Source organism: Miscanthus floridulus, chromosome 8, assembly GCF_019320115.1.
Source record: "Miscanthus floridulus cultivar M001 chromosome 8, ASM1932011v1, whole genome shotgun sequence".
In the NCBI taxonomy this organism is placed as follows: domain Eukaryota; kingdom Viridiplantae; phylum Streptophyta; class Magnoliopsida; order Poales; family Poaceae; genus Miscanthus; species Miscanthus floridulus.
The window spans coordinates 27,831,556-27,903,644 of NC_089587.1; the positions used below are offsets into that span (position 1 = coordinate 27,831,556).

General features: G+C 45.1%; 3 protein-coding genes and 1 long non-coding RNA gene across 4 annotated transcripts; 3 read left to right on the forward strand and 1 right to left on the reverse strand.

Moving 5' to 3' along the window:
* The first annotated feature begins 1,318 nt into the window (after positions 1-1,318).
* LOC136468760 (uncharacterized) lies at positions 1,319-1,831 on the forward strand. Its single transcript, XM_066467212.1, has one exon. It carries the CDS (start codon positions 1,319-1,321, stop codon positions 1,829-1,831), a length of 513 nt encoding a protein of 170 aa, XP_066323309.1.
* A 17,489-nt stretch (positions 1,832-19,320) lies between these two features.
* Positions 19,321-19,773, forward strand: LOC136468761 (uncharacterized mitochondrial protein AtMg00810-like). The gene has a single exon (XM_066467213.1). The coding sequence runs from the start codon at positions 19,321-19,323 to the stop codon at positions 19,771-19,773; it is 453 nt and encodes a 150-aa protein (XP_066323310.1).
* Positions 19,774-30,325: 10,552 nt separating this feature from the next.
* LOC136471410 (uncharacterized) lies at positions 30,326-33,455 on the forward strand. The gene is made up of 2 exons (XR_010762025.1): positions 30,326-32,806; positions 33,041-33,455. It is a non-coding gene; the product is annotated as an uncharacterized lncRNA (long non-coding RNA).
* Positions 33,456-53,814: 20,359 nt separating this feature from the next.
* Positions 53,815-57,190, reverse strand: LOC136476053 (receptor-like protein kinase HSL1). Its single transcript, XM_066473732.1, has 2 exons — positions 54,531-57,190; positions 53,815-54,421 (listed from the first exon to the last, which is right to left on the reverse strand). The coding sequence occupies exons 1-2, from the start codon at positions 57,157-57,159 to the stop codon at positions 53,946-53,948; spliced, it is 3,105 nt and encodes a 1,034-aa protein (XP_066329829.1). The 5' UTR covers positions 57,160-57,190; the 3' UTR covers positions 53,815-53,945.
* Between the last annotated feature and the right edge of the window lie 14,899 nt (positions 57,191-72,089).

The window sequence follows — 72,089 nt, forward strand, 5'->3', positions numbered from 1 at the left end:
GTAGGGACAGGCGGCGCCGAAAGGGCTCCCTACTGTTGCACTATAGCCGCTGTAGGGGCAGGCGCCGCAAGGCTCCCCTGCCGCACTGTAGCCACAGCAGGGGCAGGCGTCAAAGTCAGCCCTGCTGTCACATCTAGTCACTGCAGCAGCATGGCTGTCTGACATGTCTGTGTACTAGGATTAGATGGGTAGAGTTGTATATATAGTTCGCCACTGCAACTCAGTAAAAAGAGCAACGCTGGTGCTTGTGTTATGTGTGTGCTCTGTTCTCCCTCCCTTCTTCTACCTCTAGCTATAGTGCGTGGTCGACAACGCTGGTGAGTGGTCGGCTCACCCATGCCAGAGATCCAAGGGGCTAACAAGTGGTATCAGAGCCGTACAAACGCCGTCGCCGGACTAACCGCTGGTGATGACGGACGGTTTGAAGATGGGCGACAGCAGCAGCGCTGCTGTGGCTGCCCAGCCACGACAGGAGGCCGTTGTGCGCACGGTGCGGGAGGTCAGCGGCACCAGTTGGCCAACGCTGACTCGCACCAACTATGGCATGTGGTCGGTGACTATGAAGGTCAAGCTCAGAGCCCGATGGCTCTAGAATGCTGTTGACAAGGGCACCGACAACGAAGAAGATGACATGTCAGCGTTGGAGGCTATCCTTGCTGCTATGCCAGCAGAGTACAGGGAGCCATTGGGGGCAAAGAGCTCTGCTAAGGAGGTGTGGGAGGCCATTGCGGTGATGCGTGTTGGTTCCGACCACGCAAAGAAGGCGACTGCCCAGCTGCTGAAGCAGGAGTATGCCAACCTCAAGTTCAAGGATGGTGAATCGGTGGAGGACTTCTCTCTCCTCCAGTAGATGCTCATCAGCAAGCAGAGGAGCCATGGCATAACCATCGACGAAGAGGAGGTGGTCTCCAAGTACCTCCACTCCATGCCAGTGAAGTACATCCAGATCGCTCTCTCCATATAGATGATGCTGGACTTGTCCACCCTCACCATTGAGGATGTGACAGGTCGTCTGTGGGCGGTGGACGAGCGCATGGAGCAGGCCACAGCAACGAAGGACAGTGGCAAGCTGCTGCTGACAGAGGAGGATTGGGCTGCCCGGAGGAACTCCGGGGAAGCCTCCTCTAGCCACGGTGGCAATGGCAAGTGCCGCGGCAAGGCTTCTTCGGAGAAGAAGAAGAGAAAGGTCGATCCCAACGCCTGCCGGTGCTGCGGGAAGACGGGCCATTGGGCAAAGGAGTACCCAAATCGCAAGCAGGAGAAGAAGGCTGAGGCTCTTCTGGCATAGGCTGATGATGATGATGAGGCCACTCTCTTGATGGCGACATTCTGTGCACTGCACGACATTGAGGCCAAGGAGAAGGGAGAGGTGATGGCGGTGGAAGGGCCTGGGAAGGCTCTGAAAGTTGTCAACCTCGACAAACCGTGCACCCAAGTCCATCTTGGACGTATGGGCGGTGATCAGGAGCAGTGGTGGTACCTAGACTCTGGCGCCAGCAACCACATGATGGGTTCCAAGGTAGCCTTCTCCGAGCTCAATGACGATGTGACTGGCATGGTGAAGTTTGGTGATGGCTCAAGGGTGGCGATTCGAGGGTGTGGCACCATCATCTTCAAGTGCCAGAATGGTGAGCACCATGCGCTAATGGATGTATATTACATCCCACAGCTGTGTTTAAGCATCATCAGCATTGGCCAGCTAGAGGAGCATGACAGCGAGGTACTGATCAAGGATGGCGTCTTCAGGATCAGGGACTGGGAGCAGCACCTTCTTGCTAAGGTGAAGAGGTCCTGGAACCGGTTGTACCTGCTTGACTTGAAGGTGGAGTAGCCGGTGTGCCTAGCAACATGGCACATCGAGGAGCCGTGGCTGTGGCATGTCCGGTTCGGCCATCTCAGCTTCGACACGCTCGATCGGCTGGAGAAGATGGTTTGAGGGCTGCCCCACATCAAGCATGGAGGTGAGCTGTGTGATAGCTGCTTGGACGGGAAGTAGAGGAGGCTACCATTCCCAAAGGCGGCCAAGTATCGTGCGTTGGATGCTCTCGAGCTCATCCACGGTGATCTCTATGGGCCAATCACGCCAGCCACAAACGGTGGTCGGTGATACTTTCTCCTGCTCATGGATGATTGCAGTCGCTATATGTGACTACAACTCCTAACGAGTAAGGACGAGGTGGTGGAGGCGATCAAGAAGTTCAAGGCGCGCGCGAAGGCAGAGAGTGGCAAGAAGCTGTGCATGCTACATGTAACAGAACCGACCAAATCATAAGAACGTAAGTACAAAAACAATCACCGAAGCGATCAAATTCCTGTACTTAAGCTCCCATAATCCCGGTAGTCCGGAAATCATGAAGGATTTCAACCAACTCTCGACATACAAACCAAGATCGTAGTGATTCGACATAACACATCATCTGTTACAACATTTCACAAGTAGCATTCGGATTACATCCATCAGAGTTCAAATAAATCTTACAAACCAAGTTTGAATTTGCGGAAGCAACATAGTTTAGTACAAAACATCATAGTTTTCAATTACATTGCCAAGTCTGAGTCATGTCCCACAAAAGCATTATCAGGTACGAGAACTAGTAGAGACCGCGCCCAACGGTCTAGTCTTCATCCCCAGCTGGGAGAAGGCAGTACTTGCAGCAACCAAAGTAGAACTGGTCATCTGCAGTAGGTGGAAGATAAACCCTGAGTATGAGAAGGTACTCAGCTAGACTTACCCATCAAAATCAGAAATAAAAGACACCAAGGATCATGCAAGGCTTTTCTAGGTGGGCTAGCTTGACACAGTTGCATAAAAGAGCTTATGATTATAGTAACCAATTTAAACTTAGCATCAAGCTTATCATTATTTACCTGTCCACTAGATTAGCACCTATACTAGAGCACTCACTTATTAGGAGCAAACAATATTAACCATAGCAGGTATAATAAGGCTGTCATCATCATATCATCATTTTCGAACCATTATGTTATTTAGTGTATCTACATTAGAGATAAGCCCGTCAAGTTCTCACTAACCGGGAGAGACGGCGACTCGAATCGAATTACAACTCAGCTGAGGGGGTATTCCTAACTCTCACCCTAGCATACTTAGCAAGGGTAGCCGTGGGTTACCTTTGGGACAACTCAGGAACCAACTTCGTGGGTTCGATCAGCGCCAGCACTCTCAGGGATTACCCTTCTGCCAGGACGATCAGGACTTTTAAATCACCTGCCCTTGGACTCACGCCTACGGCTCCCTTCCGAGGCGCACTTTATACTTATCGACTCCCGGCCTGAGGTGAGCTACTCGGCTTCGCGGTCGGTCTTCAGGCCAGCCAACTAAGAGAGAGGCATGCGTTCAACATGAACAGGAAAGGCTCCAAGAATCAGTCCTTAAGCGACGCAGACAGAGTCACTGCAAACCGGCAAGCCTCCGCCCGATCTTCATTTCAAATTAAGACTGGTTCTTTTCCACGATAGCAAATATAGCCAACCGTGCCACATGTATCTTCCTATATCTCGTAGGTGACAGGCAATCACCTGACTTCTACCGGGTTTAAGCAGGGCTAAGCACTACACGAGCCTGAGCTACATAGGCTTCATGGTAACAATATCTGGATAAGGAATTGGGTAACCAATGCAGCAAGTGTTTGCATCCAACCCCTAAACTTAATGCAACAATATATGTAATAATAATACTATAACTGCAGTTCGGAAATTAGGAGGCTTAATATGCTCCGGGGCTTGCCTTTCACAAAGTTGCAAGGACAGTGGTCCAGGCACTCAACGGCGACCTCGTCTGGCACTTCTCCTAAAGGCTGCTCCTCCTGAATCTCCGGCGTCGGCTGTTGTTGCTCGCTCGGTTCCTCGAATTCTAGCAGGGTCACTCCTTCCGGTACACCTATTGCATGCCGATGCAAAGGATAAATATCATGGATGCATAAGGAATGACATGATGCTCATGATGAATGAATCACAGTGAGTGTTTACGAAAGCATCACTGGACACTCGTTTACCGAGTAATTAGCTCTATTCAAATCACTTTAAGCATGTATCTACTTAACTTAAAGAACAAGACCAACTTACCTAACTTGCATAACCTAAGATAAATATGCTCATCTTCGGTTAAAGGCCTAACACCTAGGAACATTACCACAGCTTAGAAATAGTAAAGGTATACATAATTTAACATTTAAAGTTTCATATGCATACAAGTAGTCCCTTAATTCAATCACAACTAAAGTTCTACAATTCCAAATGACTTGCATGAGGACATTCTGGAAAGCTTATGAAATGTTCTACAAATCAATGGTAAACAGCAAAGCATGATTCTGATGTTAACCAAATCAATTTCCAGCAAACCGAGAATCTGTCCAGAATGACCGGGTTACTAACTTAATTATTTAATGATTGTGCAAAAGCATACTTTGATCAAACCAAGTTTACCAACTTGTTTTTCATACCTAAGAAACATCAAAAACTATAGTGCCAACTTCTAAATAAATTATTTAATATCTTTTTTCAATTTATTTAGTTAATTAGGTGATTTAAGCAATATATAGTAAAACTATTCATAAAAATCTACAAAAATTACAGTAGCTATCTCATGCTGCACATAGACCATCATAAAAATTTCAAAGCCATAGGACAAACATAACTTGCTGTATCCAAAATAACAGATGACATGTCTAATTTGAGCATAATTAGGAAACCCTAATGAAAAGTGTCAAGCAACAGATTTCACATTTTTCCTAACATCATTCTAGCATAAGAACCTTACTCACCAAATTTTACCCATACTGGATCTATAGAAAATTTATGAAAATTCACACAAGATCCATCCATTAATAAAAAGAAATTTTTATAACTCAAAAACCACACATGCACTAGCTCTGAAATTTTAACCATACCTTCTACTAAGCAAAAATAGATGACCCACAAAATTTCATAATTTTTGGACTACAGAAACTCAAGTTAAAATTCAAACAAGTTTGCAGGCATCTAAAAACACATTTCAAAGTCCTATTTAATTCATCCAAATTTTCTAAAACATATGCTCATATAATATTTTTATTAAATACTAGACATTACTAGGAACTCAACAAAATTAGAACCACATCATTTGGATCCACCATATAAGAGCTACACATTTTTGAATATGCACATAAATCTGTGAATAATCAAACAAAACAAAATAGAAACCCTAACAGCTACTGGGCCAGCCCAAGAAACGGCGGCCCGCGAGCGCACAGGCGTGGCCCAAGATGCGGCCCACGCTGGGCTCCCACCTCAGCCATGACGCTGACAGGGAGGACTCGCGCGTCAGCGAAAGGAGCAGGGGAGGTGGCCTCGGCGACGGTGGAACTCGCCGACGGCGAACCCTCCGGTGAATTGAATAGCACCGGTGTGCTTCCCAAGTCCCCATGCTTCGATTTCCCTACCAAGCCAAAGCTCTAGTGGTCCCTAAGCGCTTCGGCCATGGCGCATGGCGAATCGGCCATGGCGCACGGCGGCGCTCGGCCGTGTCCCGGCGCGGCTGGATCGGCACTGGTGATGGCCGTTACACTCGAGCACCTACGCGTGATGGAGACGACTAAACACGAACTAAGAGAGGAGTAGGGGAACGGGGCCATGCTGGCCACGGTGAGGTCACCGGCGCGGCGATGACGGCCATGGCGCGGCGGTGCGTGGAGCCGGCAAGGCATGCTTACCTAGGGTTCGTATGACTCGGAGAAGGTGTAGACGAGATCCGTGGGAGGCTAGCGGAGCATAGAGCGCGAGGGTGCAGGGCGAGGCGCGACGGCGAGCAATGGTGGAGCAGTGGCTTCTCAGCGGCTCAGACGCGCGCGGGTTGAGCGAATGGAGCAGGGCCGAAGCCGGGGTGAGCGCGGTGCTGGCTTGAAGTGGAGGACAACGTGCAGCGGCTTCAGATCAGCCACGGCGCGTGGCAGCGCGATCAGCCGGCCGACGACGCATGGCGCACACGCGTCCAGCGTTTTCTGAAAACGGTCGGTCACTGTAGCGCGCATTCAGTCGACTTGGATCGCCTGACAGCGCGAATTCAACGCCTTACTACGGCTAATCCAATGATGCTTTGCAGAAACGGTGTACATGAAAAATGTAGAGGTACCATCCAGCTACATTTTCCTTTCAAGGACCATTCCCTAATTCGCCATGGATCAGCAGTTATATGAAGCCCAAGTTGGCCTGATCCAACTAAAAATGCAGTTTAAGACTTAAACAATTTTTTTCAGTGAAATCAGCATGTAATTCTGACTTGTGGGCCATGTTGGAGCATGTTCCACACATTTTCATGAGTTGGCCATAAAACAACTTTTGTTCCTTGATAAATTAGCTACAACTTTTGTAAAGAGTGCACAGCCATGCAAAGTCTCTAAGTTGGACTTTTGAATCAGTCAAACAGTGAGACTCCTAGGGTCAATTCTAGTCAAATCTTCACTTGAGGGCATTTTGGTCATTTTGATCTACATGAACAATGTCCCAACAAGTAACCTAAGTGTAGTTAAGGTGTAATAGACCATGATCAACCATTTTACAAAAATTGTTATACCACTTCTAATGATCACATGTGATAAAGAAAGTAAAACAAGCAATTCATTCATATGTTGCAATGCAATGTTTCCCATGTTTCAAGACCTTGTTGTCATTTTATAATTGCCACATTACTACCATATTGCCATGTTTCCAAGTATGAGAGTTTCATGTTACATTCACATGTTTCATTACTACCACTCTAAGCAATCCAGCATGAAACACATATAATTTAAAATGTTGCATATGTATGTTTCAATGATAATGGCATGATGACATGGATAATGCACATGTTTATGAAATGACATGCAATTTAGTGGAAGCCTAAACACCTAGGGTGTTATAGCCCTCCCCCCTTAGAAAAATCTCGTCCCAAGATTTGGAAAACGTACCATTTAATATAGAAAGCCGGATAATTTTCTTTTAGATAATCTTCCCGCTCCCACGTTGCATCCCGTTCACTATGATTACTCCCAACTACCTTGTATAATTTAACTACTCGTGTACGAGTCACTCTTTCTTGAGTATCCAGGACTTGCACGGGCTTTTCCTCATAAGAAAGATCAGATTTCAAGTTGACTTTTCTTGTTGCTATTCTTTCCTCAGGAATACGAAGACACTTCTTCAGCTAGGACACATGGAATACCGGAAATATAGCTCTCATCTCATGTGGTAGATCGAGCTTATATGCTACTCTTCCACTTTTCCCGATAATGCGGTAGGGTCCAACATATCGAGGCTCAAGCTTCCTTTTAATTCCAAAACGCTTGACTCCTTTCATAGGGGATACCTTCAAATAAACATGATCACCTACTTCAAACTCAATAGGTTTTCTTCTCTTATCAGTATAGCTCTTTTGTCTAGCCTGAGCGGCAGTCATATTCTTCTGTATAGTTTGGACTTGCTCTTTGGCTTCTTTTACAAAGTCAATACCATAGAATCTTCTTTCTCCGGGTTCCACCCAGTTCAAAGGAGTTCTACACTTGCGGCCATAAAGAGCTTTAAAAGGAGCCATTTTGATACTTTCTTGATAACTGTTGTTATAAGAGAATTCAGCGAGAGGTAACCAGTCTTCCCAAGAGCCTTTGCAAGAGATAAGACAAGCTCTAAGCATGTCTTCAAGAATTTGATTAACACGCTCAGTCTGTCCTGCTGTTTATGGATGATAGGCAAAACTACAGATTAGATGAGTGCCAAGATTCTGATGTAAGCACTCCCAAAAGCGAGCCATGAACTGAGGTCCTCTATCAGAAACAATGGATTTGGGTACACCATGGAGACGTACCACTTGTTGAAAATAAATCTCAGCATAATTGTGAGGATGATAGGTAGACTTGACCGGAATAAAGTGAGCAGATTTAGTTAGACGATCTATGATAACCCAGATGGAATCACAACCCTTTTTGGTAGTGGGTAGTCCAACAATAAAATCCATGCTAATTTCTTCCCACTTCCAGCCAGGAATAGAGAGTGGCTGCAATAGTCTGGGCCTTATGTGAATAGCCTTGACTCTGCAACAGTTATCACACCTTGCCACGTAAGCTGCGATTTCTTTCTTCATCTTGGTCCACCAATAATACAGCTTGAGATCTTGATACATTTTACTGCTACCAGGATGGATGGACAATTTAGAAGAATGGGCTTCATCTATAATTTGATTTCTAAGTTCTTTATCTTTGGGTACCACAAGTCTATCATTAAACCAGAGAATTCCCTTGTCATCGACCTTAAAGTGCTTGGTCTCCTGATCTTTCATTTTCCGCTTGATGTGAAACACACCCACATCAGTCTTCTGGAGCTCGATAATTCGACTTCTAAGAGAGCAATCCACAGTGATATTGTGGAGTACTACAGGATGAAGGAGGTGTGCCAGATGAAAGTCTTCACTAACCAAGGAATTGCAATGGGCCTTTCTGCTTAAGGCATCAGCAACAACATTTGCCTTACCAGGATGGTAGTGCACTTGAAGGTTGTAATCTTTGATTAATTCTAACCATCGTCGTTGACGCATGTTCAACTCAGGTTGAGTAAAGATGTACTTGAGGCTTTTATGGTCAGTATAGATGTTGCACACATTACCCAGCAAGTAATGTCTCCAAATCTTCAGGGCATGAACAACTATGGCTAGCTCTAAGTCATGGGTAGGATAGTTGACTTCATGCTTTTGGAGCTAGCACGAAGCATAAGCAATTACTCGGCCCTCCTACATAAGAACACACCCCAAACTGGTGCCACATGCGTCATAGTAGACATCAAAAGGCTTCTCGATGTCAGGTTGTGCCAATACAGGAGCAGAGGTTAGTAAAGTCCGCAAAGTGTGGAAAGCCTCTTCACACTTTGGAGTCCACGCAAACTTCTCATCTTTTTGAAGTAGTCAAGTCATGGGCTTGGCGATTTTTGAGAAATCCGGGATAAAGCGACGATAATAGCCAGCCAATCCCAGGAAACTTCGGACTTCTATGACCGTAGTAGGTGCCTTCCACTCAAGGACTTCTTGCACCTTAGTAGGGTCAACCAAAATTCCATCACCAGATAATACATGACCTAGAAAAGGTATCTTGTTCAACCAGAACTTGCACTTGCTGAACTTAGCATAAAGCTGGTTGTCACATAACTGAGTTAAAACAATTCTCAGATGTTCAGCATGCTCTTCTTCATTCTGAGAATATACAAGGATATCATCAATGAACATGACGACAAATTTATCCAATTCCGACATGAATATAGAATTCATCAGGTACATAAAGTGTGCCGGAGCATTGGTCAACCCAAATGACATGACGAGGTATTCGAATAAGCCATAACGAGTAGAGAAAGTTGTCTTTGGTATATCTTCAGGACAAATTTTGATCTGATGGTAGCCAGACCTCAAATCGATCTTGGAGAATACCTTAGCTTTGGAGAGCTAATCAAACAGAATATCGATGCGAGGAAGAGGGTATTTGTTCTTGATAGTAACAGCGTTGAGGGGGCGATAATCCACGCACATGCGTAGAGACTCATCCTTCTTCTTCACAAATATAGCCGAACAACCCCAAGGAGAAGAACTACGCCGAATCAACCCTTTCTTCAATAGCTCAGTCAACTGACTCTTCAGCTCAGCCAACTCATTGGGCGGCATTCTATAGGGCCTTCGAGAAATAGGAGCCGTACCCGGAATGAGTTCTATCTTGAATTCTACCTCACGGTCTAGAGGTAATCCAGGCAAGTCATCAGGAAAGACATCTAAAAACTCACAGACAACTGGTAGATCCTTAATGGCTTTGGCTAGGGTAACATTGGCTGTATTGTGGATAGAGATATCACGAGGTAACTGCACTAGAAAACCTTTCTTATCCACCGGATCCCTCAACATTACCACACGGGTTGAGGTATCGATTAACACTCCATTCCCGCTCATCCACTTCATTCCTAGGATTATATCAATTCCTACCCTCGGTAGAACTACAAGATCCGTAAGGAACTCTCGATCCCCAATCTCAATCTTTACATCTTTAACTACTTGGTTAGTCAGGATATTATTTCCAGCAGCACTAATACAATAACCACCCTTGGCAATTGTAATCACATTCATATTATGCTCAGATGCAAAAGTAGAACTCATAAAGGAGTGCGAAGCACCCGAATCAAAGAGCACAACTGCAGGGTGATCATTAACAAGGAACTTACCAGCGATGACCACTTCACCAGCAGGAATTTCCTCCACTGTAGTATAGTGAACACGCCCCTGACGGATGTTTCCTTGAGCATTCTTGGGAGGATGGGGACATCTATTTGCCCAATGACCAGGCTGGTTATAGTTCCAGCACGGCCTGTTTGCTAGTGGAACATTGGAGCCACCCTGCCTAGAGGCATTCTTCGGCAACGAAATGGTATACCCCTTGCGGAAACCGGTTTTAGCTTGGTTCTTCTTCTGAAGTGGGCGGTACCGAATATTAGCATTGGGTGGACGGTACGGGGTCTTAGATACCATTAGAGCCTTGGACTGAGAAGCACCAGCCTCAAAGTTTCTTTTACGGTTCTTGGAAGCAGCATAAATCTTGTCATTATTCTCTTGAGTCAGAGTGTCACTGATAAACTCATTGAAGGTGACACACTTGCAGTTGCCCATTGACTTCATCAGTTTTGGGGAAAGTCCCCTCTTGAAGCTAGCTATTCTCTTAGCGTCCGTATCGATGAACTCAGGAGCATACCTTGCCAGGTTGTTGAAGGCCTAGAGGTACTCATTGAGACTCTTGTTGCCTTGGGTGAGCTTCATAAACTCAGTATGCTTAATGGTCATGAGACCAGGAGGGATAAAGTGTCCCCTGAAAGCTGTCTGGAACTGGTCCCAAACTATCTCAATGTTAGCAGGGAAGGTGGTCCTATGATGGGTCCACCATATGCCTGCAGGGCCTTGGAGCTGGTGTCCTGCATACGAAGCCTTCATGCCTTCAGTTAAACGGAGCAATCCAAACCTTTGCTCTATCGTGCTCAACCATTCATCAGCTTGTAATGGTTCCTCTACCTCACGAAAGATAGGAGGCTTTATGTCCATGAAGTCCTTAAAGCTGCTGTACTGGTTTGGCTCGGGTCCCTGGCGGACATGCCGATCCTCACGGTTAGCCATCTGGCGCATAGCCTCAGCTAGCATGCGCTGACTTTCCACAACTGTCTGCATTAGCTCAGCTGGTGTGGGCGGTGGAGGAGGTGGTTGTTCCTCATCTCCCATGCTATGACCGCGACGAAGGTTATAAGCCATCTGCAAAAGGTATAGCCAATGAGCACTGACGATGTGGAAATTTTTGTAGATGAATTATATAATTATGCCAAACTGATTCCATTGGAGAGAATGCATTTCTATAATCAACCAAGGCACAATCATTCATCACCATCACACAACTCATCAAGCGCATCAATTGACACATAAATGCGATGAACTTAACCAACAACGAGATCCATAGACCGCAAAGACAAAATCCAGCAAAGGCTCACATACGTGGAGCATAATACGTTCGATAGGTTACATCCAAGCCATAGTGGTTCCAAACTTACATCCAAAGATAACTTATGGTTCAATATTACATCCCAACTATTAACTTATTACAAAGCTATGCGTTCATGCATGAGGATCAACAAAAGACTAGATCTAGCGCATTAGCTAAGTAGTAAGCTAAACTACGCATCGTCCTCGGAGTCAGTGTCGAAGATCTCTCCACCATCTTCATCACTAGCAGGCTCTAACTCCTCATCTTCCTCCTCATCAGGTGGAACGTCCTCAGGTCCATTGACCTCCATGTCATCATCACCTTCAGCCATGATGACACCAGAACCCATCTCATCCTCATCATCAGGTGGCAGGAGAGGGTGAAGCTGATTGTGTAACAGGTGAACCTCCTCATGGAGATTGTCATTGTACTCTTCAGCAACTGCCACTTGCTGCTCTAGCTCCATCTGTCACGCTCTCAACACATTCTCTTCATGCCAGGCTTCATTCCATTGGTTCATCACGTGAATCAACATGCGTTCATAGTTGCGGTGAGCAACTGTCAACCTCTGAACCTCAAGGGTCTCTTGGTCCCTTTCCTGTGTTACTTGCTCCAAATGGTGCTGAGCCGCATTCCTCTTAGCAGTCACCCGGGCCAGCTCTGTCCTCAGCCTTTCCACCTCAGTAGGCTCAGGACGGGGCTCACGAGGAGCTAAACGGTGACAAGGCGCCCTGCCTCCAGCGGACTTGCGAGCAGTGAGTTTCATGCGCGCCATCTGTAGCAAAAAGTTGCAACATAAGGGGAGGATCATTTAAGGGATACGAAATTTAATTAGTCAGGACAATCAAATTTTTAAGGGAGGGGATAATGCTAGAAATGCCATGTATGCTTGAACATGATGCATGCACGATCCATACGTCCTCACGAACCTAGAAAATTTAAAGGCTAGCGAAATATACGATGGCATACATACGTTCTCTCATACATGGTAGCTAGTCGATCTATAACGATACATTGTTAGTGTACCTGCAGAAAAATTCATTTCAGCCCAATAATTTCCCAAAAAGCATAGAAAACAAGCAGTAAACTAAATACTTTCATACATACATCCCCTGATGCATATATTCTAGTATCACAGCTACCCGTCAGAGATACCCACAATTAAGTACTCTCACAGATACATGATCGAACATGTAAGTATGCGAGCAACCACAACTACTCTCCCCTAGACCGACGGTTGGACGGTCATGCTCTCACAACTCCCACTTACCAAAGTGTAGAGGTATTTTGATCCATACATTACCACCCAAGCGGATGGCATCCATACAATAGCATGCCGTATGGACGACGAAACAGAAACAAGCAGGAACCCCCAAGTTAGTACTTTAATAAGCCACCTAAGAGTCCTTATTTGGGCATAAGGGATATGACCACTGGCAATACTTAGTATTTAATTTAGGATTTTTACAATTACTTTTGTTTTAAATACACAAATGACGTGTTTAGTGTCAAATCTTGCTCTGATGCCAGCTGTAACAGAACCGACCAAATCATAAGAACATAAGTACAAAAACAATCACCGAAGCGATCAAATTCCTATACTTAAGCTCCCATAATCCCGGTAGTCCGGAAATCACGAAGGATTTCAACCAACTCTCGACATACAAACCAAGATCGTAGTGATTCGACATAACACATCATCCATTACAACATTTCACAAGTAGCATTCGGATTACATCCATCAGAGTTCAAATAAATCTTACAAACCAAGTTTGAATTTGCGGAAGCAACATAGTTTAGTACAAAACATCATAGTTTTCAATTACATTGCCAAGTCTGAGTCATGTCCCACAAAAGCATTATCAGGTACGAGAACTAGAAGAGACCGCGCCCAACGGTCTAGTCTTCATCCCCAGCTGGGAGAAGGCAGTACTTGCAGCAACCAAAGTAGAACTGATCATCTGCAGCAGGTGGGAGATAAACCCTGAGTACGAGAAGATACACAGCTAGACTTACCCATCAAAATCAGAAATAAAAGACACCAAGGATCATGCAAGGCTTTTCCAGGTGGGCTAGCTTGACACAGTTGCATAAAAGAGCTTATGATTATAATAACCAATTTAAACTTAGCATCAAGCTTATCGTTATTTACCTATCCACTAGATTAGCACCTGTACTAGAGCACTCACTTATTAGGAGCAAACAATATTAACCATAGCAGGTATAATAAGGCTGTCATCATCATATCATCATTTTCGAATCATTATGTTATTTAGTGTATCTACATTGGAGATAAGCCCGTCAAGTTCTCACTAACCAGGAGAGACGGCGACTCGAATCGAATTACAACTCAGCTGAGGGGGTATTCCTAACTCTCACCCTGGCATACTTAGCAAGGGTAGCCGTGGGTTACCTTTAGGATAACTCAGGAACCAACTTCGCGGGTTCGATCAGCGCCAGCACTCTCAGGGATTACCCTTCTGCCAGGACGATCAGGACTTTTAAATCACCTACCCTTAGACTCACGCCTATGGCTCCCTTCTGAGGCGCACTTTATACTTATCGACTCCCGGCCTGAAGTGAGCTACTCGGCTTCGCGGTCGGTCTTCAGGCCGGCCAACTAAGAGAGAGGCATGCGTTCAACATGAACAGGAAAGGCTCCAAGAATCAATCCTTAAGCGACGCAGACAGAGTCACTGCAAACCAGCAAGCCTCCGCCCGGTCTTCATTTCAAATTAAGACTAGTTTTTTTCCACGATAGCAAATATAGCCAACCGTGCCACATGTATCTTCCTATATCTCACAGGTGATAGGAAATCACCTGACTTCTACCGGGTTTAAGCAGGGCTAAGCACTACACGAACCTGAGCTACATAGGATTCAGGGTAACAATATCTGGACAAGGAATTGGGTAACCAATGCAGCAAGTGTTTGCATCCAACCCCTAAACTTAATGCAACAATATATGTAATAATAATACTGTAACTGCAGTTCGGAAATTAGGAGGCTTAATATGCTCCGGGGCTTGCCTTTCACAAAGTTGCAAGGACGGTGGTCCGGGCACTCAACGGCGACCTCGTCTGGCACTTCTCCTGAAGGCTGCTCCACCTGAATCTCCGGCGTCGGCTGCTGTTGCTCACTCGGTTCCTTGAATTCCAGCAGAGTCACTCCTTCCGGTACACCTATTACATGCCGATGCAAAGGATAAATATCATGGATGCATAAGGAATGATATGATGCTCATGATGAATGAATCACAGTGAGTGTTTACGAAAGCATCACTGGACACTCGTTTACCGAGTGATTAGCTCTATTCAAATCACTTTAAGCATGTATCTACTTAACTTAAAGAACAAGACCAACTTACCTAACTTGCATAACCTAAGATAAAGATGCTTATCTTCGGTTAAAGGCCTAACACCTAGGAACATTACCACAGCTTAGAAATAGTAAAGGTATACATAATTTAACATTTAAAGTTTCATATGCATACAAGTAGTCCCTTAATTCAATCACAACTAAAGTTCTACAATTCCAAATGACTTGCATGAGGACATTCTGGATAGCTTATGAAATGTTCTACAAATCAATGGTAAACAGCAAAGCGTGATTCTGATGTTAACCAAATCAATTTCCAGCAAACCGAGAATCTGTCCAGAATGACCGGGTTACTAACTTAATTATTTAATGATTGTGCAAAAGCATACTTTGATCAAACCAAGTTTACCAACTTGTTTTTCATACCTAATAAACATCAGAAAGTATAGTGCCAACTTCTAAATAAATTATTTAATATCTTTTTTCAATTTATTTAGTTAATTAGGTGATTTAAGCAATATATAGTAAAACTATTCATAAAAATCTACAAAAATTACAGTAGCTATCTTATGCTGCACATAGACCATCATAAAAATTTCAAAGCCATAGGACAAACATAACTTGCTGTATCCTAAATAACAGATGACATGTCTAATTTGAGCATAATTAGGAAACCCTAATGAAAAGTGTCAAGCAACAGATTTCACATTTTTCCTAACATCATTATAGCATAAGAACCTTACTCACCAAATTTTACCCATACTGGATCTATAGAAAATTTATGAAAATTCACACAAGATCCATCCATTAATAAAAAGAAATTCTATAACTAAAAAACCACACATGCACTAGATCTGAAATTTTAACCATACCTTCTACTAAGCAAAAATAGATGATCCACAAAATTTCATAATTTTTGGACCATAGAAACTCAAGTTAAAATTCAAACAAATTTGTAGGCATCTAAAAACACATTTCAAAGTCCTATTTAATTCATCCAAATTTTCTAAAACATATGCTCATATAATATTTTTATTAAATACTAGAGATTACTAGGAACTCAACAAAATTAGAACCACATCATTTGGATCCACCATCTAAGAGCTACACATTTTTGAATATGCACATAAATCTATGAATAATCAAACAAAACAAAATAGAAACCCTAACAGCTACGGGGCCAGCCCAAGAAACGGTGGCCCGTGAGCGCACAGGCGTGGCCCAAGACACGGCCCACACTGGGCTCCCACCTCAGCCACGACGCTGACAGGGAGGACCCACGCGTCAGCGAAAGGAGCAGGGGAGGCGGCCTCGGCGACGGTGGAACTCACCGACGGCGAACCCTCCAGTGAATTGAACAGCACCGGCGTGCTTCCTAAGTCCGCACGCTTCGATTTCCCTACCAAGCCGAAGCTCTAGTGGTCCCTAAGCGCTTCGGCCATGGCGCACGGTGAATCGGCCATGGCGCACGGTGGCGCTCGGCCGTGTCCCGGCGCGGCTGGACCGGCACTGGTGATGGCCGTTACACTCGAGCACCTACGCGTGATGGAGACGACTAAACACAAACTAAGAGAGGAGTAGGGGAACGGGGCCATGCTGGCCACGGTGAGGTCACCGATGCGGCGATGACGGCCATGGCGCGGCGGTGCGTGGAGCCGGCAAGGCATGCTTACCTAGGGTTCGTACGACTCGGAGAAGGTGTAGATGAGATCCATGGGAGGCTAGCGGAGCATAGTGCACGAGGGTGTAGGGCGAGGCGCGACGGCGAGCAATGGCGGAGCGGTGGCTTCTCAGTGGCTCAGACGCGTGCGGGTTGAGCGAATGGAGCAGGGCCGAAGCTGGGGTGAGCGCGGCGCTGGCTTGAAGTGGAGGACAACGTGCAGCGGCTTCAGATCAGCCACGGCGCGTGGCAGCGCGATCAGCCGGCCGACGATGCGCGGCGCACACGCGTCTGGCGTTTTCTGAAAACGGTCGGTCACTGTAGCGCGCATTCAGTCGACTTGGATCGCCTGACAGCGCGAATTCAACGCCTTACTACGGCTAATCCAATGATGCTTTACAGAAACGGTGTACATGAAAAATGTAGAGGTACCATCCAGCTACATTTTCCTTTCAAGGACCATTCCCTAATTCGCCACGGATCAGCAGTTATATGAAGCCCAAGTTGGCCTGATCCAACTGAAAATGCAGTTTAAGACTTAGATAATTTTTTTCAGTGAAATCAGCATGTAATTCTAACTTGTGGGCCATGTTGGAGCATGTTCCACACATTTTCATGAGTTGGCCATAAAACAACTTTTGTTCCTTGATAAATTAGCTACAACTTTTGTAAAGAGTGCACAGCCATGCAAAGTCTCTAAGTTGGACTTTTGAATCAGTGAAATAGTGAGACTCCTAGGGTCAATTCTAGTCAAATCTTCACTTGAGGGCATTTTGGTCATTTTGATCTACATGAACAATGTCCCAACAAGTAACCTACATGTAGTTAAGGTGTAATATACCATGATCAACCATTTTACAAAAATTGTTATACCACTTCTAATGATCACATGTGATAAAGAAAGTAAAACAAGCAATTCATTCATATGTTGCAATGCAATGTTTCCCATGTTTCAAGACCTTGTTGTCATTTTATAATTGCCACATTACTACCATATTGCCATGTTTCCAAGTATGAGAGTTTCATGTTACATTCACATGTTTCATTACTACCACTCTAAGCAATCCAGCATGAAACACATATAATTTAAAATGTTGCATATGTATGTTTCAATGATAATGGCATGATGACATGGATAATGCACATGTTTATGAAATGACATGCAATTTAGTGGAAGCCTAAACACCTAGGGTGTTACACTACGAACTGACCGGGGCGGCGAATTCACTTCGGTGGAGTTCGCTGCATACTGCGCGGATTAGGGTGTGGTGCGACACCACACTGCGTTGTACTCGCCACAATAGAATGGCGTGGTGGAGCGGTGGAACCAAATGGTTGTTGGCATGGCTCGATCCATGATGAAGGCCAAGGGCATGCCGGCAAGGTTCTGGGGTGAGGCGGTGACCATGGCAGTGTTCATCCTCAACCACGCGCCCACTAAGGCCCTAAAGGGCAAGACACCGTTCAAAGCTTGGTATGGGCGCAAGCCGAGCATGTCCTTCCTCTAGAAATTCAGCTGCATCGGCCACATCAGGAAGACGAAGTCGGTCCTCACCAAACTAGAGGACAGGAGCAAACCGATGGTGCTCCTAGGCTACGCAGAAGGTACCAAGGCGTACCGGCTCTATGACCCACATGGAGCAAGGTGGTTGTCTCGCGCGACGTCATGTTCGACAAAAAGGTGGCCTAGGACTGGGATAGTCTGGGCATGGGGGAAGCTAGTGGCTTCACTGGCACCTTCATCATTGAGCACTTGATCATCCATGGTGGTGGAGACGCTGGAGAGGAGGTGCATACCACTCTAGCAACAGAGCCGAGCACTCCTAGGGTGGTGCCAAGCACTCTAGGAGGGGTGCTGAGCACTCTAGGAGTGGAGCTGAGCGATCCTGTAGTGGTGCCGACCAATCTAGGATGGGTGCCAAACACTCCCATAGTAGAGCTGACAGGTCTTGCAGTGGTGCCAACCACTACAAGACTAGTGCTGAGCACTCCTGCAGTGGTGCCGACCACTCCAGGAGTGGTGACGAGCGGTCTAGGAGTAGTGCCGAGCACTGCAGCTAGAGTGCCGAGCACTGTAGCCGGAGTGCCAAGCACTCCAGGTATTGCGTTGACCACTTTGGCAGAACAGGGAACTCCATTGACGTCGATCGAGTTCGCCTCACCTCTAAGCGACATCACTGAGTTGTGGATGCCTTTCACGATGGTGAGGAGGTGCGGTTCCGTAGGCTAGACGACATCATCGGTGGCACAGGGCCCTCAGGCCTGGCGAGTTAGCTACTCAATGACCCCGAGCTGCTTCTCATCAGTGCAGAGGAACCACCCACGTTCGCACTGGCCAAGCACGATGCAAATTGGCGATGGGCGATGTTGGAGGAGATGAAGGCGATCGAGGAAAACGAGACTTGAGAGCTCATCGATCCACCTCCAGGATGTCGTTCGATCGGCCTAAAGTGGGTGTACAAGGTCAAGCGGGACGAGCACGACGCCATTGTCAAGCACAAGGCGCGCCTTGTCACCCGAGGCTTTGTCTAGCATGAGGGCATCGACTTCAAGGAAGTCTTTACGCTGGTAGAGCGCATGGAGTCTATTTGACTACTTCTAGCTTTGGCAGTAGCGAAGGACTGGCGTGTCCATCACCTGAACGTAAAATTGGCCTTCCTCAATGGTGATCTGGTAGAGACAGTCTTTGTCAGACAACCTCTAGGTTTTGCGGTCAATGGAGCAGAGCACAGGGTGCTCCGACTGTGCAAGGCACCCTACGGGCTACGGTAGGCCCCACGAGCGTGGAACACCAAGCTTGACGCCACGCAGGGTGAGCTTGTGTTCATGAGGTGTGCAACCAAGCACGTGCTCTACATGCGGCGATGGGGGAAGAAGGAGCTCATCGTCAGCGTGTATGTGGACGACTTGATCATCACTGGCACGCGTGCGGAAGACATCGACAGCTTCAAGCGTAAGATGGTGGCTCATTTTCGAATGAGCGATCTTGGTGCACTCTCCTACTACTACGGCATCGAGGTAAGACAGAGGAAGGAGGCGCTCATGCTCGGTCAGAGCGCGTATGCCTCGAAGCTGGTGGAGTGGAGCGGCATGGCTGAGTGCAAGCCATGCGTGACTCCAATGGAGGAGCAACTAGAGCTGATGAAGGCTAGTACCACGGTGAAGGTAGATGCAACACTCTACCAAAGCATCGTCGGTGTTCTACGCTATCTAGTTCACACGAGGCCGAACATTGCGTTCACCGTGGGCTACGTCAGCCGCTTCATGGAGGATCCCTGAGAGGATCATTGGGCTGTGGTGAAGTGGCTGTTGTGCTACGTTAAGGGAACGGTGGATCAGGGGATCGTCTTTCCCAAAACCGGTGGAAGTAGGCTATAGCTCACTGTGTTCCACGATGCAGACATGGCGGGGGACATTGATGGATGGCGGAGCACCTCTGGCATGCTCGTTTTCCTTGGGTTAGCTCCAATCTCATGGCTATCACTGAAATAGAAGGTGGTGGTGCTATCCACGTGTGAGGTAGAGTATGTGGTGGCGGCCACAGCGATGTGCCAAGCTATATGGCTGCACCGGCTGCTGGGCAAGCTGACTGGTGTGGAAGCTCACCCACCAGCACTGATGGTGGACAACCAGCCCACCATTGCCCTCGCAAAGAATCCAGTTCTCCATGACTAGAGCAAGCACATCGATGTCAAGTTCCACTTCCTCAGGGACTATATCGATAGAGGGCAGATCATCATCGAATTCATCAAAATTGGTCGGCAACTCGTGGATGTCCTCACCAAGCCGCTCGGCCGTCTTTGGCTCACGGAGCTAAAGAAGATGATCGGCATGGAGGGGGTTCTAGGGTTAGCAGTAGGATTAGGGAAAGAATTGTTAAGTAATCTGCTGCTCCCCTTGTGTGAACGCGCGGCAGGGACAGGTGGCGTTGAAAGGGCTCCCTGCTGTTGCACTGTAGCCACTATAGGGGCAGGTGCCGCAAGGCTCCCCTACCGCACTGTAGCCACAGCAGAGGCAGGAGCCAAAGTCAACCCTGCTGTCACATCTAGTCACTATAGCAGCATGGTGGCCTGACATGTCTGTGTACTAGGATTAGATGGGTAGAGTTGTATATATAGTTTGCCACTGCAACTCAGTAAAGAGAGCGAGTTTAGTATTGCCATCTCCTCTGTAGAGCTCCGGCCAACACTGGTGCTTGTGCTGTGTGTGTGCTCTGTTCTCCCTCCCTTCTTCTATCTGTAGCCATAGTGCATGGTCGACAACGCCTATAAGTGGTCAGTTCACCCGTGCCGAAGATCAAGGGGCTAGCACCCCCCGCTCCTACCTAGATGAAATGACACGATGTGGCATGGGAAACGGCAACAGCAACAGCAATGGCAACTAGACTACTGGATTGAGCGCGGTAGTCGTCACTTCCTCATCACACTCTGGCCACGCTAAGCATGCGCGCATGTCCCTCCTCGCAAGCATGGCCATCGTTGTCTTCCTTGCAGCACGGCCGTGTGGCCACGGGCATGGGCAACACGGTGGAAGCAGAGGCAACTGGTGTCTAGTGGTGCCCGCAAAAGCGTCTGGGTCCAGCACTCCCCATGCCATGGCCCCACCTCATGCTCTTGATGTCGGCGTGGCAGGTCAAGGTCGGGCCGCCGATAGCACGGCATGCGGGTGACTTCCAACCTACGGGTCACGCCATTGGCTACTTGATGTAATGCTGTGGCACGACGTCGCGCGGTATCATGACTTGATTGGCGAGATCAGGCGCATTGCTATAGCATCATGTTGCAGGAGTGCTCATGCCTGAGGTGCTCCACCTGATAGAAATGGACAGCAACAAGGACAAGGACAGCAGTGACGCCAACTTTGATTTGTTCGACCTTGAGAGCTTGGCCACTAGCAGAACTGCCACGCATAAGATGGAGTTAGCTACCGACAATCACTCTAAACAGCGTCTTTGGCCATGGAACACAGGTAGGCACATAGGTAAAGCAAAGAAATGCATCATAATTGTCTTTGGTGTAGAATGTAGATAGTACTTTTGGGAGGAGATTAAGCACAACTTCATTATCGTTTATTTTGTTTCCTTGCCAAACTGTGAGATTTAAACCATCACGCATGTGATGGCTCCATATGGTTTTATCTTCGCTTACACGATTATACTTCTATCTACACCTAAAAAATTACTATAGTCATCATCGTGCGCTAATTAATTGCTTCACTCCCGCTGATACGGACTGCTCGGTAATCCCATCCCAATCCTAGTTCCAGTTCTTTTTTGGTACAGACTTGTTCCATATGGAAACCATATCATAAATTCACAATCCTCAACTCATCGTCCCTCTCACTCTAGTAATCCATCTCTGGTCTCCCATGGGCCTCTCTCGCGTCTCTTTTTCCACACTTGTTGTCGTCGCCGCCAACCTTGCTCTCGATCGCGCCCCCACCCCCTCCTAGCACAAGATCACCTCACATGAATCTGGTCAGTAGCGGCTCCACCTCACACATAGCGTTGAAGGAACCACACCCTCACATTCACCATCATGCACAAAGATGGTGACCTAGGCACGGAGTGGTGGCAGCACACCGTGGCAAGTCTAGAGTCTGCACTCAGGAAACGGAAGGGTCATCTGATGGACATCACTGGCAACGTGCTCGACCTCTGCCTCACCCGCGCCTTGACCCAGAAGGCATTGACGGCCCAACGACTGCTTTGTCGGCCCATCCTAGATGATTTAGCTGCTAGGCAGTATATGTAGGAAGGGAAGAGAGAGTATGAGGACATGAACAAATTTGTATCGAATATTTCTATTAATCCAAGCACTCCTCTGAACTAAATTCCTTACTGTTCTTCCCTTGTTCTTCCTTTCCCCTTCCCCAAGCATTTGTGCTTCTCACAATTGGTATCAGCTTCTAGTTGGCCACCGATCCACCCCACCCCCACTTCACCCGCCTGCAACGAACCCTAGAAGTCATGGGTCCGAATTTCAAGATGAACATGCAGGAGATCTAGCGTTCCATGGAGGAGTTTGGCTGCTGATTCGACGACCACGAAGCCAAGTGGGCGCAACGCTTCTCCGAGCTCGACTACGACCGTGTCGCCCGCGACTCTGTTGTTGACGCCCGCTTCAAGTCCCTAGAGTCCACCTATGGCGAGATCCAAAACCTACGCCTTGAGCATGTCCACATCGAGCGCGATGGCCGCGTCATAGCCCTAGAAGCTGTCACCTCCAATATTGGCAACAGGCATCCGACGGTCGAGGTGCTCATCGACGACCTCAACCTAAAGGCCCAGAAGATGGCCAAGAACTATGACCATGTGGTGTTCAACACTCCAACTCACTAGCCCGGCGTCTCTCCTCACCAACCTCTGTGTCTGCGCACACCCCTATCGGATTCATCGCCGACCAGCCCAGCGGGCACTGCGTTCAACAGACTACACAGGATCCTGGGTCCGACGTCTTAACGACGTGGACCCATGTCCCGGCATTGGGTATGTCTCCGATGTCCCCTATTAGAATAACAGTGCCTCTAAACCATAGATTGGGGTAAGCATCTTACTTACGGTTCCTCTAGTTCGCCCTGGCACAGTTGCGCCACAGCCTCATGGATGCCGGTGTTGAGGGAGATCAGCACTATGGAGTCCAGCGTAGTGATGGCGAGGTCCAGTGGTGACGGTGATGCGAGTCTAGTGGTGACGGCGTAGTCAGTGGGGCTTCCCGTCGCTGGCAGCACTCTTCTTTTGATTGGATTAGTGTTTCTCTGTAGGTGGTTACGGCGTCTCTGGTCAACCTCGTGGTTAGAGCCGTGAACCCCACCTATCTTTATAGTGTTGTGCGATAGGGGTCCACCAACCATATTAGGGTTGGGCACCCCCGATCAGGGCGTAGATCCAAGGGCCCAATAGGCCATTGGGCCTATTGGTGGAGATCAACTAACATTCTTTCCCTTGATCTCACTACCATCTTTTAATTTCATATCATTTACTTTTGTTCATTCCATTACAGATTAGCGCATAGAGCATGTTTCATCGTCATGGTCAATTGCCGATAGATTTAACAGCTACATCACACCACTATGTTCTGAAATAGATACTTAACTTTGGGCATTCTTTTGTCTAGGAATTTTAGGCTTTTCCCTTAAACCCATGCTAGCTATATGTTCTCTGAATATGTTGGGTGGTAAGCCTTTTGTAAGCGGATCCGTAAGCATCTTTTCGGTACTTATATGCTCAAGACTTATGACATGATCCTAGACTTTATCTTTCACAACATAATACTTTATGTCAATGTGTTTGGCAGCACCACTTGACTTATTGTTGTGAGCATACTGTACTGCCGAATTATTATCGCAGTATAACTTAAGTGGTCTATAGATGTCATCAACCACCTTCAAACCGGGTATGAACTTCTTTAGCCAGTTCACCTGCCCCGTTGCCTCATAACACGCTACAAACTCGGCATACATTGTGGATGATGTAGTGACGGTTTGCTTTGAGCTTTTCCATGAAATAGCTCCCCTTCGAGAGTGAATACATATCTAGACGTAGATTTTCTATCATCTCCCGCATAATCAGAATCTGAATATCCCACTATATGGAGTGAATCAGATCTTCTATACGTCATCACGAGGCCTTTCATTCCTTGCAAATAACGTAAGACTTTCTTTACTAATTTTTAGTATTCTATTCTAGAATTGCTCTAGAATCTGCCAAGTAACCTAGTAACAAATGCCAAGTCATGGCGCGTACATACTTAAGCATATTGCAAGCTTCCGACAGCTAAAGCATATGGAACTATTTTTATTTGATCGATCTCATACTGGTTCCTAGGGCATTGAAAATCCCCATATCTGTCGCCCTTGACTATACGAGCAGGTGAGGGACTACATTTGTGCATACTGAATTTCTTTAAGATCCTTTCAATGTATGCCTTTTGTGACAGTCCCAATACCCCTTTACTTCTATCTCGGTGAATCTCGATCCCTATAACGAACGAGGCTTCACCAATATCTTTCATATCAAATTTTGAGGACAAAAACTTCTTTGTCTCCAGTAGTAGACTGACATCACTACTAGCAAGTAAGATATCATCCACATATAGGACAAGGAAGATAAACTTCTCATTCTTAAACTTTGCATAGACACAATTGTCCTCCATATTCTCTTTAAACCCAAAATTTCTTATTGTCTGATCAAACTTTAAGTACTACTGTCTTGAAGCTTGTTTTAATCCATAAATGGATTTCTTTAGGCGACATCCCATTCGTTCTTTTCCTTCCATGACAAAACCTTTTGGTTGTGCCATGTAAACATTTTCGTCCAAGTCCCCGTTGAGAAATGCCATCTTTAGATCCATCTGATGTAATTCTAAATCATAATGTGCCACTAATGTCATTATGATTCTGAAGGAATCCTTACATGAGACTGGAGAAAAGGTCTCATTGTAATCAATCTCTTCTCTTTGCGTAAAGCCTTTTGTCACAAGTCACATTTTATATCTCTCTATATTCTCTTGAGAGTCAAGTTTTGTTTTGTAGACCCATTTATAACCTACTATTTTGGCTCCTTTAGGAATTATTTCTAAGTCCCAAACTTTATTGGCATTCATGGATTTCATTTCATCTTCCATGGCCTCAAGCCACTTTGATGAATGATCACTTCTCATGGCTTCTTCAAATGAGGTGGGATCATCCTCTATTTGAAATTCCTTAGTGTTGTATACTTCATAGTCAGCAGGAATAGCTGATTTTCTAACTCTTTGAGACCTTCTAGGGGCCTCCACATTTGGCAATCTTCTGTTTGAGGCTGTTGTTGCTCCCCCTCATGTGTGGCAATAGGTTCTACAGGATACTGAAGAACAGGTTCTTCATCATCATTCATTATTGCCATAGGCGGAATAACAACAGGTGCTGGCACCACAGTATCTTGCACTGTCGGTGTAGCGACAGCAGGTAGTGAGAAAAATGGCTCATGAATCATCGGAGTGGGCGCATACACCCGCTTCTCTTCAAGGTCAATTTCTCGAGCTACCATGCTCTCCCTCATCATTTCATCCTCTAGGAAGACAGCGTGTCTCATTTCCACAAACTTTATATGTCCGTTTAGACAGTAGAAACGAAAACCTTTTGACTTTCTAGATAGCCAATGAAATGGCAACTTACTATTTTGGGATCTAGCTTCCTAATATTTGGGTTAAATACTTTAGCCTCAACAGGACTCCTCCACACACGTAAGTGGTTTAGTGAGGGTACTATTCCTGTCCACAACTTATACGGTGTTTTGGGTACCAACTTACTTGGTACTCTATTGAGAATATGAATGACGGTTTTTAACGCCTCCATCCACAGGCTCAACGGTAAGGTGGAGTAACTTATCATACTACGCACCATATCCATCAGGGTACGATTACGTTTTTCAGCTACTCCATTCCGCTGATGTTCGCCCGGTGTAGAATACTGGGCTACTATGCCATTCTCCTATAAGAACCTTCCAAAAAGTCTAGGAACTTAGCCATATCGGGTATGCCGACCGTAGTATTCCCCACATGGTCGGACCTGACTATCTTAATCTTTAAATTGTGTTGGTTTTCAACTTCTGCCTTAAATATCTTATAATTTATCTAATGCTTCTATTCTTTCTTTGATTGAATAAATGTAGCCATAATGGGAGTAATCATCTGTGAATGTTATGAACGAATCATAACCATCCACACTCTTTACAGGAAACTGACCACAGATGTCTGTGACACTTTTTACAAGAAACTGACCACAAATGTCTGTGTGAATAATCTGTAAAATTCCTGCGCTTCGTTTGGCATCTTTCTTAATTTTCTTTACATACTTTCCTTTTATGCATTCTCTGCATTGTTCTAAATCTGAGAGCTCTAATGGAGAAAGAATAGTATTCTTAACTAGTCTTTCTATTCTCCCCCTCAAAATATGGCCTAAACGACAGTGCCATAATTTCGATGACGCATCGTGAGCTCTCTTATTCTACCGTTTCCAGATTAACTCTCTGTCACCAGCTGCTTTATCAGCTGGGTAGCATATGTCTTTGAAGAGCCAATGAACTGACTCTTTATTCTATCGAGATACTCAGTGACCATGTCACACTCTGGAATTGAACCCACAATTGTAGGCTTAATCATGTTCTTTATCACAGCTAAACACTTCTTGTTGGCAGTGACCCACTTCCTATGCTCAAGGTCATATGACATCTTTTGGGATTCAAAATCCCTCTCTTTAGTTGCCCAAGCGACATCAGCCTCGTTTGTCAACCTCACCGGTGCCACAGGCTCAGTAGAACGCGGTGAGGTGACTACCCAGTCCACCTCAGCCAAGATAAAGGTCAGGTCAATCTTTTTCTTAACATAAAAAAAATAACAATTGTATGCCTTGATTCAAATATTGGTCAAAATTAAAACATACAACTGTTCTTATACACTAATTCTACATCATCGTTGGGCAGAAATAGAATTAATGTATAAAATCATTTAAATTTACAACTGTTCTTATACACTAATTCTACATTACTGTTGGGCAGAAATAGAATTAATGCATAAATCATTAAAATTTACAACTATTCTTATACACTAATTCTACATCACCGTTGGACAGTAATAGAATTAATGCATAAATCATTAAAATTTACAACTGTTCGTATACACGAATTCTACATCACCGTTGGGCAGAAATAGAATTAATGCATAAAATTATTAAAATTATGATATTGTTATTAACAACGTTGGTCAGAAAATAACAACATCATAATCATGTCAAAATCTTTTTTTCTCCAATTAAATGTCACGTTGGTTCAAAATAACTAGAGAATAAACAATTTCTTTAGCGGTGGAAAAACTAATTCAATATAATGAATTTTACCCATAGGAAAAATCTCTTTTCTATTTTCTTTAAGCCATTAATCAATTTCCAGGAAATAAACATTTACTTAAAAAAGAAAAAAGGAAAACTGATTCAATTCTTTTACTGTTTATTGAATCATCGCCCGTCCGTTCTGATCGGACGGTCGAGCGCGCCGATAGGGTGAACAAAACTCCACCCCCGCCCGGCCAGCCTCCCCAAAACCCTAGAGCCTCATTTTTCACTCCTCTGCCTTTCTCTCTCTCGTGCCGCGTCGGCGTCAGCAGCGGCGGACATGGTGGCCGCCGGCATCGTGAGGAAAGCAGCCACCGGAGCATGTCCAGCAGCTCCCCTTCCTCCTCTTCTTTTCTTTTTGCCGCGCTCCTTCTTCCTTCTTAGCGCAGCAAGCAACAACCGAGCGAGCGAAGCGGTGGAGCGGGTAGCCATGGCGCCGTCGCCGGCCCCCTCGCTGGCGTGCGCGCTCCCCCAGCTCGGCCTTCTTCTCCCGTGCCGATGAAGGGTCAGCCCAATGCACGGCGAGGTAGGTCCTTTCCTCTTCTTCCCCGTCCCCCTCTTCTTTTGGATTTGAATTCTACTTCTCTTATCCGAACCGGTGTTGGGGATTAGGGTTTAGTTCTAGGGTTAGGGTTCGGAATCCGACCCATGGTTCTTCTTCCCCAGAGGGTCTTCACGGGTTTAGGGTTCGGCTTTGATTCTCATCTAGGCCAAATCCCTCTCTTTTGTTCTTTCCTTCACCTAGTTAGGGTTAGGGTTAGGAATTACTGTTCTTCTGCTTCTTGCCGAATTGATTGCGGGTTTAGGGTTTGGTTTCGAGTAGACTTAAAGCCGAGCCCTCCTTCTCTTCTTTCTTTCACCCAGTTAGGGTTAGGGTTAGGAAAACCCTCTTTCTACTCAGATCCGAATGGGTCAGTTCTTTTCTTGCCGTGCGCCGGTAAAGACGGCGGTGCGGCACCTTTCCCCGCACGGTGGCGGTGGTGACCGAGAGTTCAGTGACATCCGCCACCCCCCGGTCTCTTTTCAATTTTCTTTTACTCGGTTAGGGTTAGGGTTTCAATCCGAAACGGATCGAACCCTTGTGCTTTCTTTGATTTATTTTCAATGATTTACCACATACTAGATCTACACACTGGCAACCTGGCTCTGATACCATTGTTAGAATAACAGTGCCTCTAAACCGTAGATCGGGGTAAGCATCTTACTTATGGTTCCTCGTGGACGCCGGTGTCGAGGGAGCTCGGCGCTGTGAAGTCCAGCGTAGTGATGGCGAGGTCCAGTGGCGACGGTGACGCAAGTCCGGTGGTGACGGCGAAGTCAGTGGGGCTTTTTCGTCGCTGGTAGCACTCTTCTTTTGATCGGATTAGTGTTTCTCTGTGGGTGGTTACGGCGGCTCCGGTCAACCTCGTGGTTAGAGCCGTGAACCCCACCTATCTTTATAGTGATGTGCGACAGGGGCCCGCCAACCATATTAGGGTTGGACGCCCCCGATCAGGGCGCAGATCCAAGGGCGTTGGGCCTATTGGTGTAGATCAACTAACATCCCCCTCTCATATTCCGCTTCTTGTTCTTCCTATTATTCGTCCGCCGCCAGTTCCTGATCCCAACCATCCACCAATTCCCCAACCCTCCCCAATCCATCTGACCCCACCAAATTCAAACCCCTCCCCCTTGCCTAGATGTTGCAATACACCTGATTCCACCCAAATCGCCACGAACCTTGGCCGCCTACCTAAGCTACCCTTCCCTAAGTTCAACGGTGAGAACCCTCGCCGTTGGCGTCACCGTTGTGAGAAATATTTTTCCATGTATCAGGTTGACGAACCCCTTTGGCTCAGTGTCGCCGAGATGTATCTTGAGGGACCCGCTGATCGCTGGTACCAGTCCATCACACCCCAGCTCCTAGATGCTTCATGGGATACCTTCTCTCATCTACTCCATGACCGTTTTGACCGCGGTCAGCATGAGCTTTTGCTTCGCCAACTCTTTAATATTCATCAGAAAACAATAGTCTCTGCCTATGTTACTAAGTTGTCGAAACTGGTGGATCAGCTTAACTCCTACTCTCAAACAAACGATCCCATGTATTTCACCATGCGATTCATTGACGACCTCAAACCTAAAATAAAAAACGTTGTGCTTGTTCAACGCCCAAAAACTTTCGATACTGCCTGCGCCTTGGCATTGTTGCAGGAACAGGTGGCCGGACCCAAAACGGTGCGAGCTGGTGATTGGTATTCTGCGTTCAAGCCTGCTCATCAAGCGCGTGTGCCGTTGCCTCTGCCACCGCCACCGCCACGCATCGAGAAGCCTGTTCCAGCCTTGCCGCAGCTACTGTGCCGGCACAGGCAAATGTCGAGATGTCAAGCTCCAGGCCCTCAAGACCTATCAACGTGCACTTTGCTACAAGTCTGGTGCCAAGTGGAGCAGGGACCATTGTTGTGCACCTGAAGTGCTGCAGGCAGTCGATGCTCTCTGGGATCCTTTTTCATCTAAGGATTCGCTGGCCGATTCATCTACTGAGGACAGTCCACCTGAGCAACTCATGTTGGCTCTGTCGAAGTCTGCAGTGTCTGTAATTCCTGCTGCTCGAACTATGCGACTGATTGGGCTTCTTCAGAACGTGCCAGTTCAAATTCTGATTGACTCCGGCAGCTCTTCGTCCTTCATTAACAGTCCTGATTGCCTCAGCTTGTTGATGTGCAAATGCTTGCTGTGCCCAGTTCAGTTCAGGTTGCTGGCGACGGTCGCTTGGTCAGTCAGTCAGTGTTATGCAGTGTGCCATGGACAGTGGATGATTGCACCTTCCGGACAGATTTCAGGACTTTACCTCTGGCCAGCTTTGATGTCATCATCAACATGGATTGGCTCAAAGCCCATAGCCTAATACAAGTGGATTGGCGCCAGAAATGGCTGGCCGTGCCTCATGAAGGAGAGATACGAATTCTTCAGGTCTGTCCCCAACTAGTCCTCCTTCAAGTTGACCTGTTGCCTGACAACCCATCAGAACCAGAACCTTCAGCAATGATTCATCTTGCAGTCCAACCGCTGTTGATAGAGTTTAGTGATCTCTTCCAAGAACCAACTGGGTTGCCTCCTTCGCGGGCTTGTGATCATGAGATTCCACTGGTGCTGGGTGCCCAGCCAGTGTTCATCCGACCCTACCGCTACCCTCCCAAATTGAAGGACGAATTTGAACGCCAAATCCAGGATATGTTGCAGCAGGGGCTAATTCGACCAAGCGTCAGTGCTTTCTCATCTCCTGTCCTGCTGGTCAAAAAGAAGGACGATTCATATCGTTTTTGTGTTGATTTCCGTCACCTGAATGCTCTCACACAGAAGTCTAAGTTTCTGGTGCCAGTTTTTGATTAACTCATGGATGAGCTTCACAATGCCCGATGGTGCTCGACCCTCGACCTTAGGGCAGGTTTTCACCAAATACTGCTCCGATCCGGGGAAGAATATAAAACGGCTTTCCAAACTCACTTCGGCCAGTATGAGTTCAACATCATGGCATTTGGTGTCACGGGCGCGTCGGGCGCGTTCCATGGAGCGATGAATTCTACTTTAGCTCCAAGCCTCCGCAAGTTCGTCTTAGTATTCTTTGACGATATCTTGATCTACAACCGCACTCTGGAGGAACATATACATCACATCCACCAAGTGTTTCAATGGCTGCATGCAGATCAAAGGAAACTGAAACTATCCAAGTGCAGTTTTGCTCGTGAGTCGATCTCCTACCTCGACCACGTGGCCAGCACTGCTGGTCTTTCCACTGATCCATCTAAGGTACAAGCAGTTCTTGACTGGCCTGTTCCTTCTACAGTAAAGGATCTTCAGGGATTCTTGGGTCTTGCGGGATATTACAGGAAATTCGTCCGCAATTTCAGTATATTGGCCAAGCCCCTCACAGAGTTACTGAAAAAGGATCAAATCTTTGCTTGGACTGACCGACATGCAGTGGCCTTGAAGCTGTTAAAGGGTGCGCTCAGTTCCGCGCCGGTGTTGGCTCTGCCTGACTTTTCATAGCCATTTCATATAGACACTGATGCATCCAGTTCATGCATGGGCATTGTCTTGCACCAGAACGGCCACCCATTGGCTTTCATCAGTAAGCCTCTTAGCCCACGGAATCAAGGCCTTACGGTGTATGAGGAGTATCTCGCCATTCTTATGGCCATGGATCAGTGGTGACATTACCTCTTACAAGCCGAATTTGTAATTCACACCGACCACCAGATCTTGACACACCTCAACGAGCAACGTCTCCATATAGCTTGGCAACAAAAGGTTTTTTCTCGCCTTCAGGAGTTGCAGTACTGCATTCAGTACTGCAAGGGTTGCGACAATGTCACAGCGGATGCTTTATCCCGCCGCGCTCACCCTAAGTACCTGCATGCCATTTCTTCGGTTCAACATCAGTGGTTGACAGATGTTCAAGCCTCTTATCAGTCTGATGCAGCGGCTTTGGAATTGATCACCAAGCTCTCAGTGGCTCCTGTGTCTGTTCCACCTTTCACTCTATCCCAAGGGATCCTGTGGCATAAGAAACCGTGTGTGGTTGGGCTCCAGCCACTCATTGCAGCAGTAGGTGCTCCAGGAGTTCCACTCCAGTCCAGTGGGCGGACACTCGGGTGCTCCAGTCACTTACAGCCGCATCAAGCGCTTATTCTATTGGCTTGGTCTTCAAGAAGCTGTGTGGTCATTTGCCCAGCCATGTTCAGTCTGTCTGCAAGCCAAGCCCGAACATGTCCGCTACCCTGGGCTTCTCCAACCGCTGCCAGTACCTCAAGCTTCTTGGGAGATCATCACAATGGACTTCATTGAGGGACTTCCTCCTTCGGGCAGTGCCGATGCGATACTTGTGGTTGTTGACAAGTTCTTGAAGTTCGCCCATTTCATACCCCTAAAGCACCCTTTCACGGCAGTAGTGGTGGCTAAGCTTTTTCTTGATACTGTCTTTGGTCTCCATGGTCTGCCCAAGTCTATCATCTCAGATCGCAACCGTGTCTTTACAAGAAAGTTTTGGCAACTGCTATTTCGGTCCGCTGCCACCAGTCTCCGCCTCAGTTCTTCCTACCACCCGCAGACTAACGTCCAGACAGAGTGAGTAAACCAGTGTCTGGAGACGTACTTACGCTGCTTCGTGCACGCGTGTCCATCTCAATGGAGCCGATGGTTGTCCTTGGCCGAATTTTGGTACAATTCATCTACACATTCTACATTGGGATGTTCCCCGTTTGAGGTCTTGTACGGCTTTCCGCCTTGGCACTTTGGACTGGACATCAATTCTTTGGATGTTGTTCCTGATTTGCAGACCTGGATGAAGAACAGAGAGCTTATGCAGGATTTAGTCAAGCAACATCTCTTGCGTGGTCAGGCACGCATGAAGAAGCAAGCTGACAAAGGCCGTTCAGAGCGCACTTTTGCCGTCAGTGACATGGTATTCCTCAAACTCCAACCCTACATGCAATCATCCGTCGCTCACAGATCCAACAACAAGCACTACTTCAAATTCTTTGGGCCGTTCAAGATCATCTAATGGATCGGCGCTGTTGCTTACAAGCTTAAGTTGCCTCCATCAGCAGCGGTCCATGACGTCTTTCACGTATCACAGCTGAAGCTCTTGCCAGGTGGGCAGCAGGTCTCACCATCGCTTCCATCTGATTTGCCTCAGTTTCAGGTGCCATATAGGGTGCTCCAACAGCGCTGGACTGCCGGCGACAGTACCGTGGAGCAAGGCCTCATCCACTGGACACATTCGCCGCAGGAGCTCACCACGTGGGAGGATCTTCTTCCGCTACGTCAGCGCTTTCCACGCGCACCGGCCTGGGGACATGCCAGCACTGAAGAGGAGGGGGATGTCAGCACCCAGTCCCTGCCTGCCACTGATCCTGACGCGGCGACGGGCTCGACCTCTGCCTCACCCGCGCCCCGGCCCAGAAGGCACCGACGGCCCAACGGCTGCTTCGTCGGCCCATCCTGGATGACTTAGCTGCTAGGCAGTATATGTAGGAAGGGAAGAGAGTATGAGGACATGAACAAATTTGTATCGAATATTTCTGTTAATCTAAGCACTCCTCCAAACTAAATTCCTTGCTGTTCTTCCCCTGTTATTCCTTTCCCCTTTACCAAGCTACTGTGCTTCTCACAACTAGTTATGCGTTGTTCATTATATTATTTACAAGTGGATGCTTCTTCCATTCCAATAGTCGCAAACAGGAACTCAATTAGAAGCTTAGCTTAAAACATGAGTACCGGAGAGGTATACACCCATATGAACCGGTTACATAAAATTGTCGATCCTTGTCCCACGTAACACGTAACGTGTTCCTCAGAACTGGCCTTCGTGCCAGGAAATTTGTGGCACTACGTACCGCCTTATATAGTTGGGGGTTGGGTTACAAAGACGGCGCCACTTAGGATCACATTTACAGATATGTTTTCTACTTTGTTATTACAACTAAATCCCATTTCTTGTGGGATAAAGTTTCCACCTAACTTTGTGTAGCAAGTTGATGATGAGCCCCTAGCTAGGTACTGGACCCGGAGTAGTCGACTGGTCCACCATATGCTTAGGGGGCAGGATATGTCCTTTGTGATGATAGTTGTGGGTCATGTCATCCACACATATCATAGCAAATTCCATGTGAGGATGCCAATAGTGAGAGTGATCAATTGACAATATCCCAACACTGTTTGCCCATCATACACCATCCTCTGTGATGATAGTTGTGGGTCCTATCATCCACACATATCATAGCAAATTCCATGTGAGGATGCCCATAGTGAGAGTGATTGTAGGGGATATACCCCCAGTACCACAAGATGGTACATGGGCCGCACCATCCGAGGTGGTCCGACCCGTAAGATCAAGGCGTGCACATCAAGATTATAAGTTGTACTAGATATTGTAATAGTATCAAATTGGATACTTTACTTGTAACATTGTCTCTTCGGAGTATATAAGGAGAGACAAGGGTCCTCTAGATGACAGGTTAATCTGTATACATCTCAATACAATACACCAAAGACATAGGACGTAGGGTATTACGTCGACCAGACGGCCCGAACCTGTCTAAATCGCTGTCTCTGCGCCTTGTGTCCCCATCTGGTTCCTGATTACACGCACCGTCTACCGACAATCTACTACCTTGGGCATACCCCTAGGTAGACTGCCGACCATATTTCGTCGACAGTGGCGCGCCAGGTAGGGGGTGTGTGTGCTGATCCATGGCGAACCAGGTGGCATATATACCTCAAGATCAACGACGTCGGCGGCGACCCGGCGTCCATCGACATTGTGCATCGCGGTCTGCTTCCGTCGCCGACGACCTCAGACTCAGCGTCACGAAGCGACTCGTGGCTACGCGCAACAGGACTCGGAGTCCTACGTCAACACGTCTCCGATAACAATTAGATGGATCAAACATGAAGATTGTTGGGGCTGGCCACGGATGTCTTCGTGCTCGGCATCCTTCATCGCCACGGCTCCACGTGGCAACGATGGCACCAAACGCTGCTGATTGCAAGCCAATAAGGAAAGAGCAAGATTGAAAAAGGCATGCAGGATAATCATGCATGTACATGTGCATGCTTCACGTACAGAACAATCCAGCTTGCTGTGCACGTGAGGTACTGCTACTGCGGGTTAGCCCAGTTTCCTGGACTCCACCAAGATCATCACCAGGATCAACAATTCATCTTCAGTACCACCCGGACATCACGCCGCGGCCGTCTAGAGGCATAAGGATGACATCACCTGGACTACTCGCTTCGACCACCTCGACCATCGAGCTCCGACCACCTCGACCACCAGACCACGTCCGGAGCAGCTCCGCCGAGCTCCGACCACGGACCATGTCGACCACGTCCCGAGCAGCTCCGCCGAGCTCCGACCACGGACCACGTCGACCACGTCCCGAGCGGCTCCGCCGAGCTCCAACCACCAGACCACGTCCCGAGCGGCTCCGTCGAGCTCCGACCACCAGACCATACCACGTCGCAATGATGATCACCATGAAGAACGGCGCTATGACAACCGCGACCACCGTCACAACAGGCCGAAAAGCTCGAGGACCGGACAACTTCATCGCCACCAACCAGATTTCTATCAAAGATAAGTACACTTCTAATATTTATATTTAACACAATTTTCATTACGATGTTTCTCCACAACGTCCTTGTCATGATTATTCTTCAAATAACGTTTGTCCATGTATACCATCTTAAATATAACATACAGCTATACTTAATGCAAATCCTCGACCAGTCATGTTGACGCTCGATGCCTCCAGAGACGGCCCTGTCTCTGGCTCCTCCCTACACGTGCACGAGCGTCTGCCCTCTGCGTTATGGGTGGTCGGTAGCGGCTCCTTAGCGACGCTTTGTACTTCCTACACGTGCACGGGCTCCGCGCCCCGCGTTATGGTTCACGGGCTAGCTAGGGCTGGAGACTCAGCTACATACTAACTGGTCGGGCGGTTTATATTAAGTATAAATACAAACTTCACATTAACACTGATGTTTACAAAGCACCAACTGCTTTATCACATCATGCTCATTTACAAGTGACTACTGAGTGTTATTTCTTCATCGCTGATTTTTTCTCCATAATTTATTATTTTGTACATCATATACTACCATTCTACATATTTATATTGCAGGAATTTCGAGCTATGCTCGGGGACTTCGTCGCTCGCTTCTCGACCTACGCTCGGGGACTGCCTCGATCACTCTCCGACCATAGCTCGGGGACTTCATCGCTCGCTCCTCGACCTATGCTCGGGGACTGCCTCGATCACTCTCCGACCACAGCTCGGGGACTTCGTCGCTCGCTCCTCGACCTATGCTCGGGGACTGTCTCGATCACTCTCCGACCACGGCTCGGGGACTTTGTCGCTCACTCCTCGACCTATGCTCGGAGACTGCCTCGGCCACTCTCCGACCACGGCTCGGGGACTTTGCGTCTCGACTACATGTGACTGGCAAGTCGCATACAGTTGGGATATTTTTTCTCACTTAGACCTTGCTACAAGGCGCATACCTCGCCTTCCAGCAAGCTCGGGGACTACATCGGTACGATGCACCTGCGGGTGCATCTCGTATCGCCTGTACGGCGATTGGATTCTCAACTTAATTGGGAATTCTTTTTAGACCCTGGCACCACGTGCCTACATCACCTACTACTAGGCTCGGGGACTAAGTGGGCACACTTCACCTTGCGGTGAATGTGTTTGTTTTTCGACCTCTACGCCTCTGATAATCAAGGACGCTACGCTTCAAGACGCACTTACATTTCTTTTCAGAAATACAAGTGGGCACACTTTCTAGGACAGAAATATTTTTCTTTCTTCTTAAGAGCACCATACATTCTTCGGACAACCTACTTCTCCGACGACAATGGTGGTCGGAGATGTCAAGAACTCAAGTCTCACTGTTTAGAGAAGGTTAAAATGGCGTGTCGCATCAGAATACATGGCGCTCGGGGACTAGCTGTGGGGGATATACCCCCGGGTACCACAAGATGGTACATGGGCCGCACCATCTGAGGTGGCCCGGCCCGTAAGATCAAGGCGTGCACATCAAGATTACAAGTTGTACTAGATATTGTAATAGTACCAAATTGGATACTTTACTTGTAACCTTGTCTCTTCAGAGTATATAAGGAGAGACAAGGGTCCCCTAGAGGATAGGTTAATCTGTATACATCTTAATACAATACACCAAAGACACAGGACGTAGGGTATTACGCCAACCAGACGGCTCAAACCTGTCTAAATCGCTGTCTTTGCGCCTTGTGTCACCATCTGGTTTCTGATTACACGCACCGTCTACCGACAATCTACTACCTTGGGCATACCCCTAGGTAGACTGCCAACCATATTTCGTCGACAGTGATCAATTGACAATATCCCAACACTGTTTGCCCATCATACACCGTTGATTAAGAAAATTTCTAAATTTACAAGATACCTAAGTTAGAACCAGCCAATTTGGCCGGCATTTATAAGGGCTAGGATAAGAGAAAAGGAAACAAGTTAAGCTAACAAAGAGTACCTCACATTGGTTCTAAATGTTATGGATTAATATATGTCGCACCTGCGGTAATGGACAAGACATCACTACCGAATCGAACGACGATCGGCTGTGCTGGTACCTACATCAACATCGGATTCATAAGCCAGACTGACATTGATGTCTTGTTCATCGCTGCCTGATGGTACGTCCAACTGACGTTGATGTCTCCATCATCACTGTTGGATCATTTGCCAAACCAACGGTGGAATTCAACCAATTGCCGCCAGATCGAACTAATTAATCTGATGTAGTGGTGATGGTAACGACAACACTACTGGATTGAAATGGAGGCTATCACGAACAACTTTCACCAATGACGGCCATAAGTGGCAGTGAAGGGGGGTTTAGAACTAGCGGTAATGAACTTTCTATAGTAGTGATACTTGTGGGTCATGTCATCCACATCATCCATCATAGCAAATTCCATGATCATATGCAAATAGTGAGAGTGGTCAATTGATAGTATCTCAACACTGTTTGGCCATCATATGTGATAAAACCGTCCAATTTATAAGAGCACGAGTACAATGGCAGCCTGTGAAGCGGTCGCACTTTCATACTTGAGCCCATATAAACCTGGTAGTCCGTCGAGTACCACGAAGGGTCTCGATTCATCGCCAACATACAACCAAGATTGTACATGATTCAACATACATGCCACACATTACATAAAGTTCACAAATACATTACCATCCATCAGAGTACAATTAAAAGTTATTACAACCCAAGTTCAAATAAAGTAGTAGTAGCGAAAGCAAAGGTAGTTTTGAAACTAACATCTCACACCATTGTTTAAATACTTGCCAATTTGTGATCACATCCCACAAAAGCATCATAGATTAGAAATATAGAAGCGCCTTGCCCATGGCCTACAACTCATCCATGGTGGGACAGAAGCAGTTCTTACAATATCCATGATATAATGTGTTATCTGCAACAAGTGGGAAATAAACCCTAAGTACGAGAAGGTACTCAGCTAGACTTACCCGTCATAAACCAAAAATAAAGTGACATCGAGGATCATGCAAGGCTTTACAGTGGAGCTAGCTTGACAATATTTTGCATAAAAAGCTACTTGTTCAACTATACATTTTATAATTCAGTTACCAAGTTAATTATAGCTATTCATCTCTAGATTAGCAACTAACATGTGCCAAACATGTGGTATATTATTTAGTAGCATAACAATAGTATCCATAGCCGGTGTAATAATTCCATGGTCATCATAACCATCATATTCCATAATCCAGTTACTACGATGTTGGAGCTAGTCAAGTTTCTCACTATTTGGAAGAGACAGCGATTCGAATCGGTTGCAACCAGTTGGGCAGTATTCCTAACACAAACTCAGGTCTACCAGCCATGGTAGCCTTAGGTTTGGTATAACTCAGGTCCACATTTTGTGGGCTTGATCTGCATCGCACAATCAGGGATAGCCAGTTGCTAGGACGTTCAGGCCTAGCCTGCTTTTCGGCTCACGTCTGGCTCCCCGCACATTCTTACTACCTCTAGTGTGGGCACTCTTACAGAATGAGGCCCAGCCTGAGTTGAGCTACTCGGCTTTACAGTCAGAACAAATTATCCGGCTAGCTAAGTGAGAGGCATGCGTTTAATCTCGACAGAAGTGCCAATAACGGTACGGTCCTTAATCGACACAGACGGGACCAACATAGCCAACCCAACACCATTGCATATAGGTTCCCGCCCGGTCTCCACTTAATAACACCCCATGGTTATTTTCCACGATAGCAAATATAGCCAACCGTACTTCGGTATCCACCTATATCTCGCAGGTGACAGGAAATCACCCGACTTCTACCAGTCTAAGCATGGCTAAGCATATGTTCAATCCTACACCTACATAGGGTTTAAGGTATATTTCTAGACAAGGTAGTTCTATGCATCAAGTGTTTCCAACCAACTCTTATAACCTAATACATCAAACATAAATGACTCAAGTGATATTTGTAAAAATATAGAAGGCTTAGAATGCTCTAGGGCTTGCCTTTTAGAAAGAAGGTAGGCCTGTGATCGGGCCACTCCGGTAATTCCTCAGGAGCCTACTCCTCGCTTTTGGGAGCTACCTGATGTGGTGCCACCTGATTCTCCTCCTCCTCTTCCTCGAACTCCAGGAGTGTGATTCCTTCTAGCGATCCTATATGCATGAGTGCAAAATAAGATACAAGAATGCATAGGTAATGATATGGATGATATGATATGATGCATAAACATAAATGTCCTTAACAACAAGGTATTAGGGTGATAACAAGATTAACTTTCTTTTATTGAGTAGGTTCATATCTTCTCTCTAGTAACTAAACAAACATCCATTTAAAGCATTGTCTTGAATACAAGATAGCAGCTACTTGTTTTGACCATAACTGGAGTTTTATACACTCCAATAACATGATCTTGGACTTTCTGGAAAGATTATAAAATTGCCTATAACTTTCTTGTAATCATCTTAAGGTGACTCAATAGTTAACTAGGTCAAACAATTAGACCTTTCAGATCTATCCAGAGGATAAGCAAATCCGACAGTAGACTTCTAGATGCTATAACTCTCACACCATTAGGCCTATAATCATAAAATTTTAGGACAAGACATATGAGTAAGTTATCTACAACTTTGATACTAACAAGATTCCCAACAAACATCATTCCCATGGTGAAAACATCATGACAACAAAAACTATACATACAGTCATCTACTCGAATTATGGAGCCCTAATTAACTAGTTGCCTATAACCAATTATTTCTGAGCACCACAGCTAACATCAATAGATCATATGCATCACAAGCACCCTATAAAACATCATGGTTAAGCCCAAATAATTTATTTATATTCATTTATTAATTTTCCTTATATAATAGTGTGATTTAGAGGATAAATATTTCTAGTGCGTAATAAATCCTGAGAAATTACAGTAGCCTGAACATGACCCCAGTAGTCCACTATATAAGTTTCATGTCATTTGGATAAGTATAGCAACCTCTACAAAAATAGCAAGTTACATAGACTTATAATAGCAAAAATAGTTTAGCCTAGGGAAAAGTGTCAAACAATAGATTTCATAATTTTCTTACTTTCACACTAGCACAATAACACTGTGTAAAAAGTTTCATAATCATAAGGTATGTATATTTACCCCTTAATTTCACCAGAAACTAGCATTTAATTAAGGTTAAATAGCAAAACCATATTTCAAGTATGCCTACTGTTGGTTTAGTATTTTTCCTAGCTAAAGCATGTCAACATAAGACCAACAAAATTGGAATCATAATTTTAGCACCTCTCTAGCTCAAGTTCTGCATTTTACAAGCTAAAAGCTATTTTAAAAGCACTTAACCAACTTAATTTAATTCACACAGAAAACTACTCCAAACAGCAAGTTTCATATTTTAATCAGATGGTACATTTCAAGATGAAACTAACAAAATTTGGTTCACTCCATTTTGATACTCCTAGCTCAAGATATGATTTTTGCAAGATTGCATTCAAATCTAAAAAACAAATAAAACTAAAACACCAAAACCCTATTAAACGCTACGTGCACCCGGTCCAGTGCACCACAGAGGCGCCGACAGCTGGGCCTCGCGGTCAACGGACCCCACGCGTCAGCGACACAGCGCAAGGGTAGTGGTTTGATCGGCGAAATCTCGCCGACGACGAGGTCACTGGCGTTAGACTCCACTCACCATTCTGAGTCGACTGGTGCCCTTGGTTGGCTCAGAGGCTCACCGGAGCTAGCTCAACGGTGGCCATGGCGGACGGCGGTGCTGCGCGGTGGTGGGCTCGCCGTCTCCGGCGATGATATGCCCGGGTGAGCACTACTATGGCTTCAGGTCTACCTAGCGAAGACCTAGGGTTAGGATTGAGCCATGGTGGAGTGGCGGTGAGGTTTGGTCGCGTGCATGGTATCACGGCGGCGAGAGCACGACGGTGAGCAGCCGCGTTCCAACACCGATATGCCGGCATTGGCTCAACGGCTAGCGGGGTGAACTAGACGTGACCTTAGGCTAACCCTAACAAGAGAAGAGAGCTAGCGAGATGGCTTGGTGGAGCACGGCCACGGCAAGTGCGAGCCCAGTGGTGCTCCGGCGATGGCCGCGGCGACGGCGAACTCGTCCTGAGGCTTTACCTGGGCTCGATTGACATAGCTAGCGTCTTGGGAAGGTGGAGCGGCTCACGGCGGAGCTGTAGGCAAGGTGGATTGGGTGGTGGTGCTGCGTGGGTGGCGAGCACTGCCAGCGAAGGTGCGACAGCGACGTTGCACTGCTGTTTCGCCCGACGTGCACGAGAGAGGGAGAGCGAGGGAGATGGAGAGGGTGAGTGAGTAAGAGTGGGAGAGAGTGAGCGAGCTCCCTGTGCCTTTATCCCCTTTGGCACGGTGACGCGGGGCCAGCGATGGCGTACGGCCGCCACGCTGCGCGCGCGCTGACACCGGTTGGCCACTGCTGTTGCTCGTCCGGTTTCAAACCGGCGATGACCGACTGACAGCGCCACTTTGCACCTCTATATCTCCTAATCCTGTTCGGGTTAGCATAAACTCCATTAATAGAAATTGTAGAGCTATAAGAGATCTACAACTTTGCTTTAGAAAGTTTTGTCTAATTCACGATGGTTTTGAAACTACAGAGCTCTAAATTAGAGCACATGGAAACTGAAATCAGGTTTAGACTTAGAAAATTATCTAAGTTACAAAACAACATCCAAATTGAAAATTAGGAGCTCTATTTGACCCACTTAAGCACTGATTCCGCTCATGACCTTTAAACAAAGTTTGTTCTACATGACATGAACTATAACTTTTATTTAGATCACACAGCCATGCAAGCTCTCTAAGCTACTGTTCAACTTTGGTCAAACTAGCATCATGAAAAAGGCATTTCAAAGTAAACCAACACTTAGAAGCAAATTTGGGCTAGGTCATGATTACAAACATTGTTCCATTTTCCATCCTAGATGTATCTAAGGTGTTTTTGTGACCTCACAGCCATCTCTTGCAATGGTCACACATTATCACAAGCATATGCATGTATATAATCAACATCACATGTGATAACATATAAAGAATGAGATGAAATTTCATATGATCATGCTCATGAATGAATGGATGATGCTTGTGCTCATGAAATGCAAGTGCCAAATGCAATGCTTAACACTAGGGTGTTACATCATACCATACGCAATTGATTAAGATAAATTCTAAATTTACAAGATACCTACGTTAGAACCAGCCAATTTGGCATGCATTTATAAGGGCTGGGATAAGAGAACAGGAAACTAATTAAGCCAACAAAGAGTAGCTAACATTGGTTCTGAAAATTGTGGATTAATATATGGCCTAAAGGCTGACTGTACATAGCAATATATCTTTAATTTATCCATCACTAGCTTGTTGGCAGTGATCAATTTTTCCTAATTATCATGCATCCACAGAGGAGTCCTTTTTCCCTATATATATGAGCAATGTATGGGTCCATGCATCTCATTCCAGTGGAACACATCTCCCAAGAACATACAACAAGTGTTTTGTTCCTTACAGCATGGAGGGACACAAAATGCAGAATGACGCACTAGTACTGCTTTCACTGCTGGTCCTTGTGTGCTTTTCCATTCATGTGGCATGTAGGTGAAATAAATCAAAATGTTTTTTCCTCCATTATCTCCTCAAAACTAATTACTATAGAGTAGCTGATATTTTTCCTGCACCATTCAAACAAAATACAAATTGCTGAAGACCTCTATGTTTCTCTCTGTTGTAATTAATATCAACTAAACGAGGGCCCACTATAACTATCGACTTCCATCACATTGATTTTATGCTTATTACAGAGATGCTTCTGTGCTTGTGTATGTAATTTAACAGATTCACATTACATGCTTGAAAAATAGGTGGAACGTTGATGGATGATATGAGTACCCAAAAGGTTACTATACCAAAATGGAAGTGCTACCATGGTGGCCTACTCTGCAAATCATTGAATAGGAATCAGTGCTGGTGCTGCCTCGGGTTGCTATGTGAAGCAAATTGTCATGCGAAATGAATTATTAAATCTCCAAATAATGCAATTACTATGTGAAGAGCGAGCTGCGAATGAACAATGGGAATAAAATGATTAGGCTCCTAGTGCTCCATTTGTCAATCCTTTCTTGTATTGGCTCATATATCATGTATACCATATGTGCTTATTTAGGGCTTGTTTGGAGGGGCTCCGGCGGCTCTGGCTCTGGTACTGTAGCAGTACTGTGGAGGAGCCGTCGGAGCACCAAATCCCCGGCTCCTCCGGCTCCTCTTATTTTCATGTTGCTTTTTGTTTTGGCTCCTCCCGTCCGGCTCCTTGCTATAGGTAAGAACAGCGCTGCACAGTGCTGCTGCGTAGGGAGCCGGAGCCGCAGGAGCCGGTGCCAAACACTGCCTTAGAGTAATGCTGATCAGTCCTCGTGCAGCTATTGTGTTGAATGTACACTACCCTAATTATTCTTAAACATTTAAGCCAATAAAATGAATTAACAGAAAATGGGATACAATGTCATTGCGATAACACTAAGCCAATAATTAATTAATAATACCCAACTAATAATTAAACAAACAACTAAAAGGAGAAAAGTTTTTTTATAACAATGGAGGAAAGGTTGTGGTTGCCTATATATTGTCCACCTCTCCTATATTTTAGGTGCCTGAATTTTAAGATGATTTCAGACAACACTTTTGTACTACCAATTAGTACAAGTAAATCATCACTTTTGTGATTTGTTATTTGTCTTTGTATCATAACATATCATTTTTTTTGTCCTTGTTTGACTATAGAAATAATTGTAAATTGTTAAATTATATCTCTGTGCCAACACATACCAGATTTTGTCAGATTTATGGTTTTGTCTAATGGACTTTTTATTCTCGGAACCAAAAATTACAAATTGTGTCTACACAAATTGCAACAAACTAAAACTATCATTTCAATATAAAATATATGCAATAACTATCGCTCAAAATAAAACTAAAATTCAGCCACCTAAAATTTAGCAAATCCCTATATTGTGCGGTACACTAGCTAGTGTTTGTTTGCTTCTAGATGGTGGCGAAGTGCTGCTGAGACCTTCGGGCTGGGGCAGTGGATATAGTCATATAGAACGTTGGGAAGAGGAGAAATGCGGACGGCAGTACGGCACTACTCTCTACGGCGGCGAGGCAGTCGTGCAGGCAGAGCCCATCTGCGCGCAGGCCCACAGCCACATCCCATGAAGTCCAGATGTGAAATGGAAGTAACAGTTTTTTTTTGTTTTTTTTGTTGAGTCATCGTCTTTCTCACTCCCTGCATTCATCATAGAGACTCGAACTCACGTCCATGGCTCGCAGCAACAGGGTCGGGCAATTGACAGGCGATTCAGGGTAAAGGTTCATGGCGATGTCAAGGTATGGCGAGTGCCATACCTTGCCCTACCAGTCCTCCACCCCTAGAGTGAGCGCGGTGGTCGACGCTGAGCATGCGCGCCTATGTCCCTCCTCGCAAGCATGGCCGTTGTTGCCTTCTTCGCAACCACTACTACAAAATTGATTTCGCGAGACACTGTCCAAACATTAACGCATGTGGTCATAAAATCCAACTGTCTCGTAAAATATCTGAGGATTTTTGAAAGCGGACGTTTCATTTATGGAGTTGACCGTCTCACAAGATGCATCTACGGAGGTGGACATTTTATTTATAAAGGCGGTCAAGATTGCCCGTCTCGTAAATTTGATTTATGGAGACGGTTAAAAATTGACTGCCTCCTAGAATCGATTTACAAAGGCGGGACTCTTAAGAGGTCTACCTCCAAAATGGATCCATTTTCGGAGGCGAACCTTTTAAGAGGCCCGTCTCAGTTAAAAGGCTTGAGCCCACTTAGAAGCATGCTCCCACCCTAAATATAAAATCTCCACCTCGCTCGCCACCCAGCCAACACACCCTCATGACTCTGTCTCCGTCTCCACGCGCACATGAGGAGCATTGACGCCTCCATCTCCCGCATGCCTGCACATCTCCGTCTCCCAGCGCTCCATTGCCACGTGTGCGCAAGGAGCGCTCGGGCCTCTATCTCCCACGCGCCTCCGTCTCCCTCTCCAGCATGGAGGCAATGAGGACCATGGGCACACCTCCTCCTCCAGCATGGATGCGAGGAGACAGGCGCCCGCACACAGATCCAGTGGGTGTGGGCCCAATTCGATGGAGGACTTGGATGGATCTAGTGGAGGTCGACTGGATCCGATGGAGGACGGCCGAATCCAACTGCGTGGCAATGAGCGTGGACGCCATGGTGGAAGCGGAGGCAACTGGTGGGGCTCGCAAAAGTGTCCGGGTCCAGCACTCCCCATTCCGCAGCCCCACCTGATGCTCCTCGATGCCGGCGCAGCAGCTCAAGGCCACGGGTCGCCGATAGCACGACATGCGGGTGACTTCCAACCCCTAGGTCACACCCATTGGCTGCTTGATGTAATGCCATGGCACGACGTCACACGGTGTCACGGCTTGACTCGCTAGATCGGGCGCATTGCTACAGCGCCATGTTGTAGCCTGAGGTGTTGGAATGATCTCAGGCTCAATCAATAGACCAAGTCTTAAGGGCTTAACTGCCATTACCGTGCCCTGATTGGGGGCACGTCAAAGCCTGCTAATGGCCTAGTTCCATACCAATTTGAGCGTATAAAAGACATGGATCTCGTCCTTCTCGCTAAGCCAATCTAAGGTAATACCTAACACCTACCGATCAAGGTGTCTCGGGTGTAGCTTTGAAGACTAGAGCCGACCGTTAGCCTATCCATGTGTCGGTGTCCTCCTCTCCAATGATGGCATATGCCTGCTACCCCGAGCAGGCATATGGACTTCAACAGCCCCTAAGGGCATCTCCAATTTAAAGGTCAGTGCAAAATCTATGCGATTAAGTCCTAATCGAAGTACTAGGTGTTTTAATGGTGAGCTAGGCGATCTCAGATCCTATCTAAGGCTCATATGATCTAACAATTAGTATCAGTAAGGCCAAACCTAGCTCCTTTAGGACCCTAGTTTAGCCACAGTTTTGCCCTATTTTGATGTTTTAAGTCAAAATACATCTCTAGGGTTTCAGTTCAGAGCTTAGAAGGAGGAGAAATCAAAGTTTTTCAAACCCTAAGTCATGTTTTACCCCAAAATCAGAACATTATGAACAAAAGAATTAGAAATACCCAAACTTTCAGATGCAATCCCTAGCCCTAAGGTCAAACATAAGGACATTTACCTTACCCAAAGAACTAAGACAGCGCCACCGGGCTCTTGCCCAAGCTCGCCACCGAAACAAATAGGGCCACATCGCTGCATAGGTTCCTCTCTGCGTTCGTGCGTGCTATAGCTAAGGGCACAGGCGTGAAGCCATTCGACGAAGCCGCACATGTGCTTCAACGATGGCCCCATGGCGGCGCTAACTCCTGGCCCATCGTCTCCTTTTCTCGTGCGACAGCTATGCAGGAGCATGAAAAGCGGAGGGAACAGAAGAGCTAATGGGCTAGGGTTTCAGTTGGCTGACGTTTTTTATTGGATGGGGTAGAACGTCAACCGTCCGATCTCATCCTATGGCCATGGTAGCACACAACCTTATCTGGGCCGACTGGGAGAATATGCCCCGATGGCCATTCCCGGCCTAGGCCTAGGTTAGGTTCTACCAGCCTGTGTGTGTGTGCACTAATAATAAGTGGGCTCAAATAAGTCTATCTATTGCCAGTGCAATTTCATAAGCTTTTCTCATTTTTTACTACAATGATTAAGATTAAGTATTAGCACAAGTTTATAAGTTAATTCCGTTGCGAAAATTAAGATATATTCTCCGCTTAGATTGGAACCAAACAGAAATTTAATGTGAGATTATTTATTTAAGTATGTTAGTGGTTAAGAATAATTATAGTTAATATATAAAGCTAAGGCTAAGTTTAAAATTTTAAGTGCATTTTAAGCACTTTTCATAATATATCAATAAGTTTTATTTCCTAAGTATAATGCATTATTCCCACGTCCCACCACAGGTTTAAGTTCTTTTCTCTAAGTTGGAACCAACGGGAATTTTTTTTTTTTGGAGAAACTAAAGTTTCTATTAAATGTGGGAATATTTAAACTAAGAATAAAATAATGGGCTAGACTAAGAGGTATAAATTTGATTATTTCCCTGGTTCTAAGTGTTTCTTTTATATGCTTTAAGTGATTAATTTTTCCTTCATAATTAAGCATTTATCTTAACTAAGTATTGGGATTTAATTAAGTGGCTTTCAGAACTGGCCAAAATTGTTTATGACTATTGATTGTCATTATTTAATTGCCCTCTAATAAGTTGTTCGTATTGTCCAAAGTCATATTCATAAGGCCCGTTTTGGGCATAACATAAAGTTTTTTGCACATTCCTAAGCAAGGCTATAAGATCTTTTGGGATTAATCTAAAACTAAAGTTACTAGCCCTATTATTAAATTAAGTTTTTTTTCTCTTACGCTTCCGCAATTAATTATATGTTGATCTTATGGTAATCTTATTCTCCGTTAAGTTGTTTCTGCTAGAGACTTAATAAGTTTCATATGATTGGTTTCATGGCTTGTGGTTGTATTCTGACCAACGTTGTTTATAGTCATCTGTCATTTAATTAATCTTAAGTTGCTTAAGTTGCAAAGTCTCGAGCATTTACCTTTATCACCATTAAGTTCTTTATCTTTAATCAAAATGGAACCAGCAAGAAGTTTTGGTTAGAGAGAAGTTGTCTCTAATTAAGATGGAACCAACGAGAAATCTTGGTTGAAGATATAATATTGTAATTTAGAATAAGATTTGGCACAATGATATATTACAACCAATGTGATTGTATTCATGTGTCATCTCTTTTAAGCACTATGTTCCCTTTTGTTCAATTTTTGATATGTTATAGATCTGATCAACATTGCATTAATACCATGTTAAACATTTGTTTCATTTACGGTTCTTTTGTATTGAAGATTATGTATCTTTATTGTTAAGCACAACCATAAGTTTGAATTGTTTTAATGTAACCTGATGAACTATAGAATAAGCTTATTGTTTTGAAGTTATGAATAAAGATTATGCACATAGAAGTAAGCTCTCATTAGCAAAGCTTAAGTTACCAATAAAAAAGTTTCATTAAGTGATTTCGGGAGCAAAACAAAGATCATAACTCTTATAACCATGTCGGTAAGGATCAGGGGACCAATTCTTTTGTTCAATTACATTAAGTTTGATCATTGGTTCAAAATATATTAAGATTAAGCCAATAAAAAATGTGCATAGAAAAGACTAAGATAACCTATACTTAAAGTAACCTCATGAAGTGGATTAATATATACTTCGAAATGTGACATGGTTGTTTTGTTCACATTTCAAGGGGGAGAATTCTAGTTTTTAAAATTAATCCACTTCATTAAGCGATCTTTTAAGTTTAATGTGATGGAATGACAAAGTTAAGTCATAAGTTAATGACAATGAGTTAATCTCTTTTAGCATCCATCCATTTTTAAGACAATAAGAAATTTTTTTATGGAGTAAAGATAGTGGGCTATTGTGGGTCCACATAACCTAATGTGACTCTTAAGGAATATGATAAGATGCTCTCCATAATGAAACAAGAAGGTCATTAGTGGCTCTTATTGCCATTAATTCGTTGATCACAATAAGATAAGCAGAGGTATAATGTTAAGCATTTGTTTTTTTATCTTGCTGACTCTAAGTAAAGCAATAGAGTTGCATATAAGAGCTGAAGATTTTTCTTTTATCCTTAGTATTCCAAATTTTCTTTAGTTTTTCTGAAGCTACACGATTGTGGGATAAGTCTTTTGTTTTTTAGGGAAACAGGAGGGGGTACCTCCACCTCCTACTGATCTTTCATTGCAAACAAATGGTTTTACACAACGGGTTTATGAAACAAAGAAAATCAAGAAGATTACACATAAGCTTCTGTCTATTGACTAATTTGAGGTTTACAAACTTTCTTTGCTCCAAGGATAAATTGAGCAAAAATCTGTCTTGAAATACCTTTTGCCATGTTGAATGGATGGTTGAACTTGCTGAAATATTGCATCATTTCATACTGACCAACTAGCCCAACACATGGTGATGATCACTTCCATAAAGAAAGGCAGATGAAGCTGATTTATGAAAGAAGCAATAGCATGAAAAGGATCTTCAAGTCGAGGGATGACTAACCCCAAACTTCCCCAACAAGCCACTGGAAATGAGCTTCGAGGAAGAGATGAAGAGACTTTCTTCTGTGGACAAATTACAAAGCACACAATTGTAATCCTCCAAAATCATATTTTTCTTTTTCAGGCTGTGTTTAGTTCCCAAAAACTTTTTCAAAAAGTGTTACAGTAGCCATCACATAGAATCTTGCGATACGTGCATGGAGCATTAAATGTAGACGAAAAAAAACTAATTGCACAGTTTGGTTGGAAATCGCGAGACGAACGTTTTAAGTCTAATTAGTCCATGATTAAACACAAATTACCAAATAAAAATGAAAGTACTACGATAACTGAATTTTCAAATTTCGCGAACTAAACACCGCCTCATTAGATTCCTTGTGCCGAGGCCCCGTTAGGGATCAGCTATGGTTAGGCCTTCACATGGGCCATGGACCTTGTGCCAGTCCATACATTGCTTGAATGGGAGACTACAAATGCCAAGACCAGGAGCGAAACGAGGCATCAAACATCATAATACAGTGACCAAGGTCATCTTCTTCCTCTGAACTCCTCCTCCTCTCTCTACTGTTCCTCATCTTCCCAACCTTACTCATTCTCTGATTCTCCTCCTTTCTCTAACATTTGGTTTCAGAGCCGTCGATTTTGATATTCCACCAAGCTCTTCCTCGACGAGTTCAGAAGGCTCCTCGCCGAGCAGACCGCGCACTTGGATCGGCGATTCGTTGACCGGGCCGCGTCGGTCGCGCCAACGGCCGCGCCGTCTGCCGCCGCTTCAGTCACGACCGTGCCCACGTCTTCCGCCGCCGCCTCACCCACGCCCGCTCCCATTCCTTCCACCGCCACGCTCAGGTCCTACTCCAACCCGCTCGTCGCCAGCGACCGCGAGTTCGACGGCGCCATCGACCCCGACCGCGTCGCCGTGGACTGGCTCGAGCGCGCCTGCGTGGTCGGCCCCAGTGCTGAGTACGCCTTGTTCCGCACCCCGTCCGTGATCGTGCACCCGGTCTTCCACCGTGACCTGGCGCCACCGCGCCGGGCCACGGCCACCCACCTCCACCTTGTCCGCCCCGACGTCGTCTCGGAGGCGCTGCGCCGGTTCATCGCCGACCCCGAGGTCACCTTCGTCGGGTCGGACTCCGCTCACGACGACCACATCCCGGAGGAGGACTACGTCAAGGCCGCGCCCAGCCTTCCCTCCGCTGATGCACCTGTCCTCAAGGAGCAGGTCCACCAGATGCTCCGTGAGTGGCGTGCCGAGCTCAATGTCCCCTCCCCGGCTTCCTCTCTCCTGCAGATGGTGGTGCCCGAGGAGGAGGAGGAGGTTCCCAGCACCTTGCCCAACAGGTGTTTGATGAATTGCCTCATCCTCATACAGAGCTGTTTCTCGCTTCCATTCAGTTGCAGCTGGGCTGAAGTGCTATGCAGGCAGCACAGGCCATGGCCTCCACCTTCAGAACTCCGGTTGGTGAGCTTTGAGGCTGTGTTGCGTCCTCTACCATGGCCGTCGCTCAACATGGTTGAGAGGTACTCTGCCATGTGTCTCTCTGTCCGACTCTGGAAGCCCCCATGGTCTGTATCAATTCAACAACAAATCAGGTGTGTGCTTACTGCACTTGTAGATTCTTGGAAATGCTTGATGAGACCAGGGAGATTAGTTGTTATTCCTGTACCTGTTGGTATATGCTTGCTTGATCCTGAGGTGATGACTGCATCTATTCTTAGCAAGCTGAAAATAGTTAATCATGGAAGATGTAGTGACAGAGGTGCTTTTAGTGTACACATTCTAGTTCATCACAGTATAGCTTATCAGCCATGGCATTCACATCATATGCTGGATTTCTGGAGCCGCCAAGACATCTAGAAATATCTGAACATATGGATCGTGTTGGTACAGTTTGCAGTCCTTGCTATGTTAATGTAATTGATTTCGATGAATGTGATGATGAAAAGCCTGAGAAACTAGAAGCTCTTGTTGCTGCAGTCCATAGTGGTGGCACCAGTCATATAATTCATATCCCTGCACGAGGTGTCCTTTCTGATATCATCTTCAGTTTACCATTATTATCAGAAGACCGAGGAAGTGCCTCTGGTGCTGTTGCTAGTGGACTATCGAGTTTTGAATTTCGAGTGCCACAAAACAATTCTCTCATGCAACGGAAGTGTGGTGGTTCAAGTCAACTTGATCTCCTTGTGGTTCTACTTTGGGTTGGGAGCACCAGAATGCATATTCTCACTTGTGAGTTATCTCAACCATGGCTGCCACCTGCCCACGGTCAATTTGTTCAAATACCGCTCTTCATTGCTATCAGTGTTGTGTTCTTGAGTCAGCTAGTGCTCCTATTGGTGGGAGCTAAGGAAGCAGTTAACTCCACCATGCCCATGTACATCACCATCTCTAGCTCTGCATACTCAGTCGATGTTGTTCTATCATGTTCTGCATTTGAAAAAGCTGCTGTTCGGAAGGTGTTTGAGGGACTGCTCACTCAGAGTACATTGCATCTTTCAATCCTCGGTGATAGCGTCCAACTCCGGCCACTTCCTTGGCCATCTTTCTCTGGTTATGCAGCTCCTGTGCTCTTGAAGCTATCACGGTCAGTTGTTCCTCCTTGGATGTCCTTTTGGTGGAAACATATTGCTGCTATGCTCCAAGTGGTAGGACAGAGGTTTGGAATTGTGACATGCTGCATCTTGCCACAACTTCCTTGGATGTCATTTGATCCAGACCCTTTGTTCAAGCTCGAGCCACACTATGGTTCCAATGGTGATTCATTACCGTATGCATTGCTCCTATTCCTTGATAGTAGAAGTATTCAGGGAACTATACAAAGACAGCCTCTGATGTGTTTACTGAGCTATGCTGTTGCTATCATGACAGTCGCCACAAGTGTACAGTTGTTCTTTCAGTACTATCCAAGTGGAGTAGAATACGTGCTTGCAAGGCCATCATCATCTACACTTGGACGGGGCTTGACATATGGACTGGAACTCTATTACCCAAGAGATTCAAGTCGGAATTACAACAAACAGTGGCATCTTATATTTATGCAGCTGCAACTCCAGGCTGCTGTTTGTAGAGAAGACAGGGCTTGTTTGGCACGTCTCCTCCCGAGGGGCTCCTCCGGAGGAGCCGGAGCCGTTTTGGAACGGCTCCGGCTCCTCTGTTTTTTACTGAAAAACGGCTCCTCCAAGAAAACGTTTGGCAGGGCTCCTCTGGAGGAGCCGGAGCCGGAGCCGGAGAGGAGCCCTGCCAAACAAGCCCATAGGTTATTGCTCATAAACTGAGGCTGGTTATTGCTGCTACAACAAAAAATGACACTGTAGGCAGAGCTATCTCTGACTTAAATATGGCTATGGATGAGGAGCGCTACAAGGTCGCAGCAATCAGAGATCATGCTGGTGCAGGACTGCTGGGGTGGTGGTCTGGAATTTCTGGAAATTTGTCCAATCCATATGGTCTTATAATTCGGATAAGTGCTGGGAATGGTGGTGAATCTGGTGACGGAAGTGATATTGAAGCCTTGGTTTCAATAGATTTTATCAGTGAGAATAACGACTATGCTTCTCATCCATCTGCTGAAGCTTTTGCTAGATTCGAAAAAAGAGATCACTTCTCGTTTTCCTTCTATACTGAAGCATACAGTAAAAAGGATTGGGTAGCAGCTTGCAGAAGGGTGTTTCAGTTGCACTTACTACATGTTGATACATATGGACACAGCTGTGGCAAGTGTGATGATGATAGTTTAATCAATGGCATCTGCCATCTGGCTTCAGTTCCAGTCTCCTCGGCCAAAAAGAATGAGCTTCTATTGAAGCTGGACGCAGCATGCATCAATCCAGTGGACTGGAAGATACAGAAAGGGATGTCAGATACCCAGGTCTGGTGTGATGGCGGATCGCTATTCAGCATTAAGGACTTGCAAGTGCCGTGGGATCCGGGTGGTACCGAAATTTTCCATCGGCTTGGGGGCAAGCCGAAGCTTAACAACGGGGGAATGTTAGGGATCAGCTACGGTTGGGCCTTCACATGGACCATGGGCCTTGCGCCAGTCCATACATTGCTTGATGGGAGACTACAAATGCCACCAGGAGCTAGACAAGGCATCAAACTGACATCAGAATACATGGAGCCTCGGGGTCACAGCGAGGGTTAAAGAGGGATCTTTGCGTCAAGAAGAAAAGCGCAAGGTTCAATTATTTTTGGTCTTCATGTCCACGCAGCACATATTACAAGAAGCCATATAATTTACATTCGAATTAACGCCATACTGAAAAAGTAAGTTAAAGTGAAGATTTAAACAGGACGAGCCACGAAGTTGCCGCTCTCCTCGTCGCCACCCAAGAACGCTCCGACGTCATACGATCTCTTGGCAGCTTGGTGACGACCTTGCTTTCCCTTGCGCACTTGTCCCAGTTCGACGTCCCGGCACGCGCCGGCTACGCTGGCGGTGCGGTCGTACCGGGCGAGTTGCTGCAGCACTTGCTTCATCGACGGCCGCGACGGCGCGTCGTCCCCGGTGCACATGACACCGAGCACGAACACGGCCACGGCGTCCTCGGCGTACACGGCCCTGTCCTGGATGCTCTCGTCGACGACGTCGTGGAGAGGTCCCCCCGCCTTGTACCTCCGCCACGCCCACTCCACCAGGCAGCACTCGGCGGCGTCCTTGCTGCTGTCGTTGGCCACCCGCCCCGTCGCCAGCTCCAGCAGCACCACGCCGAAGCTGTACACGTCCACCTTCTGGTTCACCTTCGCGCCGCGTCCACACTCTGCACCCAAGCAGAGCAGATCAGCAGAGTGTCGATTTAAGCCACCTGAGAAGGCCAGAAGGGTTGGCCGCCGGTGACTGTCTTGCGACGACTAAGACTAAGAACGTACCTGGAGCCATGTATCCAAAGGTGCCGCCAACGGCGGACACGGACTCGGGCTCGCCGGACTTGAGCAGGATCCGGGCGAGCCCGAAGTCGGCGATCTTGGCATGGAACTCCGGGTCGAGCAGGATGTTACTGGACTTGACGTCCCGGTGCATGATGGGCTGCGCGCACTCGTCGTGCATGTAGCTGAGCCCTCTCGCCGCGTCGATGGCGATGCCCAGCCGCGTCGGCCAGTCCAGCGCCGCCGTGGCCGCCGGGTTGTCCTTGGGGTGCAGCCACCGGTCGAGGCTGCCGTTCTCCATGTACTCGTACACCAGCAGCTTCGTGTCCTCGCTCGAGATGTAGCAGAGGAGGCTCACGATGTTGTTGTGCCGGATGTCGCCCAGGACCTTCACCTCCGTGTCGAACTCCCGGTCGAGCTTCTCCTCGGCCTTCCCCCTGCTCCACAGCTTCTTCACAGCCACCACCGTGCCGGCGCAGCCGCGCCTGCGCCCGTGTCCCCGGAGGTGGACGCGGTACACCTTGCCGGAGCCGCCGCTGCCGATCACGTCCTCCTCGCGGAGGTTGGTGAGCACGTCGCACTCGCTGAAGTCCAGCTTGCGGAACGCCATCATCTTCCACGATGTCACGTCGCGGCCTTGTTGCTTCTTCCGCCGGACGATGAAACACCCGACGGCGCCGATGAGGATGGCGCCGGCGAGAACGGAGAACAGGATTACCAGGCCAGTTGACATCTGGCTGTGGCGGTGGTACCGGCACGCCGGAATGTTTATATTCAGGTTCACCGCGGCGCAGATGCCACGGTTTCCCAGGAACGAGCCTTCGAACGCCGAGCTCTGCAGCGACTGGGGGAGCTCGCCGGTGAGTTTGTTGGAAGAGAGGTTGAGGAAACTGAGATGGAGGTTGTTGAACTCCTGAGGTATTTCTCCGGTGAGCTCGTTGCTGGAGAGATCAAGGATGGTGAGCACCAGCAGCGACCCGATCTCTGCCGGGAGTGGCCCTGATATCTGATTGCTGCTAAGGTTCAGGTAATTCAGAGCTCCCAGTGATTGGATGGAAGGTGGAATCGAGCCAGATATCCGGTTCCCGGCGAGGTGCAGCTCCGTGAGGTTGGCGAGCCCCGACATGTTCTTCGTTAGAGGACCGGAGAATTGGTTGTTTGCCGCCTGGAAATTCTTCAACCCCGGTGCGGAGGTCGGCACGTCGCCAGAGAATTGGTTGTTCCCCATCTCGATCCGTGTGATTTTGGAGGATATCACACTGGGCATAGTGCCAGTGAAGCTGTTGTTCTGAATCATAACAGTCGTCAGCACTGGGAACGCCGACCATACCTTCTCGGGGAACTCTCCGGTGAAGTGGTTGTTGTACGCCATGATGTTGTTCACCGTCACGCAGTCCCCGAGGATCGCCGGGAACGCGCCGGAGAAGTTGTTGTTGAAGACCACGATGTCGTAGAGCTGCTTGTTGAAGCAGAGGGTGTCCGGGAGCTCGCCGCTGAGGAAGTTGTTGCTCACTTCAAGGTTGCCCAGCGGCGAGTACTTCCCGAGCTCCGGCGGGAGCGGGCCGGAGAGCCTGTTGCTGAACAGCCGGATGTCCACGAGGTTCGGGAGCCGCCCGACGCTCGACGGGATCGGCCCGGTGAGGTTGTTGAAGTACAAGTAGAGCAACGACAAGTTCCTCAAACTGCCGATGCTCTCCGGTATGTGCCCGGTGAGCCCGTTCGTGGACAGGTCGATCTCTTGCAGGCTCACGGCGGTGATATCTGGCCCAATTGCACCGATGAAGCTGTTATCGTAAAGGTACAGGATCTCAAGCTTCTGAAGCTTCCAAACCCACGGCGGGATTTCACCGTGGAGCTTGTTTACGTGCACAGCCAGAGTCGTCAGCTCAGTGAGCGACGACAGGTTGCCAGGGATGCCACCAGTCAGGTTCATCCCTGACATCCACAGCATCTTCAGCTTCTTCAACTTGCCAAACTCGTTAGGGATGGGGCCTGGCGTGAAGGGGTTACTTGCCAGGGTTAGCGTCTCGAGCTGCGTGAGGTTGCCGATGGCGGCACCCGGGTAGCTCCCATTGAAGCTATTAGTGTCGAGGACCAACGACTTGAGCTTCGGGAACCCGGCGATTGCCAACGGCACGCTGCCTGTGAAGCCATTGCTTGACAGGTTGAGGTGCTCCATCGCCGACGACGACAGTTTTTTGTCGATGTCAGCTGGGAGGGCATCGGAGAAGTTATTGTTGGACAGGTCAAGGAACTGAAGAGCCGAGCAGCCGTAGAGCGCCGTCGGGAACTGGCCGGTGAGGTTGTTGTAGGAAAGGTCTAGATATGACAGGTTCTTGAGGTTGCAAATGGAAGCTGGGACTGGGTTGGTTATGCTGAGGTTTTGGAAGGACAGGGCGGACACTTGGCCGTTCACGCACCTTTTGACCCCTGCCCATCTGCAGTAGGAAGCGTTGTGGGAACTCCATGAGCTCAGCGCAGATGGGTTGCCCCAGTCTTTCTTGATTGTTAGGAGTGTTGCTAGCTCGCTGGCGTCAGTCTGCGCCATGGATTGTTGCAAGCTGGAGTTGAAGGTGATGAACAGTAGTAGGAAGAGGAGTAGAAGATAGGAGTGAGCCATTTTTGTCACCATGAAGTGTGTGTTTTTCAGACTATATGGTGAGTGAACTTACTAGGAAGATTCTTATAACAAGAGGGCATGAGGCCAGTGGGTAGTGCGCACTGCGCATGCGGCAATAAGACAACGACCAACGACTCACAGTCAAAGTATTCGCCCACACTGATTAGTGAAAGAGACTCCGGTGGACAATTTTGTTATCTAGCACTAATGTGGGATAGCAGGTTTCCACGACCTCAATTATTACTGCTCCTCGATCCGGACTAAAATTATAGAAGACATAAGCATTAGATGTTGATGATTAATACCTAATACTAATTAAAATTACTTATAATAATTTCCATGTTTCTTTCAACCTGCTTATTTTCTAACATAATAGACATGTAGATACTAGATAATTACATTTGATAAACTTATCATTTATTGATCTATATTTTTTTGATCCCTATATATAGTCTTTTCTCTCTCTTTGTATTCAGTATATTTTCAATAGGCATTAAGTTCTACCATAAATTACATTGATATAGATTTTAAGAAATAGTAAAGTATATTATTAATAATGAAAGAAGTGGCGATTTAGATGCAAATTAACACCCTGTCGGCTGGTCGTTAAGCCGACTGGTTTCGGCTGATTCAATAGTATTTTGTGAGGGAGAATAAGCTGATCCGGCTGAAAACGGCTGGTTAAGGGATTACATAGATTATCTATCATAATGGAAGGTAAGTAATTGATGCAAATTTAGGTTAATGTAGAATTTAGATTATGTTTCATAACGACATAAGTGGTGTAGTTTAGATGCATATTCACGAGTTATTTTATTTTGTTATTCATAAATGCAAATGGGTAATTTTCTAGAAAACATAATATGTCCCATTGCTATTATTATCAATTGTGATTACATAATTGATGGCCACAACTTTTGTGATTTTTATTAGAGAATTATCTTTTTCTTCTAGTGCTTCTGACGAGGATTACCGTGGAGGCTCCATTATCGACCTCTATTTCGAACTTCTAGATTTGATTTAGTTGAAACCTAAGATGAAGTAATATAAACTCTTGTTACACCTTAGTTGAAACCTAAGATTAAAGTAATATAAATCATTTGTTACGCCATGTTTTGTAACATCATGAATCTCTGTTTTTTAAACTTTTGTATCTAAGTGTTTGAAACACTAGTGCTTATTGTATAGTATTTTATTCTATTAAAGTAATATAAATAATTTGTTATGCCATCGCTCTGGGTCATCATGAATCTCTGCTATGACGTGGATGGCCGAGTGCCATTGGCCGTCCGTGAGCCTGACTATTTGGCCATCCACCGATCCACGTCATAGCAGCCAATGACCGCGTGACACATCACCCAAGCGGGACCCAGCTGCAGCAAGCTCACGTGAACAACCACGGAGCAGACAGCCGAGCCCCACAACCCTGGCCCACGCGTCAGTCACTATGACGCAGGGAAAATGCTAGGCACACACGGGGAATGTACACAGGATAATAAAAGGTAAGTTATTTAATTACCGAAAAATTCCCAGAAATTTTCTAAAATAAACTAGAGTCATCCTAGATCATACCTAGATAATTGTCATTCATTTTCATTAGATAAAATTGTAGAAATAATTTCCATGTTCATGTTCCATTCGCGATTAGTCGGTAAACTTTAATAATTCATATCTTCACCGTCTTAATTCTGAATTCCATAATTCTTTCACCATTAATCTTCTAAAATAAAACCCTACGTAATAATACCATTTTACCTAATTATTTGTGCCCATTTAAATTCTAGATATGATTGCTTTTTCTTTCCTTATTTAAATATTAATTCATAGTTGCATTAATTAATAACCCATAGTAGTAATTTGTCGCCATAGTAGCCATCATAGTAGAAGTAGTTAGCCGTATATTGCGTAGGTGCATGTACCATGCCGCCTACCCAAATATATCCGTATCCAATCACCTAAAATAGGAACCACCCATATGTAGTATTCTATATATGCGCTGATAGTTAACACCTACACTCCCTCACGTAGATAGTATAATACCCTTCGTCGTAGTTGTAGTTAACCTCACATATTCGCGTATGTGTATGTACCATGACACAAACTCGAATATATCCGCACCAAATCACCTAAAATAATAGGATACCTATACATACATAGATATGCCTGATACCCGGGTATACGCCTATGTATGGCTAACCCTAGTGACCTAGTTACGCAATTCCACTTAATTGTGGGCATATACATATGCATAAGTGTCTGCAGCTAACCATAGCCATAACCTAGCCCACCCAACCAACCCTAGGCACATACACATGCATGCGCGTATGTGTCACTAACCCCGGTGAACCCGTAGGAGTCGGTCGGACTAGTTATGATGACTTGGTCAGACCCTCTCTTTCAGGTTCACATAATAGTGAACCCTAATAGTGTGGTCCGGTTTTCCATCAAACCAACCACCCACCTTAACCTAACCCGTAGAAAGCCCTACCTTCTAGATGGAATACCTCTATCCAAACCTTACTTCAGATTGACGTAATAGTGATAGCTTTAGGTTAACCAACCCATCGCCCAACAGGACCAACCCATCTAGGATGGAATGATTGCCTATGCTTGATTTACATGTCTTGCTTGTTTTTTTCCTTGTTTGTCGATGCTAGCACGCGTAGGATAGAAGACGTGAGAGAAATCGACAGAGTCCAGAAGATAGGAACATGAGATACAGGAATTAGACAAGATGTAATCGTTAGCAAATGGAGGCAAGTCCTAACACCCATCTACCTCTCCCCTCCATAATACATGCCACTCCATAACCAGTCCATACCCTCACCACCATATATTACTAACCTCCACCATAAACCCTCCACTATCCATCTCCACTAGATAATAACCCAACCTATACCACTTGAAAACCCATGAAACTATAAATATGAACTTAATTATGATAATATGTAAGGTAATGGTTACCTTGATTAAACCTGATGATAATAACTACGGAACTTAAAACTGGTAACACTTGACTAAACCCTGACTAGGGGTGAGTGGGGGTAATTTATGTGGGATAGATTACCTTGGAAGGATCTCTGGAGACAGTTCCTATAGGAGATACTCGCCTCGGTCACATAAGGACCAGTTCGTAGTCCCTCTCGCCTAGTGAGTCTTTACATACAACCACATGTCTATATGGGTAGACTTGATCTCACACCTCGTTAGATAGAAGTATAGTTTCTACTAGGACGCTGGTGTAGGCAGCGAAATATCAAGAGCCGATATGGGGGATGGATTTCTTCCATGTCCGATTGGCATGGATGTTGTGTGATCTTCCACGTTAAGCTTTAGGTTTTTAGGCCGCGTTCGAGCCACTGTTTTCTTGGCCGTGTTCGAGCCATGTTTTCTTTTGTGATGATTTGGTATCATCATGTTTCGAGGGATTTGGTATCTTCCCAATTTTGTGTTTCCAACCCTTGAGAAGCCATGGTAGAGATTATATAGAAGTCTAGGTTAGTTTCCGAGCGGGTATGGGATCTCGTTAGGCCTGTCGTGCCACTGGCCCTGGTGTCGACTACGCCTATCGTGTGGGGAAATTTGTACACCTCTGCAGAGTTTTTCTTAAATCTATTCGAATAGCTACGTCCTTGGAATGGGTAAATGGTAGGATGGGATACTATAATTAGACTTCTACAACTATTTGGTAAGATGTATTTTACTAATTTGGTAACTATAATGAGCAACGGGAACTGGTGAGAATGGTAATACTCTGCCAGGTCCAACCTATAATTATAACTACTCCACCTTACTACTTTACCTATCCACCTTCACCACCATAACCACCTCCACTCCCTATCCACCATCCTCCACCCAAAGTTTAGGGCATGCTGAGTACTTTATGTACTCAACCCCCTCCATTCTACATTTTTAGGAGTTAAGCTATAAGAGGTTATGCCTGGATGAAACTACTGGAACTATGCTAGGATAGGACACCAGGAGTATACTCAAAGACGGAGCCGTACGAGAGAGCTACGCTAGGAATACGATGTTGCGATATAGGATTACGCTTATGGGATAAGTCTAGGGTCGTGTCCGCACTCCAAGTTGCCTATAGTAACTGGAGCCATGTTGACATAGGACCGTTGTCTTAGAACTCTAAATGCGATATAGGGCCAGTGGCCTAAGCTATGAAATCCGAACCATGTAGTATGTTTTTCCCACTAGCAATAAAAATATGGTTTTTTTATATCAATCTTGTTGAGTTGTGTGTATCAGCTACTGATCCAGGGACTGATACATGATGCACAGTGAACCCTAAGTTAGGGGCCCAACATGGCCCCACCTATAGGCCGGTCGGCCTGTGGGCCCCCCTGGTCAGCCTCCCCTTAAGTCGGTACCGCTTCCTAAATTGCATCTACATCGTCCTTTTAAGTTAGTTTGATCCAAGGATCTAGAATTGACGCTACCCCCTATATATATAGCCCTGTACCCCCTCTAGTAGAGCCATCCTGAAACCCTAATTTATATCCTCATCGTGAGGATCAGAGCCAGCAATCAAGAGAAGATTAGTCCTCCAAGTTAGGATGTAGTCTTGCAAATAGAAATAGTGAGATAGAGTGAGGGAAGAGTTCGAAGGTGGTGCTAGCCTATCGGTGCTCTCTCTATGGCTTGTACCTTGGCGGATCCAAGTTCTACTTAAGCTTGTTTCTAAGATTTCTCTAGTAATCAACTTCTAATTCAAATAAGTAATTTGTTTATATTGTTCATCAGGTTCGTGACTCTTTTGAGTGCTTTATTTCTATTCTAGAGGGAGTAAAGTAGTAATTATGGTGTAAGCGTGGTGCTTAGACTCTGGTTACTCGTGGATGTACCCTGCATTTCGGGCCAATGGTAGATCGTGAGGGTGACTATATAGCCTCGTTGAGTCCTTCGTAGTCCACCTCCCGTTTGTAGGCCGATTAGAACCAGGTTGCTATGGAAAGCATCCTCTGTTGGTGTCTTTCCTCAGTAATATCCCTAGTTGAATGGTAGAAGACATAACTTACCCAAGTCAGAACTAGAGAACCCTAGTTATCCTCTCTACGCTCATGTTTATCCTTAGCCTTGTTGCTACCCCTGGTTAACTTAGATTATAGTTAATCTCACATGTTTCCCTATGGATATGATACTTGGAATACTTCGGAGTGAAAGCTACAGTGGTATCCGTGCACTTGTGGATCTTTTATCAGTGTGCGTTAAATATACCAACAAGCTTTCTGGCGTCGTTGTCGGGGAAACGATTGCTGAATTAACTACGAACCTAGCTTAACTTTTTATCCTTTGTTTTCTTTTGTTTTAATTTTCCTTTAGCATGGATAACACACCTATATATCAATATGCTAAACCCACGAGTGCAAACCTAGAGCCACCAAAATCTTCAAAGCCTATCCTAACACCTGGCTATGAGCTGTGCCCGTGCTTAATAAAATTGATTTGGGAACAATCCTTCTCGGGAGTAGGCGATAAAAACCCATACTCACACCTACGAGAGTTTGAACAGACCTGTGCATGCTTGCATATCGCTGGCATGTCAGACGAGCCCTTAAGATGGAAGTTGTTTCCGTTCTCTTTGATGAGAAGAGCTAAGCGATGGTATAGACAAACTATAGGAAGTATGCAAGGAGATTGGGAAACGCTATGATCTAAATTTTATTTAGTTTTATTTCCCATCACTAGAGTTGTCAGCCTTTGATTTGAGGTTCTATCTTTTAAACAAAAAGAACAAGAATCTCTTGGCACATCATGGGCTCGTTTTAATGACCTCATCACCACCAGCCCTGCCTTGCCATTCAACCCTGTACTTCTTCAATATTTTTACATGGATCTTAGCAAGGATTCTATGGAATTCTTCGATATGGCCTCTAGAGGAGCTTTCTTTTATTTGTCTGCTAGTGAAGCAATGTCTATGCTTGATAGAATTATTGGAAAGACTCCCTGCACTAGCATTCATGATGAACTCCCCAAGGAAAAGAAGGAATCATCTCCCGATCAAGAAGAGGTAGTTTTGATAGCCAAACCACAACCACTCCAACCCTAAGGTTTAGCAATCAATCCTGAACCATCAATACCTCAAAATCCTCCAAGGAAAGAAAAAATTCCACCTTTGGAAATCCTTGTTGAAATTAAGGATGATCTTTTTTATGCTAATTTTGTGAAAAGCTTAAACTTTCTGCTACATAAGAGACCTTCGAGTGAATACAATTCAAATCCTCTCAAGAAGGGATTTCTTAGAAAGCATCTTCAATCAAATTCCTATGGGGAGCATCTAGAAAAACTCAAGGGTGGCATGTCAAGTGATGCCATAGAAGGAGAGCTGAGTCATTTAGAATTCAATCATATCTTCTCCTCTTCTATGCCCACAACTGATATAAGTTTTGAACCCATCTCTAAACCTATCCTTTACCTCGATGATCCCTTTTATGCTCTTTCTCCTGAGTCTCATGATGGTCCTAGAAATCCACTAAGACATCCAAAGCATAGGAGTCATGAAGACTACAAGGATGACCAAGAAGAGCCACGACAATGGCTGGAGGATGTTAAGAATTCATATCCCATTGAATGGATGGACAAGGCCAAAATCTTAAGGGTAGAATCTGACCCTAGTTTAGATCCAAACGGTGAGCTCAAGTCAATCTCCTTAATAAATATGACTCATCCAAGTTTAGAGGAGGCCTTAGACAAGATCAACCCGAGACTCAGGAGAAAGAGCATAAAAAGGGATCATCGAGGTAAAGGGAAATCTTGGACAATAAAATGTCCAATGAATGTCATAAGCATAGAATGATGGAGATAATATTTTTGCCTATAGACATTCATGAAGAATCAATCTTGGAGCTTAAAAAGAAAGATAACATCAACAAGCATGGAAGCTACTTCATAAACACCCCATTGAATCCATGCTCGTATGAGAAATCTCCTGAATCAATTGGTCTCTCTACTACCACACATGAGATCTTCAAGCCCCTCATGCTTCTTGTTCACAAATTTTTTGAAAGAGTGGATGTAGATGTGTTTGTTTATCATAAATATTATAGATCTCATTGTGTGTTGACATGAATCTTGAGATAGGTACACAAAGGTTGATACTACAGGGAAAATCTCTTCACCAACTTGAACCGCAATTCAAAGGTTTCCCAAGGACGAGTTTTTGTCCTAAAACAAGCACTTTCAGAAGATAACATGAGCTTTTACCTTTTGCTATAACGCCCTTGTGAAATGAGCATAGAAATATAATTGTGAAAATATTCCTTTGGGTATTTTTGTCACTAACCATTCCAGGTTGGAAGCAAAAAAACGAAGGATGACGACATAAGGTATGTCCAACCAATCATCATGCAAGATTGAATCACATTCACACATGAGAGTTCTATCATTCAAACTTGATTTTGTTGCAAAATTCAAGCTAGGGGATAGACTTCTCTAAAAACATTTCATGCCATGTTGCTAAATTATCTTGATTATCTCTACCTTCAAGCCATACTCAATTTGCTAAATAACAATCATGCTCTTTCATCTCTATTTAAATAAATCTCTATAAAACTTTTATACTACCTTTGTTTGCTATAGTATGCTTTAGGTTTAGAGTATGTTCATACATCTTTTAAATTAAGCATGGTGCTCAGTTTAGGGGTGTTGATCTTACTTCCAAAGGCTTTTTAAATTAAACGTGGTGCTTAGGTTAAAATGCTTTCCTAGATTAAATTAGACATGATGTCTAGTTTAATTTTTGAACTAAGAGTGTGCTTTAGTAGATACTGAATATTTTGTTGGACTAACCCCTGTAGGAAACTCTCAATTCAATTTGGGTAAGTCATGAGATGAATTCAAATAAGAGATGAAGCAAGGCACATGATGAATTCTAATAACTTTGCGCAAAGAAGACATAGCTCATTCAACATGGATGGAAGAACTCCATGGAACAAAGTGGAAGAAGATGAGTATTATAAAACAAGATCTATAATCAAAGCACTCACTCATAGGAAGTGTATAAACAAAACAACAAGCCATAAGCCCTCACCAACAGGAGATCATTCATGGAAACAAATCAAGGTTTAAGGCATAGAACAATGAGTGGATGGAAGGTCCAACAATATGGCAAGATCAAAGAGCGAAAAAATGACATGACAAAAGGATGAGAAAGAAATGGTGCAATTTAGGAAACAAGAGGCTCATGAACAGCTCAAGCTGTGAGGCTGGCCGAATAAGTAAAACTTAAAACAAAAAGGGAAGGACCATCACGAGTCATCTACCCATCGTCATATGGTGTAATCGTGCTCCAATGACGACAAAGGTAACATCCAAAGGTAAATGGTCATTATTTAAAGTTTTTCCTTGACTCTGGTATGCACATAAATAAGAAACAAACATGTTTACAACTTGTTTGATCAAACCTGATTAATTCAACATGTTTAGTTCTTTAAGCTTGTTCCTAGCACCACTTTCTTGAGCCCATAGTCTTGGCCAAATAAGCTGAAAAGTGCATATCCTACCTCTGGAAGATGATAGTCATAATCATGTAAAATTCGATACATTATGTAAACATAGACAATCCTTCCATGGGTTAAGAAATTCAAACCTTTTGGCCAAATATCTTCAAATGCTATATTCATACTCAATCTTCTGAGCTTATCACCCATGATATAAATGAACAAAGCACATAACATCAACTTCATCTTGTTTGATGTGCCTAAAGTTAGAGAGGAATAAATAAAGTTTTGGTTCTGTTGGTGTTTTCCCATCAACAGAGCCCATGCACTTGATCTCTACCTTGTCTTTATGAGCAGGACACATTTCAAGCAAAATGTGTGAAGATAGTCGATTCCCCATATTTCTACAAGTGAAAGTTTTGAACCTGTCAAACTAAAAATCAAAACTCAAAACCAAGACGGGTTTGGCGGAAAAAGGTGACATCACCATTAGAGGCGTCATCACAAGAATCCTCATCTTAAGAGTAAACTAAAGTACTTGATCAATGAACTTCACAAGGAGAAGTCCAATTTAAAGAACTTACAACACCGAACCCTCACCGAAAGAGCTAGCTTGGGAGAGAAGTACTCCCGCGTATCTAGATAAGTATTCTTTTCCTTTATTTTAGTTTTCAGTTTCTTTTTAATAGTTAAAAAATGATGAATAAAAACAAAATAAATAGTTATCCCTATAATAGTAAAATAAAAAGAGTGTGTCTAGTTTGCTTTAAGTTTGATTTCTATGAACTGAATAAAATAAAGAGGACTCTAAATAATCTCTTAAATAGAAATGATGAATAGTTGCTATGTTGTAATTCCTTTCAAGTACCTAGTTTTTAGTCTTGAATTCTCTCGAGTTTTGGATAAGATTATTTTGATATAAGAATTTAGTCTGAACTTAAAACTCATGGGTAGCATATACTTGATCTAAGTCTAGGTAGTTGACGGATATGATATGAGAAGGTCTGAGTTACTGTTTATCTTGTTCCAAGTGACACAAAAATTCTGGTGATTTTTTTTGAAAAAAATTAAAAATGCTATATGATGAGTTCTTATATGACAAAACTTGAATTCCCACTAGAGCCATACATGTTATTTTGGCTAGGAAAACTTTCACATATATGATGTTTGTTTTTGCATTGAGTGTTGTCAAGCTTTGTTGACCCTTATGAGAGGTTTGTCATGCTCTTAAAATCAAGATCACGTACACACCACCCACATATGCACTGCTCCTACACTGGGGGTAGGTGCAAAAACATACCTTCCATCTAGATCCACCAAAAAATGTTTTACTCCTACACTGAGAGTAAACACAAAAACATGCTTGATAGGTTTTTCCATCCACCAAATAAATGCTCCAAGCTCTTGTTGATATCTCTCTTAAAGTTTTATTGTAGAAAAGAGGCATGTGACTATGCAAAAGTTATTCATAAAAAAAGAAAGGAAAAAAAGTTGAGAAAGAATAGACACAAAAGTGTCCGAATATTTAAAATAGTGGGTAAGAGATGAATAAGATAGCCCCTATTCTCTCGCAAATGTTTCCGAGTTTTAAAAGAGAGATAAGTTTTCAAGGAGCAAAGTAGAATTAGGTTTGCCACCATATATATCCACCATACATCCACAGACATGCACATCTTGATTTGATTGTATGACTCAGCTCTCTTTAGATCCGTTGTTTGACTTTACAATATATGCATTGCAAGTATGCTCTAGCTTTCTCCCTATCTATAAACTCCACATAAGCCTTAGTGGTAGGAAGAGAAAAAGCATAACATCATTATTGCCTTGGTGAGGATCCATAAATACCACATATATTGAGAGACTTGAGAGTGTCATACAGTGTAATCTCTGAGTTTTATTTTGAAAACTTATAAAAACTCTAGAACAATGGTGGAACAAATAACTTAAGACATAGTGCTTGACTTGATCGTTCTATCCTTCAATTGCTCAAGACCTAAGTGAAGGCTAAGAAACCCCATGGTTGAAGGTAATATAGGTAGATTTGAAAAGTCAGATCAATTTATTCTAATCTGGAGGAGAATTTTTGATTGAACACATGTGTACTTTTGAGGCATGAAAGCATTGTAGCAACTCCTGATCCATTGCTGAGTTTAGCTTTGCTCAGGGACTGGCAAAGGTTAAGCTTGGAGGAGCTTGTTGACGGTAATTAACATTATAGCACCCGGTTTTAAGGACAAAACCAAATACACACCATATGTGAGCCTAGGAAGTCAAATCTCACATATAGCTACAAATAAGGGTAATATCAATAGACAATGCTCAATATATAACGTACTTAGTATAAAGAATATAACCTTAGATAGCAAACAACGGAAAGACAACTCCAAACTTCAGGTGAAGACTCCAATTCTATAGGGACAACTGACTGGTTGATCACAAGTCTAATTCCTCCAAACTCTAGCAATCTGGTACCCATCCGGAATTTTTATCCAAATATTTGAAAAGTAAAGCAAACGTAAGTATATGTCGTACTCAACAAATATATCATAGGGTTCATGAGGCTCAATAGACTGACACTAGTTTAACTACGATTAGCTTTTAATGAGTTATCTTTTAGCAATTGGGTGGCAACAAGTTTATTCACAAGCCCATATAAACACATGATCAGGTAAACATGAATAATGAATAGCATAAACAATTAATCATTAATGAGCATCTTTATCATCAGTATCATTAGTGTTCATCATCTATTCCATAAGGGTTCTAAGGCCGCTCGTGACTGTGAGTACGGCTGATATACCAATTTTACACTCTACAGAGGTTGTACACTTTTAATGTGAGTCGTGATACCCATATGCCTAGGTTAATTACTCCCAAAATACTTCTAAGGTGAGCAAGCAAGGTTCACTATAAAACCTTTCAAAGGTTCATCTAACAAGCTAGGGCCATTAGATTCACTCAGCAAACAAATGTAGAGTCCCCTTCCCGATGGCACAATGACGCGCAACCTATACACAAGGGGACAGAGGCCGCACTATACCCGATTCGTCAAGCCATTCTTATGCCGTAAAGATAACCTCTAACAAGCTAGAAAAGATCCTCATATTGAGCTAAAGCCAGAGCCATGCGGCCCTTATAGTTGTACTGTAAGTCCTAGATGATCACTTATAGATAAGTCCTTAGGGAGAGAAATCTAGAGCACCATAAAATAGCCCAATGCTCTAGCCCCCTTATTCCATGTTGCTAAAAAACATCTTTTAGTGTTTATTGCATAATTCATTAGTCAAGTTATAAGATCAAGGCTTTAGTTTGAGCACTAGCATCATACTACCCAATGCAATTACCCATAGGAATCAAGGTACATGGTAACAAAGTAGTAGGAAATCCTCAGTGGTAGTTAAGATAGACACATCCAGTATGGTAAGTGATTACAGGTGTATAGGACAAGGAAGATCCCATGCTATACTTGTCTTAAAACTCTGATCTTCTTCTAGCCCAAATCTTCAAAGATCTGCTTCTTGATTCACCACGTATAGCTCACCGACTGGACATGATCATATAGCACCACACAAACATCCATGCAATCATACACAAAGCAAACAATAAAACTAAATTAGAACAGTACACCAAACATAAAAATCAAGATGAAAAGTTTGCAAAATGAATCTACGTCTCGCTACAAACACACAGACGCGAAAAACACTCTAATCGGAGCTATAACGAAGAAGTTATGAATTAAACAAGATTTCCTTTAATAAAATAATAGATTAAATCTAACCTCGAATTTCAAAAGTTGAAAATATATTTAACAGTAAGATAAATATGCAGATTACACAATTACGAATCTAGCGCAACTTGAACGGGTCAAATCGGAGTTAAAACGAAGAAGTTATGGCCTAAACAAGATTAGTGGCAAAACTGTAAATAGATGAAAGCGTATTTTGGATCTAACCGAAGGAATTACGTTTTCAAAAGAAGAAAACATTTTCTAGAAAGTTGCTATGGACTGCGGGTTAGATTATTCAAAAGTCGAGGGTCTCTTTAGCAAAAGTGCAGGGACGGTGGGTTAGAACTTAAAATCTTGCGGGGGCTCTTTTGCAAACTTGCTAGGCGAATCGGTATGTTCTAGTCCTGGCCCTTGATTTCAGATTGGACGGATGGGAGGGGCATGGCATGGCTGGCGCCGGAACAGGGAGAGGAGACGGTGGTGCCATGGCCAGCGTTGAGAAGCTCGTCGGCGTTTTTGAATCTAGGCCTACGGGCTATGGCGGAAGGAACCAAAGACACCGAGAGATAGAGAAGGAAATGGCAATGTCGGCTAGGTGGCTTACCGGAGTACGGAGCGATGGAGAGCGACGCGGTGCACGACATAGCAGGCGGTTATGGCGGTGCTAGGGCTACGATGGTGGCGCGGTGACTCAGCGAGCGATAAGGGTTGGGAACGGGGCGGCGCGAGTTCGGCTACTATTTAAGGGGGCGGGTGGCGTGGAGAACACAACAAACAGCGAGGACGGGATGGCGACGGAGTCCTGGCGGCGGCGGAGTCCGTGATGGACACGATGGCGAGGTAGAAGAAGACACTGATGCGCGGGGCCAGGCTAACAGCGACACATGGCGCGGAGAGGGGGGCGGGGACGTGGCCTGCGCGGCGCAGGCCTTTGGCTAGCTTGCCGGGCCAGCCCACGAGCAGAGGCGCGGGGAAGAAGGGGCGTGGGTGACGCGGTGCTGGGCCGCCTGCTGGAATGGGCCGCGGGAGAGGGAGAGTGGAGTGGGCTGCGGGAGAGGAAAAGAGGGAGACCGAGGGCCACTCAGGCCAAAAGCATGAAAGGAAGAGAGAGAGAGTTTTCTCTTTTTCTTTTATTTCAAATGTTTTTCAAATCCATTTGAATCATAGTGAATTTTGGTCAATACCACTCACCTCAATAAATCAAATGCACCAGCATGTATGCACAACAATATTTCTACATCCTATAATGAATTTTAATTTAATAAAAATTATTATTTTCCTATGTTTTCATGGCACAAAATGCAATAATTAAATCTTTTTAACCCTATTTCAAAAAGAGCAATTTTTAGGGTGTTACAAACATCAGTCATAAACCGTCAACATATCCTACATATATATTTAATTCCATCACTAAACATAGGTATACGGGTTTAATCTGATAAATTTCATAAGTTCTGGTGAATCTGTGTTTTCAGTAGGATATATCTAGAAAACCATCAAGGGTAACCTAAACATCAGAATTAATCATACTTATCCGCGACAAAGCCAGCACCAAAAGGTTTCAGAAGACATCAGAGGGCAACCCACCACGGCAAAGGCCAAGGGGCTACCAGGTGGGGCCAGCCGGCCTGTGGGCCCCCCTGGTCAGGCTCCCCTTCGAATGCCAGTTCTCCACCGCTTACTAGATTGCATCTATGCTGTCCTTTTAAGTTGGTTTGATCCGAGGGTCCAGAATGGACGCTACCCCCTATATATACAGCCATGTACCCCCTCCAACAGAGCCATCCTGAAACCCTAATTTATATCCTTATCGTCAGGATCAGAACTAGCAATCAAGAGAAGATTAGTCCTCCAGATTAGGATCTAGTCTTGTAAATAGAAATAATAAGATAGAGAGTTAGGGAAGAGTTCGGAGGTGGTGTCGGCCTGTCGGTGCTCTCTCTATGGCTTGTACCTTGGCGGATCCAAGTTATACTTAAGCTTGTTTCTTATTCAAGTAAGTAATTTGTTTACATTGTTCATCAGGTTCGTGACTCTTTTGAGTGCTTTACTCCTGTTCTAGTGGGAATAAAGTAGTAATTGTGGTGTAAGTGTGGTGCTTAGACTCTGATTACTCGTGGATGTACCCTGCATTTCGGACCGGTGGTAGATCGCGAGAGTGACTACACAGCCTCGTTGAGTTCTTCGTAGTCCACCTCCCGTTTGTAGGGCAATTAGGACCCGGTTCATACGGAAAGTATCCTCTATTGGTGTCTTTCCTTAGTAATGTCCCCAGTTAAACGGTAGAAGACATAACTTACCCAAGTCAGAACTAGAGAACTCTAGTTATCCTCTCTACGCTCCTGTTTATCCTTAGTCTTGTTGCACCCCTGGTTAAGTTAGATTGTAGTTAATCCCACACGTTTCCTTGTGGATACGATACTTGGAATACTTCCAAGTGAAAGCTACAACGGTATCCGTGCGCTTGCGAATCTTTTATCTGTATGCGTTAAATATACAACATCCAGATTTTTTCTGATTATTTTGAGTTTCTACAAATTTTTTTCTAGTGTCTTATGAGGATAATATGAAAACTTCTTTAGAGTCTCTATTTAGTAATAGTAAGGTTGATGGATTTTCATAATACATCCATATTTTGGAAAAACAAATGCCAGTACTGATAGTTAAATTAAGGATGATCGGTAGTGGTATCATTCTCACCCTAGTGCTTCTAGATCCCAATTCGGAATAAAGAGCAGTAGGAGATTAGAGTGAGGCCCTGTTTA

What these genes read in the sequence shown, in the direction of transcription:
- LOC136468760 (XM_066467212.1), top strand. Translation starts at nt 1,319, where the DNA reads ATGGCGACATTCTGTGCACTGCACGACATTGAGGCCAAGGAGAAGGGA.
- LOC136468761 (XM_066467213.1), top strand. Translation starts at nt 19,321, where the DNA reads ATGAGGTGTGCAACCAAGCACGTGCTCTACATGCGGCGATGGGGGAAG.
- LOC136476053 (XM_066473732.1), bottom strand. Translation starts at nt 57,159, where the DNA reads ATGGTGACAAAAATGGCTCACTCCTATCTTCTACTCCTCTTCCTACTA. An exon ending in CTTTGGATACATGGCTCCAG is followed by an intron (nt 54,422 to 54,530) that starts GTACGTTCTTAG and finishes GCTTGGGTGCAG; the next exon opens with AGTGTGGACGCGGCGCGAAG.